We start from the raw sequence: 50991 nt of genomic DNA, 5'->3' as shown, positions 1-50991 counted from the left end.
CGTATATATAGCCTTCATGTAATCGTATATATAGCCTTCATGTAATCGGCCTTCATGTAATCGTATACATAGCCTTCATGTAATCGGCCTTCATGTAATCGTATATATTGCCTTCATGTAATCGGCCTTCATGTAATCGTATATATAGCCTTCATGTAATGGGCCTTCATGTAATCGTATACATAGCCTTCATGTAATCGGCCTTCATGTAATCGTATACATAGCCTTCATGTAATCGGCCTTCATGTAATCGTATATATAGCCTTCATGTAATGGGCCTTCATGTAATCGTATACATAGCCTTCATGTAATCGGCCTTCATGTAATCGTATATATAGCCATCATGTAATCGTATATATAGCGTTCATGTAATCGTATATATAGCGTTCATGTAATCGGCGTTCATGTAATCGTATATATAGCGTTCATGTAATCGTATATATAGCGTTCATGTAATCGGCGTTCATGTAATCGTATATATAGCGTTCATGTAATCGTATATATAGCGTTCATGCAATCGGCCTTCATGTAATCGTATATATAGCGTTCATGTAATCGTATATATAGCGTTCATGTAATCGTATATATAGCGTTCATGTAATCGTATATATAGCCTTAATGTAACGTATATATAGCCTTCATCTAATCGGCCTTCATGTACTCGTTATATAGCCTTCATGTACTCGTTATATAGCCTTCATGTAATCGTATATATAGCCTTAATGTAATCGACCTTCATGTAATCGTATATATAGCCTTCATCTAATCGGCCTTCATGTAATCGTATATATAGCCTTCATCTAATCGACCTTCATGTAATCGTATACATAGCCTTCATCTAATCGGCCTTCATGTAATCGTATATATAGCGTTCATTTAATCGTATATATAGCCTTCATGTAATCGGCCTTCATGTTATCGTATAAATAGCCTTCATGTAATCGTATATATAGCGTTCATGTAATCGTATATATAGCCTTTATGTACTCGTATATATAGCCTTCATGTAATCGTATATATAGCCTTCATGTTATCGTATGTATAGCGTTCATGAATTTGTATATAGAGCGTTCATGTATTCGTACAAATAGCGTTCATGTATTCGAACATAGCGTTCATGTACAAAGATGTATTCGTACAAAAAGCGTTCAAGTATTTGTACAAATAATTTTCACATATTCGTACAAATGACCTACAAATACACGTACAAATAACCTTCATGTATTTGCACAAATTACATACATGTAAACGTACACATGACCTAAAAATAAAGGTACAAATGACCTACATGTAAACGTACAGACGACCGTTAAGCAAACGTACAGATAACCTTCATGTGAACGTACACATTACATACATGTAAAGGTATACATGACATACATGTTAATGTACAAAGGACCTACATGTAAACGTACACTTGACCTTCATGTATACTAACAAGTAGCGTAGATTTATATGTAAACATGGCGTTCATTTATGTTACTCTAAGAATCTCAACAAGTTTAAATTTATATAAACCGTCAAGAAAAGGGTTTATTATTGAAAACGATTATGGGCTATCATCGTGTACTTCTTTGATGTATATGTGATATTATATCGTGGAAAAAAAAATAACTTCAGTGTATAAACTTGTTGATGATGACATACCTAGCGCATGGTTAATCATTCCGTTCCACTTAAATACACGTATGTATATGATTTGTAAATAGAGCAATTTATATACAAAATGGTTTCTTATCTTTAACACGCTATTTGAAATCAGCAAATATGCAGATAAAGGGGAGCAATTGTATTGATAAATGTGACCTTAAAACAGAATAGATTTTTGAAGTTAAGCTTAAAAACCTTTAACGAAATGATTTCTTACTTGTTACGTTATTGTTCTATGATTGATTTCAATTAATTCAAAACACCTCACTGACGAGTATACAGTCAAACCTTGTTGCACGGTCACCTGCTTAAAAGGCCACCTTCCTTATAGGGCCACTCCAAATTCCCCCCGTATGTGTAAGTGCATTAATTACCGACTGACAGAGGCCGTCGTCACTAACTTGTGGCGTCTTTATGGCGTCTTGTGTCATTTATATATATATGATGTATTGTATTTTCCTATCGTATAATATCTAATCAAAGCAACGAAAAACCTAGAAACGATTGAAATGGGGCATGCATTGTAACACTAAATACATGGGGATGGGGGATTACGACGATTGAAGTGACATTTACAAAACCAAAATGACACAAGACGCCATAAAAATATAGATATGTTTGTTTCTTCGCCCAGTGTGGGCACAAGCGCTGTCGGCACATTTTTCACTTTTATTTATGTGCTCTTCACCCATTCCCATAGTTCAAATACAATTTGCAACTCTCACATATTTGCCCGCAGATAGTCTTTCAGCGCCTCGCGCTTCGATTAATTATCAATGTCAGTATATTTATTTTAATTGTTGTAGTGTAAATTGAAATCATATAAACGGTCATGGATGCTGTAATTTCTTTAAACAGTAACCAATGAAACTCGGGTCGTTCTGACTTATAAATGTCAATTTATCTTTTTTTTTCAAATTTTTAAGTGCTAATTGACCTGTAAACCGCGATGATTTCTGTAGTTCCTACTTATGATTAACAAGAAAAAAACACGTATTACATTGACATATCAATGCCAGTTTATTATATTTAAATGCTTTAGTGATACTGAAAGTCCTGTTAGCCACAATAATATCTGCAATTCCTGTATATAATTAAGACGGACACGCGGGATTCTTTAAACAGTTAACGACCATTTGTTAACTATTAATGATTTAGTTTCATTTGAAGTCATATGAACTGCCATAGTTTCGGCAGATCCTATAAATAATACACAAGAAAAACACAGTTTTCTCTAACTTCCGGATGTCTGTATATTCTTTTGTATGTGTTAGTTCTTATCGAAGTGGTATGCGCATCACTGTTTTATAGTGAGCTTAGAAATGCATTTTTTTTCATTTAACTGTGTTTTAATAAACATATATTACGGATGTTTATCGCATATATTCAGACCGTAACTCAACGGTTGAACCCGAATACTATTAAAGGGGCTATACACCGTATGATGAAATAGCGAAAAAAAGAAAATTGTCGAAAATGACATAACCTTGGTATTGATGTGTAGAATGCATTGAAACTAACTAACTGAAGTACCACATAGTTTACAATTAATTTATTTTTCGCAGTTTGTTCGTATTTTCCCATTAAAAATGATAACTAGGTATGCATACCTAGTAAAATTCAATCTAATGCGTGATTGGCTAGTCGATGTTATCACGTGATATCACCAAGTTAGGTATACAGCTTAAATATTCCTAACGAATAATGTAAACCTTCGAAGCACAGTGGATACAACACTGGACTGGAATTTTGGCGGCACGGGTTAGAACCCGGTCTCCGACCAGATTCTTTTACATTTTGGTATTATTTTACAATTACTATATCAAAGAGTAAAACATTTTATTCAATAACTGTCCTGAGAATCGTTACAGAAAAAAACTTATTTTGCTGCCAATCTGGTGTATAGTCCCTTTAAACCAGAGCACTATTATTAGAAGCGTAAGGCTAACGACTCAGAAAGTTTATTGAAACGGGAGATGCATCGGTATTTAAAAATCATCTTAAGTCATAAATCATTTCCCCTTAATTTGTTATATACTAGCAATACGATGTCACGTAATGCTACTGTTCACTTAACTTGTTGGAAGTCTTTAAGCTATTAAACAACAACCGTTCGAATGTTAGTTCTTTATTGTTCCACGTTCTTTCTAAGTATAATAATAAGTTCTAAATACAGTATGACATTTAAGGTAATCCCGCATCCTAACCTAACTGCCGTCCATTAAGGACCCAAGGCCGCTCCCCTTGCCTAGCCTAACCCCTCTGTTTTCACATCCAAAATCATCTCTCTTATACTACTTTGTTGTATAGATATGACAGCTTTACAACCCAAGGAATACACGTTTTTGTAATTAACATGACCATTTTGTACATTTGTACCAGGTCGGCTGTCAACCACCTCCATATTCAAATGAAAATCAAATATGCCCTACATTACTAAAAATACAGTATGTAGATACATCTACATTTAATTAAATCCTAAGTATATCTTAAATATAACGTTAATTAACGTATTGCGATATTACGTCACAACGATATAATAACTTAATAATATCAAAACTATTTTTTTTTGTATTAGTTTTATGTAAAATGCATATTTGTATGAAAACAAAATGTGTACTTTCTTAACTTTTGACTATAAACATTTTCGGAAATCAATTTAAGTTAAGAAATGATTTAAGATGTGCCATGAATAGCGACCTTATGATTTTAATGTTCGGTTCGTTGTATAAATTTGCCTGTGGGAAACAATAGCTTGCATAAAAATAGGCAGTCGTAATAATCCGTAAACTTCATTTTAAGCGAAGTGTCAATGACAAGGGTGGTTATAGTGTTCCATGGGGTCAAAAGTTAGTAACGGCGGCCTCATTTGTCAGTCGATATGCACTTACACATACGGGGGGAATTTGGAGTGGCCCTATAAGGCAGGTGGCCTTTTAAGCAGGTGACCGTGCAACAAGGTTTGACTGTATACTCGTCAGTGAGGTGTTTTGAATTAATCGAAATCAATCATAGAACAATAACGTAACAAGTAAGGAATCATTTCGTTAAAGGTTTTTAAGCTTAACTTCAAAAATCTATTCTGTTTTAAGGTCACATATATCAATACAATTGCTCCCCTTTATCTGCATATTTGCTGATTTCAAACAGCGTGTTAAAGATAAGAAACCATTTACTATATAAATTACTCTACTTACAAATCATATACATACGTGTATTAAAGTGGAACGGAATGATTAACCATGCGCTAGGTATGTCATCATCAACAAGTTTATACACTGAAGTTATTTTTTTCCACGATATAATATCACATATACATCAAAGACGTACATGATGATAGCCCATAATCGTTTTCAATAATAAACCATTTTCTTAACGGTTTATATAAATTTAAACTTGTTGAGATTCTTAGAGTAACATAAATGAACGCCATGTGTACATATAAATCTACGCTACTTGTTAGTATACATGAAGGTCAAGTGTACGTTTACATGTAGGTCCTTTGTACATTAACATGTATGTCATGTATACCTTTACATGTATGTAATGTGTACGTTCACATGAAGGTTATCTGTACGTTTGCTTGACGGTCGTCTGTACGTTTACATGTAGGTCATTTGTACCTTTATTTTTAGGTCATGTGTACGTTTACATGTATGTAATTTGTGCAAATACATGAAGGTTATTTGTACGTGTATTTGTAGGTCATTTGTACGAATATGTGAAAATTATTTGTACAAATACTTGAACGCTTTTTGTACGAATACATCTTTGTACATGAACGCTATGTTCGAATACATGAACGCTATTTGTACGAATACATGAACGCCATTTGTACGAATACGTGAACGCTATTTGTACTATTACATGAAGGCTATATATACGATTACATGAAGGCTATATATACGATTACATGAAGGCTATACATACGATTACCTGAAGGCTATATATACGATTACATAAAGGCTATATATACGATTACATGAAGGCTATATATACGATTACATGAAGGCTATATATGCATTTGCATGAAGGCTATGTATACAAATTCATAAACGCTATACATACGATTACATGAAGGCTATACATACGATTACCTGAAGGCTATATATACGATTACATAAAGGCTATATATACGATTACATGAAGGCTATATATACGATAACATGAAGGCTATACATACGATTACCTGAAGGCTATATATACGATTACCTGAAGGCTATATATATGATTACATAAAGGCTATATATACGATTACCTGAAGGCTATATGTACGATTACATGAAGGCTATATATACGATTACATGAAGGCTATATATACGATTACATGAAGGCTATATATACGATTACATGAAGGCTATATATGCGATTACATGAAGGCTATGTATACAAATTCATAAACGCTATACATACGATTACATGAAGGCTATATATACGATTACATGAAGGCTATATATACAAATTCATGAACGCTATACATACGATTACATGAAGGCTATATATACGATTACATGAAGGCTATATATACGATAACATGAAGGCCGATTACATGAAGGCTATATATACGTTACATGAACGCTATATATACGATTACATGAACGCTATATATACGATTACATAAAGGCTATATATACGATTACATGAATGCTATATATACGATTACATGAAGGCCGATTACATGAAGGCTATATATACGATTACATGAAGGCTATATCTACGATTACATGAAGGCTATATATACGATTACATGAAGGCTATATATACGATTACATGAAGGCTATATCTACGATTACATGAAGGCTATATATACGATTACATGAAGGCTATATCTACGATTACATGAAGGCCGATTAGATGAAGGCTATATATACGATTACATGAACGCTATATATACGATTACATGATGGCTATATATACGATTACATGAAGGCCGATTACATGAAGGCTATATATACGATTACATGAAGGCCGATTACATGAAGGCTATATATACGATTACATGAAGGCCGATTACATGAAGGCTATATATACGATAACATGAAGGCCATTTACATGAAGGCTATATATACGTTTACATGAACGCTATATATACGATTACATGAAGGCTATATATACGATTACATGAAGGCTATATATACGATTACATGAACGCTATATATACGATTACATGAAGGCTATATCTACGATTACATGAAGGCCGATTAGATGAAGGCTATATATAGGATTACATGATGGCTATATATACGATTACATGAACGCTATATATACGATTACATGAACGCTATATATTCGATTACATGAAGGCTATATATACGATTACATGAACGCTATTTATTCGATTACATGAAGGCTATATATACGATTACATGAAGGCTATATATACGATTACATGAAGGCTATATATACGATTACATGAACGCTATATATACGATTACATGAAGGCCGATTACATGAAGGCTATATATACGATTACATGAAGGCTATATATACGATTACATGAAGGCTATATATACGATTACATGAACGCTATATATACGATTACATGAAGGCCGATTACATGAAGGCTATATATACGATTACATGAAGGCTATATATACGATTACATGAAGGCCGATTAGATGAACGCTATATACACGATTACATGATGGCTATATATACGATTACATGAAGGCTATATAAACGATTACATGAACGCTATATATACGATTACATGAACGCTATATATACGATTACATGAAGGCTATATATACGATTACATGAATGCTATATATACGATTACATGAAGGCTATACATACGATTACATGAAGGTCGATTAGATGAAGGCTATATATACGATTACATGAACGCTATATATACGATTACATGATGGCTATATATACGATTACATGAAGGCCGATTACATGAATGCTATATATACGATTACATGAAGGCCGATTTCATGAATGCTATATATACGATTACATGAAGGCCGATTACATGAAGGCCGATTACATGAAGGCTATACATACGATTACATGAAGGCCGATTAGATGAAGGCTATATATACGATTACATGAATGCTATATATACGATTACATGAACGCTATATATACGATTACATGAAGGCTATATATACGATAACATGAACGCTATATATACGATTACATGAAGGCTATATATACGATTACATGAGGGCAGATTACATGAAAGCTATATATACCATTACTTGAACGTTAAATGCACGTTACTTGTTAGTATACTTTGATGTAGCAATATCTTTGTCTTAATTTAAAGGCTTATAGAAATGACTTCGCAAGTGCAATATGTTAACAAATATTCAACAAAAGAGTGTAATGTATATTCTATTTTTTTTTTTTTTTTTTTTTATCTTTTTAACAGTATGGAGCTGCATTATAGTTGTTATCACCGGAAGTGAGCCATGCGCGGACTTGGACCCAATGGGATGCGCAAATAACCTCAATTTGTGCGAGGACCCTGTTTTAGCTCAGGATGTTTGCGCCAGGACCTGTAATTTATGTCGTAAGTAATTTTAATAAAGTTTAAAAAAATACCAACGACTCTTAAACAAGTTATTTCAATATTATGTTTATCACTCCCGTTGACAATATGTTACGCAAGAGTGTGGTATTTTGTTGAGTAGGAAACTGGCAAGCCTTGAGATTCCGTAAATTAAACTCACATATCCTTTCCGCTACCATAGCCGCCTAATGCTGATCCTAAATTCGGATGTCTTCATTACCTCTATCGTACACCGGCAAACTACCGCAGCAGTGTAAACCGTACTTAAATTTTCAGCTTCTGATTACCGCTATCGTACAGCGTCGGAATACCTCTTATTTTTATAATCCTGTACATGTTTTCCCAAAAGCAGAGGCTTAAAGCTCACGATTAAAATGCTTTTGTAATATTAAAGGTAAATTGTTTATCAATTTTGAAACAGTAAAGATTTCTAATATAATTAAAGAAATTAATTTCAAACATTATATAGTACACATAAATAATTTAATATAACACCGTTAATAAATCAAGTTTGCACTTCACGAATTAGTGACAAATACATTATCCCTAATTAGGTAATGTTCCAGTGAACATTTTTTCCTTTTACTGTTACCCTTTTAAAGACATATTAATAAAATAAAATGCATTTTATCGTTCTTATTATTCACTTTTAAATACATATGATATATCGGCATAACTACGCTCTGGTTGACTTCGGAAAAATACATAACTCTCATTAATACACTACGGATATGATGAATATTGAACAAATGTAGCAATAACCGTAGACGAGTGTTGTAGTAATTTACTTGAAGACTATCATCAGTAGGTAAACACACATGATAAAAAGCGCAATGGTGATCTTGTGATATGTAGATTGCGGTATTTTTAATCTTCGGTATAGGCTTTTTTTATTTTTTATAAAACTACTATAGGCGAGTTTTGTAGGTAAGAATTGCTTCTTTTTACAATTTGTTAAGTACTTAAAGGATAATATTACTCATTAATACACTTTATCTATATGTATAACGAAATTGCCGGAGACGTTTAATTTTATTATCAATCTTGAAATTATACCACATGTGCGTGCATAGATACACTATGGCAGTTTTAACTTTTGTAGTAACTCGATATTAAGGTTTGTTGTTTTCCTTATTAAAACGCTACGGCTAGTATTTGATATTTCTAAAACAGCAATTTTGTACGACAGTAGTAGAAAAAGGTTTTCCAAAATATTTCAGAAGTACAATGCTTCAGAAGATGCTTGAAACGCAACGTTTTTTATTTCAATTAATTTATGCATGTTTATGCTTGAATCGAAGCAAATTGAAGAAATCCGAATTCTGAACACTCTCTGAAATGTCATGATAATTCTGTGACTGAGCCATGTGTGTATAAATACGCCTTTTCCGCCATGTTTGATTTTAATGCAGACATCACATAATCACAGTGTTCCAGGCACGTGTCATTTCATGTAAAATTCAGTAATAAAACCAAAAGTGAAACTGATGATTTAAGACGTGGTGTTAATATGTTTGTGTCTCTAGTTCATTGTTGTTTGGGTCCATGACATGCACCCCTAAACAGGGCTTATTTTTGAATGTTCAACTAATTGGCTTATATTATACATATTGTTGTTTCTGTTATTATTTGCACATGCATAGAGCGATTACAAAACGATATGTTTTATATGCCGAGGCCAGAAATAAATGGCGTCTGAGACGCCTTGGTAAACACTACAGCTAACCACTGAGCTAGCTGGACATTCTTTTAGACCTATACCTATACCAAGGCACATGATGCCATAACCTAAAACTACATCACTGGATGATTTTCAAACCAATTAAAGACATTCAACGAAGGCAAATATACATTAAAAGCGCATTTATTTTGAAAAAAACAACAACTAGAAATTTGATTTTATATTGAGGGGCATCTTTTATAAAGTAATATTCGTCGAATGGGATCTGCGCATGCGCGAGCATACAGTTTACTCACATTCTTTGTAGTACCACGAACATTACACATTGAGAAAGGTCAAATTTGTTTGTGTGATAAGGGTTACATCTTTTCCAAAAACAGATGTGGTAGGTTGGATGTTTTAATGCTAGGCTGTATGTTAGATTGCTATTGTTGTCATTCAAGAATGGCGTAAAAATGATATTCATTATACAGCTATTTAAAATTCATATTTAAACACACACAAAAAATCACATTTTTTCTTTAACCGACAGGCAATAAAAAAAGGTTGGGTCGGCTCCTATTAAGGTAGGGTCGGGTAACCATTACCAGATTTTTATAGGCCTGTTACCTGTTAACAACAAATGCATAATAGAGATTATGTTTCCTTTAAAGACCCCATGTCTATGAAAAGACGATCACACTTAAAATTAAAAAATATTTTTTTTATTGATTTGAATACATAGGAGTACTCGGATGTTGACAAAACAAACATGTGAATATACAATACTGTTCATCATATATAGCATTCAACCATCATATCTGATAAATATTTGAGTTGATAACCATAACTTTCTCCCAGGTATTTAATTCTGTAATAATGCTTTCACTAGTTCAAACACACATACCTAAACACGATAATCTTAGATATCACGAAATGCTGATCCAAATGTTCTACAATCTCCAAATTACTTCATTTTTTTAATTTATACAATTATTTTACAAAACTCGATCCGTTCAGTCTAAAGTTTCGAAGCTGAATGACTATTTATCGCCTTAAACTACCCGTGTATAACTAAAATCACGCCATCTACTGGATATTACATCGAATCAATGAAAGAGATCGTCCTTATTCATAATTTCAAACGTAGAAACTTAAATATTCCAGTTACAATGGATATAGTATAAAATAATTAAAATGACTATCTCTAACCAATAAGTGTCATGTTTGACTCCAAAACAGTAATTTCTCCTCATTAATAGAGAAAAAATATATGTTTGTTTAAATTATTGAAATGATCCATTTAATTTTGGTGCTGCACTGTTGTATTTAAGAGCATATCAGTGACATGATCTACTTATTACCTAGTATTTAATGAGACGAAGAATATTTAGGATTTCGGACCTGCCTCGTTAGCGCAACAACAAAAAAAACATAGCTGGTAACAATATATATAGAAGCGTCCTTAAACACTAAGTATGTCTAAAAGAAACTGCAACATCCCTTGAAATGGCGGTTAATGTACCTTATCAGGGTTGTCAATTTTAACAATACCAGTCATTTTTATTACAGGCATTCAAACAACACAAACAACGGTATCTACTGAAACTAACACGATAACTCCAGGAACTACTACACAATTTGGACAAGGTTAGTTTCAGTATGTTGAATCAACTTTGCATATGAAATCGCTAACAAAAATAGCTACAGAAATTTCCTCAACCATAGCAACAACCACTACAAGATCTGGACATGGTTAGTTTCTTCAATGTGTTTCGAATGTATCTTGTATGATAAACGTATTGTTTCTTAAATGAATACAGCGTTTTGAATACAGAGTTTTAATGTACATCAAAGATTCAACATCGTTTCTACACCGAAATCTCAATTAACAATTAACCTTCATCGTTCACTTTTAATTGAGAAAAACTTTGGTCTCAAATAAAGCACAATATTTTTAAACGGGCTTTAGTGATTTGAATCAATTAAGATATGACGTCACTAGCGGAGTGAGCAAGTATTGTCCTATATCAGCTTCTGATGTCGAGATACTAAATTTGCAAAGTGAAATGAACAATCCGCAAACCCCCAGGTCAAAATATTTCTTCGAATACAATGGGTTGAAAATGGTTGCCATTTGGTTGAGCAAGTAAGATATAAGATTAAGCAAAATGTTCAGTGAAAAGATAATTATTATAAGTAAGAAATTAACATCTGAAAAATCGCGTTCCTCTTTCGTCATACTTGATTTTAATGGTAACAAGTAACACGTATTTGTTTGCTGCTGGATATTGAACCTTTCATATCCCTTGCACTATTTGTTAAATTAGATACTTCTAAGGCTTTCGTTTATGCAGAAAGTTTTAAAAAAACGCTCCCAGACATTTATAATTGAATAAAACATGGAAATACTTTTTTATATATTTATATATTTTTTTCTCGTAAATTACCACGAACGTTTAGGTTTCTATTGTAACATGTGTTATGTGACTTTGTTTTGATCTCGATGCTAGTAAGTATTTTCCTGCAGTGATTGACGGGCGATGGTCCGAATGGTCCGCTCCTGGGTCGTGCTCGAGTACTTGCGGACTTGGTGCTGTAACCAAAAGGTAAAGCGAGGACGTAGGTGCAAGTATAAAACCTTCATTTCATGGCCCTCCATTAAAAATGTGTACCCATCGAATTCGTTCATTTGGTTTGTATTTAAACACAGCGTTTTATTTACAGTACTTGATCGGTCCAATATCTAGGTCAAATGCCTAAGAATACATTTGAAATGCATGCTTTGTTATGTTTAATTCTTGCCAAAGGTCCTTTAAGACATATTATAAAAATATTTTCACTTCTTAATGTCAATTGTTACCAATGGGAGATAGGTCATACTCGTGAGTTTGAAATATTCGAAATCCTTTTCATGACATATTAGTTATTAAAATATTTCAATCCGAATCTGATTTGTAGTATACATGTATTTATAGGTAAGTCTGCATTTTTGTTGTTTCTTTTAGAGTTATAACAAAAGAAAATTCAACTTAGTGCATGCTGTTGACAATTGATTTGCCTTGTGTGAAACAGTATGTTAGATTTTAATTCATATTTACAAATCCGTCAGAAATTTCTCATTATATCTGAGCTGGAAAAACGTTGAATTAGATAGGAGTGTACCCTTCAAAAAACTTTGTCTTGAAAAACTTGAGTTTGTCTTAATAAAGAAGACCAAACAAATATATAATGAAAAGTATTATCATTTAAACTATCCCTTATCCTTGAATTCGCTACACCATCTCCAATACTGAAATGATCTTATACACAATATTCCTTAACAGGCATCGGACATGTACTAACCCTTCCCCTGCAAATGGTGGTAACATCTGCAAAGGGCCAATCTTGAAGTTTGACAACTGTCCATTCGTGAAGTGTCCAGGTATATTTGATACTGTAGTTAAGGACCAGTATTTATGTCCTTTTTAAATGGTTATAAGAAGGAACCGATGTTGGTGATCGAGCCCAAAAGTTCTTTGGTTTTTATTACTGTTACTACTGTTTACAGCCAACTGTTGAGGTTTTATATTTTCATCTTATACAGACATTTCGTTGGCGTCTGTTAGGGACGACCTTAAAGCTAATGCACATTTTCATCTTAAAATATTTTTTATTTTGTTTAACCTGGATGATTAAAGCAAAAAAAACCCATATGATTTGTGTACAGAAAGCAAAAGTGTTCATGATCAATAACCTCCCTGTATGAGGTTCCGAGATGTGTTACATTGACAAACATACAGTGCTTAGTGTTCAATGCCCTACCCCCCCTCCCCCCCAAACCCCCTCCTGTCTACAGGTCTAGAAAATGTGTACTATTGACCGAAGAACTGTGTTTCTGAACTATGTTCTCTCGGTCTTTAGGTCCAAGGAAGGTGTGCAATTCGATCAAAGACAGTGTCCTTTTAGGTTATGTATTGAACATGCGAGCCAGGTAGCTGACCAAATTCATTGCAACATTGCACCCATTTACTTAGAATAAAATCGTATTATGAATTTTGAGAGGAGATTGAGATTTGATAGTTGACTTAAGTAGTTTAATGATATTGGGGCCTTGGTCGATTTAAAGTGCTGCTAGGGGCCTTTGGCAGAAGTTTACTTTACATCGCTGTCAATGAAGATTCTCATGCATACCGATAGACCGTTGTTTTCCTACCATGGATGTAGAATGTGCGTCCGTTTATGTATTAATTAAAAATGATTTTACTCTATTTTTAAAGATGCTTACACGGATGGAATTTGGACCGATTGGAGTGGATGGTGGGGTTGTTTAGGACAGTGTGGCCAAGCACTTCGGTACCGGTTCAGGCATTGCGTCACTTCCGTCAACAATGGCACGTGCGTTGGGGAGAGAATAGGCTCTACGCCATGTTCTGACCCATGTATTGGTAAATAATTGTGATACCTAATTGTCAGCACATATCACTTTAAGGTACAGTATGCTTAATACAATACAAATCACTATGAAAAAGCTACTGAAGCCAGCACTTGAGTTATTGAAATTAAACACGATCTTTTCAGCGCGATAGTATGAATTTTATTACGCTGCTAGTGGTTAAAAAACTGTTTCTTACCATGTTTTTAATGACAACGTTCTTTAAATAGAGGGTGTATAGTTGTATACGTGTTATTACTGATCCGTACGAGATAAATTTAGCACGGTTAAGCCCCGCCTACTGGTTAACGTTCCGCATTTAGTGTCTCAAAGCAAAGAAAGATTTCTCACAACTCGTACAAGTTGCAGACATCACGCCGAGTAGATTTATTTATCTCTTAAAGGCCTAATTTAAGGAATGTTTGGCATGTAATTCCCTGCAGTGCATCTCCTCTTTATTGCGCTGGTGTCACAGCAGGGGCCATTTTCTGTGTATTTGTTATTGCCTCCCGGCCATTTAAGGTTGACACTTTTCGAGTAGATAATCTCACTGTCTCACTATAACATATAAACAATCTGCATATCTAATGTATTTATTAATTAAATTGATTGGGAAATAAAATAAATAAGAGTGATAAGTTTTAAATAGATATACTGTTTAATATATATATTTAAATCCATTTTAAATGCATGGTCACCATTGTTATATCTAAATTGTGAAGCATCCTGGATAAATCATATTAATGAGCTATTATATATAACATAACTCTTAATATTATTCAAAGGCATGGTCATAATAATAATATTAGTATCATTGGGAAACAACAACAACAACTAACAGACAATATATATTGTCCATTTCTATAATAAAACTTCTAACAATGACTGCATCGTATCTTTGAAAAGTTTTGCATAAGGTGCTCTGAAATGTATCCCTCCGTCTGCAGATAGAGTTGGGATCTCTAATCATAGAAGTACTTGGGGTTTACCTATACGTTTATTATTATTTGTTTTATTGGTAAGCTTCCTCAAGTTAATGCATACTTTGATAAGATTTACCTTTTGCATTTTATCTTTATTAAGGATTGATGGGATAAGAGCGAGGTTTGTGCTCATAAATTGGTTTAAGCCCCCAGTAAATTTACATTTTCTGACCGTTTCAAGGCGGTGCCTAACTATTCTTCATAAACATACCTAATTTTTTAGATAGATATTATGTATGCACTGTGCTGTTTGTGGAGTTTTGTGCTGTTCTTCTATGTTTCTTGTTTGTTATTTTGTGTTCTATGTCTTTGGCGTTTGCACAGTGCCACTAAACCGGGTTTATGTTTAAACTTTTTGCTACTGAGCTTGTTTCTGTAGCTTTTTACATAATTTTTTCTATAATACTCATCATTGAAGATATGGATACTGAACAAGTGTTTTGTTTTTGTTTTTTCATCGCAATCGTTTCCAAACCCTTCATACATTCGTTATACAATGACCGTTTACGAAAGAAATCAGTTTTATCAAATAAATACCAGACACTAAAATATCTACCTTATATCCGAAAGCTGTCATTTATTAGCGCAACCAAATATCATTTTCCAGTCATACATACAACACTACCATCACCAACAACAACACCAGTTCTCTTAACGACGACGACATCAAGAGCAACAACCACTTCAACGACACATGCGGAAAGTAGGAACTGTTTTTTTTACAATTGTTTATTTATTCCATAGAAAATATATTTGCCTGTATACATCTATCACACGTATATACCTGACGCTAGTATATACCTGATGTATGTCCACACTTTCATTGGTCCAAAATCTTTCTTGTGGAAACTCCTATATGTTTTGTAGACAAACCCGCGTGCGTCATAGAAGGTGACATCAATCTGGCAGTCCGCTCAAATAAAAAAGAGATCGGAAGTGACGTCATTTTTCTATATGATATCCCATGTTTTACTGAGGTAATCCTTGTTAGTTTTTATTTAAATGTCACTAATGTTCACTAAAGTTCATTATAAAAAGCCCCCTTTATATATTCACATTTTGTTCATAGGTACACTATGTCCGGCATTTTGGTCCAGGAGAGATAACTCTTGTTATTACTTCAGCCCCGTAACGCAGAGCTGGGACGCAGCTAAGGTAAACTTAAACCAAAGCAACATCCCCACGAGTCGAACTAAACTTGATGGCTACTTGAATGCTTACTTAAAGCTGCACTCTCACAGATATACCATGTTTACAACTTTTTTTTATTTTTTGTTTTGGAAAGAGCAAAATTTTGCATTAATATCTGCAAACCAATTATAAAAGATTGCTGACAAAAAATCAGATCGCAGATTGTTATATTTCCGTTCGAAAAATAATATTTTATGGCTTAAACCGTTACTAACGGTTTAAGAAAACTGCATAAAACATCAATTTTTGAACTTTAATATTAAAATTTGCGATCTATTTTTTTGTCAGCAGTCTTGTATAACTGGTTGCCATGGTATTTCGCAAAATTGGCTCGTTTCAAGACAAAAAATAAAAATAAAACTTGTCAAAACGTTCAATCTGTGATAGTGCAGCTTTAAAAGCTGTACTCTCACAGAAAAACTGTTTTGAACATTTTTTTTTCATTTTTTGTCTTGAAACCATTTTTTGCGCTAATGTCTAGAAACCAGTGCATTAAGACTGGTGAAAAAGAAATGATCGCATTTTTTCATATTTACGTTCAAAAAAAGATGTTGTATGGCTAAAAGCGTAACGTGTTTTTTCAAGAAAATAAATGGTACGGCAGTTTTTCAAACAATTGAAGTATTGTTAAACGATGCGGTCTTGCATATTCGCGTGATTACATATTAAGGAATTGCATGTGATGCGAAGCTAGCTAGGTGAGATAACGTGGATATGACGTAAGCTGAAATACTGTTCTTCGGGCCGCCTGCCAGTAGTTTCTAGAGAGTCTGGGGTTGATTTCCAAGCTGCAGGGTCAGCATCGTTCATCCTCTGTATATTGGTAAAATAAATGTGCTACAGGTATGTCCTTTAATGAGCAATCTTATATAACTGAATCGAATGCATTGATGCCAAAATTGAGCTGATTCTGAGACAAAAACATAAAATAACAGTCAATACTGTCAATCTGTGAGAGTGCAGCTTTAAGTAATAAGTAATCTCAAAGAGGATACCTAAGATTCAACTGGTATTTGTGTCGATTTTGATAAGCCATAAAAAACGGAGATCCTAGCATACAAAGTTTTAACGAATACCGCTTCACCTCTCAGATATGTTTGTTTTGGTATTTGGTATGTTTGTGTAGATATAAAACATAATCACCCGCAAATTGCAATACCCATGACCTGCGTTCCATATCATATAATGGCCGACGCAACTGGTCAGTTTAAGGAATGTTTGGCATGACAATCCCCGGCTGTGCATCTCCTGCTAATTGCACTTACAGAAGGATTATACTAGGCCTTAAACAGTGTGGGAAATTTTGAAAGCCACTTGTATCATACATTGTATTATCAACATGGTGGTATTAATTAAGCATATCATGTGACTTCTATAAGTATCTTATAAGTTTATTCCTGAAATTCTTAATTTTATTGGCTTTATTTAACCTACATAATTATACGTCAAAACAAACTCAAACATTTATTTTAATTTGAGTAACATATAAATGGCAATTAAGTAAGGATATTATTAAGACATTTATGTGTTTATATTTACCATATGATAGGTAATTGTTGTTCAACTACCAATTCATACGACATTGCGTACAAATGCATGTGGATTTCTTTGAGTTTATTGTACGAAAATGAATGAGACAATTTGATGTGTATACCACGTGATAAATTACGTCATAAATGCTACATCGGAAGGCAACAATGACCTTAAAATGAAGACATACAACAAAGATAAGTTTTATTTCACTACACAAATTTTAATGAAACAAAGGGCAGTCATTGCCACTTAAAGAGCCCCTCCTTTGTTTTATTACTTTGTTAAGAAAAAAATTGTTTCATCAAACACTTTAACAAACCTGTTTCCAAAATGATGTTTTTACAGTGCTCCGTCAGACTGCCGTTTTATGAAAAGGTTTGTCGAAGTGTTTTAAGAAACTAATCTCTCAATCAAACTCTGGTAAAATATCGAAGTTGATGCTTTGTTAGCGGCGTAGATTGCGCTATGTTTCATTTAAAATGGTGAAGAAATAGTGAAGTTATCTTTGTTTAAAGTCTTCATAAGAGGCAAAGTATTGCTGTCCGACGTAACCTTTATGACGCAAATTTATCAGGTGGTATACACACACTGTTGATACTCTTCGTAACAATTGTACTGTAACGTGCGACGGTATACAACCACCAACAGATCCCTTCAGTGAAAAACATACTCGACCCTGAAGAGGTCCACTGGTCTTTATGTATACTAATTTCTCTGTACACACAGAACCCGGGCTTTGCTAATTTGCATATTACCATACAAGTAAACATACGTACTATGAACGTACTTCCGTCTATAACGGAAAGTTATACCATGAACACACATCCGCCGATTTCAGCGGACCGTTACATTACCAAACAAGTAAACATACGTACTATGAACATACTTCCGTCTATAACGGAATGTTATACTATGAACGCAAATCCGCCGCTTGCGGCAAACCGTTACATTACCAAACAAGTAAACATGCGTACTATGAACGTTCTTCCGTCTAAAACGGAATGTTATACTATGAACGCAAATCCGCCGATTTCAGCGGACCGTTACATTACCAAACAAGTAAACATACATACTATGAACGTACTTCCGTCTATAACGGAATGTTATACTATGAACGTACTTCCGTCTATAACGGAATGTTATACTATGAACGTACTTCCGTCTATAACGGAATGTTATACTATGAACGCAAATCCGCCGCTTGCGGCAGACCGTTACATTACCATACAAGTAAACATACGTACTATGAACGTACTTCCGTCTATAACGGAATGTTATACTATGAACGCAAATCCGCCGCTTGCGGCAGACCGTTACATTACCATACAAGTAAACATACGTACTATGAACGTACTTCCGTCTATAACGGAATGTTATACTATGAACGTACTTCCGCCTATAACGGAATGTTATACTATGAACGCAAATCCGCCGCTTGCGGCAGACCGTTACATTACCATACAAGTAAACATACGTACTATGAACGTACTTCCGTCTATAACGGAATGTTATACTATGAACGTACTTCCGTCTATAACGGAATGTTATACTATGAACGCAAATCCGCCGATTTCAGCGGACCGTTACATTACCATACAAGTAAACATACGTACTATGAACGTACTTCCGTCTATAACGGAATGTTATACTATGAACGTACTTCCGTCTATAACGGAATGTTATACTATGAACGTACTTCCGTCTATAACGGAATGTTATACTATGAACGCAAATCCGCCGATTTCAGCGGACCGTTACATTACCATACAAGTAAACATACGTACTATGAACGTACTTCCGTCTATAACGGAATGTTATACTATGAACGTACTTCCGTCTATAACGGAATGTTATACTATGAACGCAAATCCGCCGTTTGCGGCAGACCGTTACAGTACTTTTGTTTAGAAAATCAACAAAATCCTAATTATTCCTTTTCATAAAAAGACACACTGCAACTCCCGTGGGGCTGATCTCGTTAAAATTGATGACAAGGCGGAACAGCACTTTTTGGTGGCTAAAATGTTTGGTATGGGAATTGGTAAGTTTATTTATACTGATCTATTGTAAGTCTGTGTTCTTGGTAGAAAGTATATTTTATAGGAAATAAGCACGTGCGGAATCAGAGGGGTGGGGCGCACCCGGTGCACACCGCCCTAACCCCATAAAATTGTCCAGGTTTACTTTTCAATAAAGGTAAAGAAGAAAAATAAAATACGCCCTTAATGGACTTTTCGGAATATATATATATTTTTTTAAATATTTCTTGGGGGATGACCCCAAACGCCCCTGTCAACACTTTCAACCAAATAAACGTCGTTTCTGCGGGAAGGGCGCAAGTGAAAAGGGTATGTCCTTGAGTTACGCCCCCTCTAACTCCGAATTCTTGATATGCCCCTGATAAGACTTGGACCATAAAAATAAACAGTCCTATGTTTGAGTTGAGACTCTAACAGCGAATTACTTTTTTTTATTTTATTGTAACTTTACATGTAGATGAGTTTGTATGATGAAAATTCTTGAATAATATTAATTAGTTATTTAAATGTTTTAATATTGTATATTTGTGATACAAATGGAATAAATATGATGCTTCGTAATTTAAAAAAAATATATCGAGAAACGGGGTTCCACATAAGCCTTTGACTTTTTCCTCATTTCTTTGATTGAATAAGATATGTTGTGTATTTGTATATGAAGTATGTGTTACTAAATTAATCAAGACTATTTTAACTCATTTAACGAAGTAAAATGAATTAAACATCAAGTTTTTAACTTTAATATAAAAATCTGAGATCTCATTTTTAGTCAGCAGTCTTTTAAAATTTGTGTTCATGCATTTTGCACCAAAAATGGCTCGTTCATAAACAAAACTGGTCATACCCTTTTCACTGGTCATATATGATGTACCAGTGGCCGTTTATATGACCTACAGTGTAATCTTTGAAGGCCCCAACAAATATTAAGCTTTAGTTTTTAGTCTCATTTTCTTTCGATGCAATCAGAATTCTTTTCATAGGATACAAACTCAATATGGGTTTACTAAGCATCCAAAGTTTTCATATGTGTGGTTCGGTTACGGTATAAACATTTCAGATTTATGGTGGACTGGTGGACGTGACAAGGGACACACGCACTACGCATGGGAATGGGAGGGAAAAGACATTCCGTATGTTAGGGGTGTTACCATACCCCCGACTCCTTAAAGCTGCACTCTCACAGATTGAACGTTTTGACAACATTTTTATTTTTTGTCTTGGAACGAGCATTTTATTTTTCGAAAATCCGTGGAAACCAATTATATAAGACTGCTGATAAAAAATAGATCTCAGATTTTTATATTTCAGTTCAAAATTGAAGTTTTATGCATTTTTCTTAAATCGTTTGACCATAAAACATTAATTTTCGAACGAATATATGAACATTTAGGATCTGAGTTTTTCTCAGCAATCTTATATCATTGGTTTGCAAATATTTACGCAAAACTTTGCCCTTTCCAAGAATAAAAATAAAAAGAAATTAATAAAAATGGTAAATCTGTAAGAGAGCAGCTTTAATCGTTCCTTGCCCTATTTCGTACCTCGTTATCTACCCTATCGTTCCTCGCCCTATTTCGTACCTAGTTATCTACCCCAACGTTCCTCGCCCTATTTCGTACCTATTATCTACCCTATCGTTCCTCGCCCTATTTCGTACCTAGTTATCTACCCTATCGTTCCTCGCCCTATTTCGTACCTAGATATCTACCCTATCGTCCATTGCCCTATTTCGTACCTAGATATCTACCCTATCTTTCCTCGCCCTATTTCGTACCTAGATATCTACCCTATCGTTCCTCGCCCTATTTCGTACCTAGTTATCTACCCTATCGTTTCTTGCCCTATTTCGTACCTAGATATCTACCCTATCGTTCCTTGCCCTATTCCGTACCTAGATATCTACCCTATCGTTCCTCGCCCTATTTCGTACCAAGATATACCCTATCGTTCCTCGCCCTATTTCGTACCTAGATATCTACCCTATCGTTCCTCGCCCTATTTCGTACCTAGATATCTACCCTATCGTTCCTCGCCCTATTTCGTATCTAGTTATCTACCCTATCGTTCCTCGCCCTATTTCGTACCTAGATATCTACCCTATCGTTCCTCGTCCTATTTCGTATCTAGTTATCTACCCTATCGTTCCTCGCCTTATTTCGTACCTGGTTATCTCCCCTTTTCTGCATGAATCCAGTGTTGTTAGCGTATTGATTTAAGCATTATTTTGAGTTCCTGCATTCTTTTAAATACCCTGTTTTTCCTGGGTACTACTTAACACACATTAAATTCCGGGTACTTTTTAAAACATTTTGAATCTCGAGTTTTCCTTAAAATCCTATTTTTCGGGTTCTCCTAAAACCCCTTTAATCCCGAGTACTCCTTCCAACCCTTCAACCTTCTTGAGTGGCGGATATCCCTTAAAACCCCTTAAATCCCAGGTACTACTTAAATCCCTTAAATACCGGGTTCCCTCTTGGAACCCATTGATTCCCGAGTACTCCATAAAACCCATTAAGTCAAGGGTACTCCTTAAAACCTTTTAAATACCGGGTTCTTCTTAAAACCCATTTTATGTTTTGACGCACATGATAGAGTCTGGCTAGTAGAACGATGCTTATTTGAGCTGGTCTTTTGTGATTAAAAATCTAGTTGTTGCCATTGTCTGGTGTCGCTGTTGATGTTGCTGTCGTCGTCGTCATCGCGTTGTTGTGAACTTAAAAAGACTAAAACAATGACCATAACTCAAAAAATGAAACGAAACTTGGTAAACATGTTCAAATTTTAATTGAAAATTTTATTTAAATGAAAACACGAATACATTTAAATGAATGAGTATGGTTAAAATGAAATGATGCATTTTGTTAGCAAAAAATAAAAACCTTTCAGTCGATGAATATGGCATTATGTTACCATTTATTTTAAATAGTTTTAACACCATGCAACGAACTTCATTCAAAAATCTTTTATGTTAATACATGGTCAGTTGTTCCATGTCTCCTTTCCATTGACAGATTTACGTACACGGAATGGGCTTTTGCGGAAATGTACATATTAGATAAAGAATGCGTGGCAATTTCTTCACAATACGCCTTCAAATGGGTATGTGAAAAATGCAGTGCAGCCATGAATTGGATTTGCGAAAAAGAGTGAGTAGCATTCGCATTATGCAAATATCCTTGAGATTTTATCTTTATATAATCAACGTTTTTTATTTGCTTTCCGGTAGTTTATTAAGATTTACCAGTGAAATAAAAATGATATTTCACTTCAGACAATGAAATACTGTTTCGATATTTTTCACTGTTTTGTAATAAGCCCGCTTTCTATTCAAAATCAAATGTCAGCGCGCAAATGCTTTTGGCTTCAAATTTTGTTTAAATTGCACTTTGGGATGTGTCAGGGTCATGCCATAATGCAGCCATTATAGGGGGCGGGCACTACTTAATAAACTAGTAAACTATTGGGTAATGTTTTTTCCCCTTTTTTGAAGTAGATAATACTTTTTAAGTATATTTGTTTGGTGATACCATTTGATTTTTTCATCTCGACACAGTGAATGTTACATTACTTTTGTCAAAAATACAGAAATCTATAAGAGCAGTGAAATATCAAAATTGATATTTTCATCGTAATGAAAATAATTGTAGTGAACAAATATTAGAATTAAATAATAATAGATTAATAATTACATATTGTTCAAGTAAGTATTTCATTTCCGTGAAGGGCAATGCCGTAACATGATATTTCACCGAAACCCATAAAAGACAATATGGTATGTTCATCTTTCAGACTCGATCATAGTGCGTCCTTAGTCGGATAAAGATAACGGACAAGGCAGGTGCGGGCGACTTCCTTCATCTCTGACTTGTCATAATATATGTATGGATATTAAAATAGAGATCAAGATTTCAATATATTTCTGCTTGGTGTTAGTTCCATTCCTTAAAGGCCTAGTTTAAGCCTTCTAAAAACGACCCCCCTCAGTACAGTACACAGGAAAATGGCTCCTACTGTGACACCCGTGCAATTAGCACAGCAGGGGATTATCATGCCAAACATTCCTTAAACTAGGCCTTTAACACAGTGTGAGTATACCACGTGATAAATTACGTCTTACATGCTACGTCGGAAGGCAACATTTTGCTTAAAAGGAAGACTTAAAACAGAGATAACATTTCTTTTACTAGACCATTTTAAATGAAGGTAGCCTATGTCGCTTAAAGAGCCCCGCCTTCTTTTTATTTCCAGAGTTTGATAACGTTTCATCAAACACTTCGACAAACTGCTTTCCAAAATAATGTTTTGACAGTGCCCCGTTAGTCGGCCGTTTTGTGAAAAGGTTTGTCGAAGTGTTTGAAAAAAATAAACTTTCAATCAAACCCTTGTAATTGACCGAATGCCGGGCTCAGTCGACAGTGGACTGCGCTATGTTCCATTTAATATAGTAAAGAAATAGTGAAGTTTTGTTTAAAGTCTTCTTTCGAAGCAAAACGTCTGTACCATCATAGAAACCTTGTTTTGTGGCAATATTTAGATTGCTAATTAATAATTTTTCGCTTCAAATGTCCCCATAAAACAGTTTTCACGCACCTTTCAAGAAATAATACTTCACTCTCCTCAGAACTATTTAAATACCGATTTGACTTTTAACATAATCTTAATCACTGCGCGCATATCCATGATAACCACGAATTATCACATATCCATACGCATTTATAAACACTACTCACGAAAGAGTTCCAGTTAAAATGGACATTTTTTCTTAATTTTGTTTTACTGAGATGGGAGAAAAGCATCTTTCATAGCCGCTCGTGTAGGATAGGTTCATCACAACCCTCGCGCAGGGTAAACCTCGTTTTCGCAAAAACACCCTGCGCTCTGGTTGGGATGAACCTATCTTACACTCTCGGCTATGAAAGATACTTATAATCTATACCAACTGTTTGTATTGTAAACTGAACAGCGAGAAGAACATTTTTAAATGATACCAAAATAGTATGTTGCGATTAGGTTTCAACATCTACATACTAACATAGTTGCTAGTGGCTCAATGATTCACTTAAAGAATGAACTGCGTGATTGATCTCAATGCCGTGGTATGAAGACTCCATGCATACTTTGACCACCCCATGCGTTCATATCCGCAATAATGACATCAATCATACAATCTATAACTAATATTTTACACCAATAGTTCATTATATCTTTTAAGAATTGTTCAAAAATGCTTTATTAAATTTAGGAAAACGTAACAGTAATTATATTTCACCCATTCTGTAAACAGAACGACCGACTGTAACCGGAAACATTTTATCATATGACGTCACAATAACACTGGAAATATTTATTTCATTGTAGACATGTAAAATCACTTTTAAAATTAAATTGAAAATCTAATAACTGCAATACATTTCGCATACTATATATTAACACTTTTCAACATGCTGATTTAATAAGTCGTTCTTTGTGACAACTGACAGCGTATGTTAGTTTATTAATCAACTGTGACCTATAAACATTTATAAATCAATGTTGAATTTCCATTGCAAAGTTTAAATATTCCACTTGGCCTTTCCACATTCCACACTTATCAGCAAGTTAAGTTACATTTAGGTCAAGGAATGGAGCTGTATTGTTCTAATTCTTAACACGTGTGTTCCTTGTGTCAATAAACTATGGCTATTTTCCTTTGTCTTGCACTCCTGTTCTTGCACTTTTCAGGTATTATTACGATTTACCCATTAATATGTCATATATGTACTTACAATTACATACTTCATTCATTCACAATGTTTAAATTGCATGCCTATCAATTTCCTTTTCCATATCCAACAGTGAATTATTTATTTTCTGCGTAAGAGTAAAACGAATTAGAAGAAAATTATTTTCCCTTGTTTGTAATGGAATAACCGCCAGGTGGCGTTTTAAAAGCACGAGTGATTTATATGCACGAGTTTATGTAAACACATATGAATGTAAAGGCATTTAGCGCTGGGAGGCCGATACGTTCACATAGATGTTATAATTGTTTGTTAATTCCGTTGAAAAGTATTGATTTGTAGTTTTCTATACGCGGTTATAGAATGATATTAAGAGAAAATACAGCACATCGTTTTCCAAACCTGTATCAGCATAGTAGCATGTGTCGAAAGTCACCTTTAACAGGCCGTTTATTTGTAAAAAAATACAATATAAACTTATAACTTAGTATCAAGTTTTAGGAATGTGCTATATTTTCTGAATAAATCATTTAGAATGTATCAAATTGCTGATTTGTGTTTATATTTAAACAAATGTACTTTATCATTAATGCGATGGTTTTATGACGTCATTTATGACAATTTACTTGAACTAAAAGCAGTGCGTTTAAACATGGAAATAATCAAAAGTGGAACATAATGAAGAGAATGATATCATACGAACTTTTCTAACCGATCTGTACCAAGTTTTGTTTGGTAGACATGCATCCATGTCGACCGTTACTCGGTCTCGACGTACAGGCGTTTATACTCCAAATTCGACGTGATACAGGACGTCTTTATATGTGATGAAGACGATGATTTTTCTACAAATCTGAATAAACGATATATTGTGTTCTGTTATGTTATATACACGTAGTTCATGTATTCAATACAGTATTTAATGATCTTACATATAGGAGTGTGTATTTGCATGTTCTCGGTACTAAATGCATTAAATAAGAAAGATGATAGAAATCTAACAACCAGTTCAAGCCTCATTTGATTTCATTCGTTATACTTAAAATATATGTTTATAAATGAAGGGATTGCTAACTGTGACTTTGTTGCTAATGCAGTACTAGTCAGGCGACCATGTGGTCATGGTGTCTAACGGCGTTAAAAAACTATTTTCAAACCTCATGTACCCAGGCGTTTACCATTCGGAACACCTTGGTCAAAAACACAACGTCAAATTCAGTTCAAGCAAATAACTTACGTATTGGATTTCTTTACAAACACATGTTGGCGTAATCGCTCCTGAACAGTCGGCGAAACTTAGAGAAACATGTCACCAAACATTGAATTTACATATTTCAGTGTTGACTGCTGCGGCGGCCCCGTGTCCGCCAGGATGGCTCCACTTTGCGGAGTCTTGTTACAAGATCGAGAAAGACGCTCTCAAAATGTGGACAGATGCAAAGGTACATCCAGACTTTCAAGCGCTTCTAGTTTTACCTGTCCCCCCATTTCCTTTTGTTTTGAAATGTTTACTTTGCTACGTATTCTTCCTTCCTGGCGAACTATCATATTGTCCTAATGTTTAGAGAATAAAAATGCATTTTTTTTAGATTTTTGTTTTCGTTAACTTGCACTTTCTCCGTCTCAAAATTAAAACGATGCTGTTTTTAAATAAATTTATTTGAAACAAGGTACCAAATTTGGTGCCCAGCACAGCCATATTTACCGGAAATGCATGTCCGATGTATGATGACAAATCCTAGATTTTGTCGTTAAACAAACAGTGCTCCTTCCTTTTATTTGGCATAAATCTTGTGTTGCTGTTAAGCCGACATTGTTTATTTATTCCCCATGCTAGTTCAAGTGCACAGCTTGATCAAGTTTGATGTAGAGGTTCGCCCAGTGGAACCTGTGGGTCATGCTTCTTTGGGTTTCATAACAAATATCTAATGCAAGCAGAAGTGATAAATTATACATACTTATATATAAAATATGACATTCAGTCCATTATGTTTTGTAATTTTATGCTAATATAAAACTATTATTAAATGAAATGATAATTCGACCACCAATCAATTTTACAAATGGCCGTGTTCGCAACTTATCGAATCCTCGGATGAATCGATCTGGGATTAAAACTGTTACGTACTCAAATTTTAACCTAAATAAGTGAAGATCAGTCTGCACACGGCAATACATCATTTGTCCGGTTAGCGCAGTGGTTAGCGCACTCGCTTCTCGCCGAGGCGACCGGGTTCGATTCCCGGCCTGGGCGCATGTGAGTTTAGTTAGTGGTCACCAAGCCGGACAAGTGGGTTTTCTCCGATTAATCCGGTTTCCCCCACAACACAAGACCACACTCTCGCGCAACATCGTACCAACGAGAGTGACTTGGTATAAGCTATCATAGCTTCCTTCACAATCGTTGTAAAATATATAATGGTTAATGGAATACATCATTTCTTGTTTTCAGAAAAGCTGCGAGGACCAGCAATCTCATCTTGTCATTGTGATGAATCTAGAGGAAAATACATTCCTCCGTAGTGAAGTATTGAAAATAGAGCCTCCGCGTAAGTATACGGTACACTCAGGCTGAGAAACCATAATTTGAAATTGAAAATATATTAAATTTGCTTGTATTTAAATGGTGCAATGATTGGCCGACAATTCAACTTGACGGAACTTCGTTGAACAATGCAACTCTGAAAGTTTTACCAAAATTTACATCATTAAAATACAAACAAATCTTAAATATTTCACAGATGTAGAAGTAGAAAATAGCATAGTCTTTTATAGGTTAAGTAATATTTTCATATCTTTTCTGTCAAAAAAGTTCTCTAGAAATTTACATCACTAACGTGTTTGTTTACATCGGTTCTGACCCGTGATGACCAATGTCAGCACCACTTTAAGTCACGTGGTTCCCCACTCTGATAGTCCCAAAGCCTAATACAGTCGAACCCCGTGGGCTCAAACTCCCATAGACCTGCGAAAATACCTCGTGCCTCAAAATATTCGGGCTAAGCGGGATACTTTACCTTTAGTTTAAGGAAATCGGTCCTTTACATCTTGCTCGAGCCAACGAGTAATTCGAGCTAGGCGAGTTCGACCCAACGGGACTGGATTGAATGTTGTTTCATATACACGGGTGTGAGCTAGTGAAAAAGAGTACATCAAGAAAAAGAGTATAAACATGTTTATTTCGGTAAAAAGGTGGTCTTATTCCTTCTCGACAAAATAAAAGCACTCGTGAATACTGGTTTTATCGTAAATATAAGCTTTTGAAATAAAATTCGGTGAAAAATTGCAAAATAAAAAGCACCCGAAAATATTGGTTTCATCTTAAAATCTTTCATCAATGTAAGCTTCTTAAGGGAATTCAGTTAGAGAATTGATTACATGATTCTACCTTTGTTCGTAAACATGCATATTTGCTTATTACTTCATAAACCAAATGTTTACTAAATCACCGAACTATTTGTAAAGATTTGACATATTTATATGTCTCTGCATTCCCCGATTAAGCCCTCATAATCGTGATATAAGATAAAATAACGAGTCATACTTACTTTATGATAATGATGTCCGCTCTTTCACTCTAGCTCGAAAGTGTCATTGGCTTATTTTATACACAGCTCCGAAAGCATTCGGAGCTCCTCGGCCATTTTTTTCAAAAACAACCTCGGATGTATGCCGGTACATCTGTTGAAGTAGTCCGTATTTTTTTGAATAAAAGCATTAATTAAATGTAGTGTTTAAGAGTTGTATTCATTGCTCTCAGTTTAAATTGATTGCCAGTGAAGTGTATTATTGCAAACATAATTACGATTCCCAAGAGTTAAGTCATAAATTTTAACTACTAAATAAGATTACTACGCGATCTATTTGCAGCGGACTTAAACGTACCACTTTTTAAGTATGTAAACCGTCCATATACATCCGAGGTTGTTTTTGAAAAAATGGCCGAGGAGTTCCGAATGCTCCGAAAGGAGCTGAAGCCATTGTTACGCATCCATGATAAACATGTTTTAGCTTTGAATTAACAGTCGAACCTCGTTGACCAACAAAATATCTCGAGCTTCAAGAAATTCGAGTTAAGCTGTAATGTTCACCATCAGAAACCGTCCTTTACATCCAATTGGCTTATTCAAAGACAAACAATAAAAAAGTTGCCTAAACGTTAATATGTGAGACTTCAGCCTTAAAATAAAAGCTATTATTGTTTACGTCAATCGGACGTCACAATCAGGACTTGTTTACTTTGGGAAAATAATATTCAGGCCTGGTTTAATGACCCAATAGCAAAACGTAGTTTGGACATTTCGTTCGCGATTGTTATTCATAATATTAAATGGTTGTGTAATATAATTCGTAGCAAATGTCTTAAATGTTTATTTTGTCAGTCATAATCATGTTCTGTTTTCGATAGAACGCAACCTTCAGTACTGGATGGACGGAACGGATTTGGCGTCTGAGGGCAATTGGACTTGGGAACAAACGGGAGACACGTGAGGATTTTACTGTAGTTATTGTATCAGATTTGTTACCGTTAAGGCATTTGAGTCTGATAATAATTAAACGTAGCTATGACTAGTAACTTCTTAAAAGATTTACCTCGACTAATGTATGTGTCAATGAACCGTGACTGATATATATGTCAATGAACCGTGACTGATATATGTGACGATGAACCGTGACTGATATATATGTCAATGAACCGTGACTGATATATGTGACAATGAACCGTGACTGATATATGTGCCAATGAACCGTGACTGATATATGTCTCAATGAACCGTGACTGATATATATGTCAATGAATCGTGACTGATATATGTGACAATGAACCGTGACTAATATATGTGTCAATGAACCGTAACTAATATATGTGTCAATGAACCGTGACTGATATATGTCTCAATGAACTGTGACTATAATATGTGTCAATGAACCCTGGCTGATATATGTGTCAATGAACCGTGACTGATATATGTGTCAATGAACCCTGACTGATATATGTGTCAATGAACCGTGACTGATATATGTGTCAATGAACCCTGACTGATATATGTGTCAATGAACCGTGACTGATATATGTGCCAATGAACCCTGACTGATATATGTGTGAATGAACCGTGACTGACATATGTGTCAATGAACCGTGACTGACATATGTGTCAATGAACCGTGACTGACATATGTGTCAATGAACCGTGACTGACATATGTCTCAATGAACCGTGACTGATATATGTCTCAATGAACCCTGACTGATATATGTCTCAATGAACCGTGACTGATATATGTGTCAATGAACCCTGACTGATATATGTGCCAATGAACCGTGACTGATATATGTGCCAATGAACCGTGACTGACATATGTGTCAATGAACTGTGACTGACATAAGTGTCAATGAACCGTGACTGACATATATGTCAATGAACCGTGACTAATATATGTGTTAATGAACCGTGATTAATATATGTGTCGATGAACCGTGACCGACATATGTGTCAATGAACCGTGACTTACATATTTGTCAATGAACCGTAACTGGTATTTGTATCAATGAATTGTGACTGTTGTGCGTGTAAATGAACCGTTCCTGATATATGTGTCGTACCTTTTATTTATTTGATGCGTACGGCTGTTTTCCAGAACGGATATTTCATCATAACTAACTTTTTGATGTATTTTTTATGTCTTTAAGCTTTGAGATATCAGACTGGTCGCCCCATGAGCCGAACCAAAATGCCGGCGAGGAAGATTGTCTTTCGTATTTATCCACCAATGGTCGCTGGAATGACGAACACTGTGATAAGAGGGAGGGCTACATCTGTGAGAAAGGAGAATCTGCGTAAGTTATAATTTTATTTGGGATGAAGTTTCAGTAATAGTCTAAAATCAGGTATCGGTATGATGATTTAGTAATACATATTCTATATATTGATTATGAGCTTGTGAAGACATTCACTTGCTTTCTTGTCATGACCATCAATAAACTATTATACTATACTATATTGGCATTTAGCAAAATTAACCGTGTGTTTCGACCCATTTTTGTACTAGTATACTAGTACGTTGACATGTAGACTACATTTGCGTGTTATGTCAAAAACGTTCTTGAACGTGCAGGCTACCGTTGTGTGCGACGTCAAAAAACGTACGTTTACATGCAGGCTACCTTTGCATCTGACGTAAAAACGTACTTGTACGTGCACGCTGCCTTTGCATTGTACGTTACAATGTTGGTGTACGCGCACGCCACTTTACGTGTAACGTCAAAAATGTACGTGTTCAACAGAATGATATTGTTGGATTAATAGCGTTTGCAAACTGTTCGTATTCAAATCTCTTCCCGCATGTACCTATATGCTGGCCTAGTATTTCACCTAACATTATACGTATCTTCCATGGCCGCTCGTGTACGATAGGTTCATCCAAACCCGAGTTTAGGGTGTTTTGCGGAAATGAGGTTTACCGAGTTTCCGACGCACACCCTGTGCGGTCGATGAGATGAACCTATCTTACACGAGCGGACATGGTAGATGTTTTTCCTCCCACCTAAATTAAAGTGTATTTTCACTGGAACTTTTTTGCGCGAAGTGAAAAAAATCGCGTATAGATATGTGATTATTTGTGGTTGTCATAAATATGCGCGCAGTGCTAGATCAGTTAGTGTATAGAACGCGATAAAATGCTACCTCGAAAGGCAATAGTTTGCTTCAAATAAAAACTTACAAAACTAACTTATTTTCTTTTTCACCATTTGAATTGAAATAAAGGGCAGCCTAACTTTCCCACTTTTCTATGGGACAGTGCTTGAAAGCATGTAAACACTTTTTTTCATGAAAATACAGTGTGTGGAAAAATGCTACGACGGAAGACACTTTTTTGCTTCGGATGAAGTCTTAAAACAAAGATAGCCTTTATTTTTCTTCACCATTTTTAATGAAACAAATGGCAGTCTATGCCACTCAAAGAGCACCGCCTTCGTTTTATTACTGGAGTTTGATTAGGTAATTAGTTTTCTCAAACACATCGACACACCTGTTTTATAAATACTGTTAAGACAGTGCTCCATCAGGCGGCGGTTTTGTGTCAAGGTTTATCAAATTGTTTCAAGAAACTAAACATACAAATACTCTCTAGTAAAAGACCGAAGACTAGGCTATGTAAGTGGTGTAGACTGCGCTATTTTTCATTTAAAAAGGGAACAAAGAGTAAAAGTTATCTTTGTTTAAAGATTTCATTTGAAGCAAAATATTGCCTTCCGAGGTAGTATTTAACATGTTATTTATCACGTGGTATACGCAAACTGCAGATGAAGTAGCACTTAAATGTAATCTTCACTATAACCAAACGATGGATGTTTACATTTGATATGCTTTAATATCATATTTAAAACCACTAATTGCAGAAGCGGTACCGACGTTGTGGGATGACGTTTATCGCCAACTATTTCATTTGAGTCACTTGTATGTAATGAGTTCAAGTGTAATAAAACAAATAAATTTGCGGTTTTTCATGTTGTTATATTTGAATAATAAGATGGAATTATCTAAATACACAGGTACATTAAAGTGGCACTCTTATTCAAAAATCAATACATACACATGAATAACAAACATCAATTTTTACTGATAAACCTTTATCTACTTACTAAATAATGCATTTATAGAAAATATTGAGAACTGATAACAAGATTGTAACTGTGTATTTAATAGCAGAAAGTACAAACATATTAAATGATTGGTGAATGATAAAAGATTAAGTGTGGTCTACATAAGGGGGAAATGGCCTGTTTTATGCATATTTCTTTCAAATAAAGCACGGTATCCTTCATAAGAACCATTGTTTCCGACATTTATGCATCGTTTTTGGAACATTAAAACAATATCATTAATAGTGGTAAATCCTATTTGGGAGTAAGAGTGCATCTTTAAAGGGGCTGTCTCACGTATGATAAAATAGCGAAAAAAACATTGTCGAAAACTGGCATAAACTTGGCATCGATGTGTACAATGCATTGAAACTTACTGAAGTACCACATAGTTTACAAGTTATTTAAGTTTAGCAGTTATTTGTATTTTTCCATTAAAAACATTACTGGTGGCCGTTGACTGTTGGTGACCGTTTACTGCTGGTGACCGCTGACTGTTGTTGACCGTTTACTGCTGGTGACCATTGACCGCTGATGACCGTTTACTGCTGGTGGCCGTTGACTGCTGGTGACCAATTGACAGCTGATGACCGTTGAAGACTGGAGAACGATGACTGCAAGTAACCGTTGACGGCTGGTGACCGGTGACTGCTTGTGACCGTTGACTGCTGGTGACGTTGACGGCTGGTGACCGGTGACTGCTTTTGACCATTGATTGCCGGAGATCGTTCGCTGTTGGTATATGTTCACTGTTGTTGACTGTTGACCGTTGACTGCTGGTAGCGGATGACCTCTGTTGACAGTTGACTGCATGTGAGTTATAAATTCTGGTTACCACTCAAAATCATTGACAAAGAGAAACACATCAGGATCAGGGGCATCATTTTATGGAATGTAAGAGGGTCAAAGCATTTAGAAAGAATAGCTTGTCAGGATCAGGGCAATCATTTAATAGCCGGAAAAGAGCCCGTAATGAAAACGAGAAACATATGAGGATCATAGCCACCATTCAAAGACTAAAAGGGGGCCAAATCATATTCATTTTATCGGGACCTAAACAAACAAGAAGCATTATGTTTGAAAGAACTGGATTTACTTATTAAGCACGACAGAGTGGTCTAATTGATCGTTAGTTACCAGTAAGATTCAAGTAGAAAAATGTAAAAAACTCCACCAGTATTTGTTACTTTGAATAATTTAAAGCTGCACTCTCACAGATTGAATGTTTTGACAACTTTTTTTTTTTTTTTTGTCTTGGAACGAGCCAATTTTTGCGAAAATCCATTGAAACCAGTGATATAAGACTGCTGACAAAATACCAGATCCCAGATTTAAATAACTAAGTTCAAAAATTAATGTTTTTATGCATTTTTCTTAAACCGTTCTACGATCTGATATTTGTCAGCAGTCTTATATCACTATTTTGCAGATATTTACCCAAAAATTTGCTCTTTCCAAGTCTAAAAATAATAAAAAGTTGTAAAAATGGTATATCTGTGAGAGTGCAGCTTTAACTCGTAGCATTAATAGTAAGACTAATTCAGTACTTAAACAAATGCAATATGTTATTGGGGATTATTTTGTTTCATGAACGCTAACGTATTCTATGGGTGTTGTTCATTTTTAAATGTAAAAAATGGTCATGTATTCAACCAGTTGGTGGCAAATTGAGAAAGATTTTGACGCTTTACCATTAGAAAGCCACGTTTTTCTTATCTTTGTAAATGTATCTGAGGAAGAAGACGACGTTTTTTTTGTTTGTTTTTTTAATTTAAATAAAATGTATTGCTAACATTTAATAAACACAAATCTGACAACAAAGTGACCCAGAAGTATGTATGATTATTTTGTTTTTTGAGCGAATCATAGTTTTACATATGTATGAAGAACTTATAACAAATATGCCTTTACAATACTAAAGTTCAAAAGCGAAGCCTGACCTTTTAACATTCAATAATTATCAGTTTATCAGCAATAGATAGGTCAGGCCGCCGGACTATATCGCTATTTCTTATATTTGTTCTCGTGTGTTCCTTACATTAGTACACATATAACTGTTGTACGATGTCGGTCGCACATTTTATCAGGTTGGGACTCCTTTTAGTGTCTTGTGCGGGTAAGTTTGTGTTTATGTGAAAGTAGTTCTTGTTCATAACAAAATACATTATAAACAGTTTTCAATTATACTGCACTTAAGTAACCAAATTAACACGTTTTTTTTTGGTATTTTATATGTTGTGCTACATGTATGAAGTTGGATCATTTTCCGAATATACAGTGGTTCCCTTCAACCATTTTTATTTTCTTATAAGAAACTTTTTTTCCAACGCTGTTACATGTTTAGTACTAAAATGGAACTTTCTCCCCATATATGGGGTCGTGAGGCACTAAATACTTGTGTCATTTTGCATGTAATTGACTATAGAATATATAGGAAATGTGTTTAGTAGTGTATGAACTGAATCCTTCGTGTATATTAGCATTAACTCGGGTTGTGGGTACCGTTATGCACCAGTCAATTGTAACCACGGTCCCCCCAGGTACGGGGGTATACCGGGAATAGCCAGGGAAATGGGCCTTTCAGGTGGCCCCGCAGTGCCGGGTGAATGCGGTGGTTTTGTCTTCGCTTTAAATATAGCGAGGAATGGGCCTTACCTAGGGTCCCTGGGGTGCGGGGGAATTTGTCGGGGATTTTACCACCTGTTCGTCACCGCAGGGCGGGGATTTTAGCCGGGGTTGGCTGGACCAAAAGTCAAAGTCCCTGCTATTCCCCAGACCTGGGTGGCCGTGGTTACAATTGACTGGTGCATTACAATGACATATGATGTTGAAGCTTTTTAATTTTTATCATATACCGGCGGGAATAATGGATATACCGTCAAACCCCGTTGGCTTGAGGTCCAAGGGAAAATACATCGAACCTCGAAAAATTCGAGGCAAGCGGGAATGCTTACCTTCAGTATAAAGAAGTCGGTCATTTACACCAAGTTCGAATCAACGAGGAATTCGAGTCAAGCGAGTTCGAGCCAACGGGTTTCTACTGTAGTAGTAGTAGTAGTAGTAGTAGTAGTAGTAGTAGTAGTAGTAGAAGTAGCAGTAGCAGTAGCAGTAGTAGTAGTAGTAGTAGTAGTAGTAGTAGTAGTAGTAGTAGTAGTAGTAGTAGTAGTAGTAGTAGTAGTAGTAGTAGTAGTAGTAGTAGTAGTAGTAGTAGTAGTAGACTAGTAGTAGTAGTAGTAGTAGTAGTAGTAGTAGTAGTAGTAGTAGTAGTAGTAGTAGTAGTAGTAGTAGTAGTAGTAGTAGTAGTAGTAGTAGTAGTGTCATGTAATTCCACTTCGGGGGATTGTATTTATTGTTTCATTTTGTTGAGCTCTTATTTATTTAGCGCCAGTAAGTCATTTGAAGACAACATAGTTTTATGTTTAACAGCTTAATATAGTCGAACTTTTTTTGGCTCATACTCCAAAGTGAAAATATCTTCATCCTCGGGATATTTGAGCCAAGCGGAAAAGCTAACCTCCAGTCGAAAGAAATTGGTGCTTTACATCCAGTTCGAGCTATCGAGGAAATCGAGCTAAGCAAATGCGAGCTAACGTGGTTCGACTGTAACTAAGCTTTATATGACTTTCTCTTATTTACATCCTCATTTATAATAAATGAAAATCAAAAATCAAAAAAAAAATCTGAATCTGAAATCTGAATTTTACTCCCGAGTAGCTATAACTTCGGCATTTTTAAGGCAAACATTACATAATATGTAATTTTGCATTGAGTGCGTTGCTTACTAGGCGCTATAACACAAAATGTATACAATACAATTGGATCTCTCTCGTGACTAAAATGTTGCTGTCTCACGAGGGCCCTTATAATTTCGATTCAGCGTCTTTGTCAAGCACAATACATATAACATGAACTGTTAAACCAATTTGGTTTTCTGTAGGCTATGTTTAAAGATGTACCCTTACCCCCGAATAAGAATTGCCACAATTACTACAATTATTTTGATATTTTAATAATGATGAATACATGTCAAAAACATTGCTCTTATGAAGGATACTGAGTTTAATTTGAAAGAAAGGTGCAGAAAACATGGTATTTCTAACTTATGAGACAATAGTAGATCTTTTAGCATTCACCAATCATTTAATATTTTTTGCGTTTTCAGCTATTAAATTCACGGTTACAATCTTGTTATCAGTTATTAATATTTTCCATAAATGCATTATCTAGTAAGTAGTTTAAGGTGTTTCACTCAAATATATGTTTGTTAAACATGTGTATATATTAATTTTGAATAAGAGTGTCACTTTCACCTTTAACGTTCTTCTCCTTATTGTTTACCTAGTTTATTTCGAACAAAGTGGCTTTTAAAGCTTATGTAAAGAGGGCCCACATTTTCTTCTCCCGCATAGCGTCCCGCTTACACAACAAGTCAATGCTAGTTGAAGTGCAGCTGTTGAGTTACTCTCTGAATGACCCTATTTAAAGCCTTGTTTCTATGCCTGCAAACAAATATTCCAAAATGAAATAAATGCTAACTATTTTAGATTTAGCTCTGTCGGCCCAGTGTCCCACCGGATGGCTCCACTTTCAGGAGTCATGTTACAAGATAGAAAGAAACCCTCTCAAAACTTGGCCCGATGCAAAGGTAAGGACAAGCTAACATTTTTTCCTAATTTTTACTACAGCCGACACTCGCTTTATCGAACTCTGTTATCTCAATGTTGTTGCTATGTCGAACTTTTTTTCGAGTTTGGTTTTAAATTAATCATTCACTTTTTGTGCTTCGGTTAAATCGAATAATCGTTATTTCGAAGTATTTCTCGAGGTTCAAAAGGCTTCGACATAACGAATTTTTTAGTAAGGCCATCTCGTTTTTGTATTAAATTGTATTAAATTTTCCTAATTTCTTTCCACATATTATGATACACTTTTAATCACAGAAAGCTTATTTAAACAACTATTTATTTTTATTTTTTATTATTTTTTTGACTGATTACTTCGCAAAAATCATAACTATGGATTATTCAAGTAATCAATTCAAACAATGATGTAAAACCTTTGTTGATTAATCACCATTGAACAACTTAAGACAATCGTTCTGCTTTGTATTTAATCTTTGTATAAATTAAAAAAAATGCTTAAAAATATTATAATCATTAAACTGTTATAATAATTTCTTAAATATATACAAAAAGCTTAACATTGCTACAACTGGTTTCAAAATCCTTTGTTCTCCTAATCTGCATACAAAAATGATTCATATTCATCGTTCCCATTCTTTTATTGGACAGTGCTTGAAAGCATGTACAGATGTCTTCATGCAAATGCAACAATATTCAAATTTGAATCTAGATAAATTAAGTTTTTAGTCGGCACACTGTCATACATATTTTCTGTTATTTTCAGCAAAGCTGCGTGAATCAGCAAGCTCATCTGGCCATTGTAATGACCCTCGAAGAAAATTCCTTTCTTCGGAATGAAACGATGAAAATCGGTGGTAAGTGCATTGTAAACCACAGAGACTTGAATGTATGATGCAGATCCCAAAAGCTGCCCCTGGCTTACTTTTAATAGTTGCCTTTGGCCTCAGCTGGGTAAAATCAGTCTTGATCCTGAAAATGAAAAACATACAACATTTTTTTGGGCTGCTTATCACGTCATCGGACACAAATCAACTATTTATCATGATTTGTCAACGATATTTCAGCATGATATAAAATCTAAAAATCAACTAGGGTTATATAATTGACAAGAGAAGAAACTCTCCCAAACACACTTCGTCATGAAAACAGTAAACGTTCAGTTCAAACATGAATTTTATAGCTAATATACCATTCCTAAACATATCACTGCATTCTGCGCAAAGAATAATCATTTTTATATCGAAATGACACGACAATCTTACCGGTTATTCCAAATTGTAGCAGGAATCCGATTAAAAATATACACACTATCGCCAAAATTTCGCCATACACAGGTCTTTTCCACTTATTCTATTGCTGTTATAAGCGCCTGAAATATCCCGACGATACGCATTCGGAGCTCCTCGGCCATTTTTTCAAAAACAACCTCGGATGTATATGGACGGTTTACATAATTAAAAAGTGGTACGTTTAAGTCCGCTGCAAATAGATCGCGCAGTAATCTTATTTAGTAGTTAAATTTGATGACTTAACTCTTGGGAATCGTAATTATGTTTGCAATAATACACTTCACTGGCAATCAATTTAAACTGAGAGCAATGAATACAACTCTTAAGCACTACATTTAATTAATGCTTTTATTAAAAAAATACGGACTACTTCAACAGATGTACCGGCATACATCCGAGGTTGTTTTTGAAAAAATGGCCGAGGAGCTCCGAATGGACGATACGATGATACCACCAATTTCATAATTAAGAAATAATATTCTGCAAATATACTGCAAGAACAAGTTTTTTTAGTGTAGTTCATTGTTTTGTTGAACAGTATAGAAAATACAGGACATTTAGAGGTGCGAAGAGATAATTGGTGATAAATTGAAAGTGTGGAAATTAGCGGTTAGGAATGTGGGAACAAACCCAGCACACAGCTTTGCATAATTGTAACGTCAGATATTATTAGTTAAAAGGCATCTGGCTTATCCAATCAGAGCGCAATATTTAAATAAAAAATGACGTCATAATGTTAACTACTCGGCAGAAGCCGGTCGCCAGTACTGGATGGACGGGACGGATATGGCGACAGAGGGCACGTGGATTTGGGACAAAACTGGGGAACTGTAAGGAATTTTTCGTGTATTCATTGTTTATGCGATTTTTAAATTTGTGTACTGTTGCATCCGAGACAACGATTTCATAACTCATTTCAATCCGGAGTCTATTTGTTACCTCGGTTCGAGCCGAAATTACTGTTTTATACCTTGGTTCAAACCGAGACTTCTATTGAATACCTCGGATTAAACAGAGACTACCGTTTCATACATCGGTTCAATCCGGACTTCTATTGGATACCTTGGATCGAACCGAGACTACTGTTTCATATACGGTTCAAACCGAGACAGCATTTTATATATCGGTTCAAACCGAGACAACTGTTTTATAAACGGTTCAAACCGAGACAACTGTTTATATATCGGTACAAACCGAGACAACTGTTTATATATCGGTACAAACCGAGACAACTGTTTATATATCGGTTCAAACCGAGACAACTGTTTATATATCGGTTCAAACCGAGACAACTGTTTATATATCGGTTCAAACCGAGACAACTGTTTATATATCGATTCAAACCGAGACAACTGTTTATATATCGGTACAAACCGAGACTACTGTTTCATACTTCGGTTCAAACCGAAACTACTATTGCATAATTCAGTTCAAACCGAGACTTATATTGGGTAACTCGGTTCAAACCGAGACTACTATTGGATAACTCGGTTCAAACCGAAACTACTGTTCATACCTCGGTTCAAACCGAAACAACTATTGCATAACTCGGTTCAAACCGAGACTTATATTGGGTAACTCGGTTCAAACCGAGACTGATATTGGATAGCTCGGTTCAAACCGAAACTTCTGTTTCATACCTCGGTTCAAACCGATACTACTATTGCATAACTCGGTTCAAACCGAGACTTATATTGGGTAACTCGGTTCAAAAGGAGACTACTTTTTTATACCATGGTTCAAACCGAGACCTCTGTTGGATGCAACAGTTTCATCCGAGACTTCTATTCCATACCTCGGATCGAATTGAGACGTATGATGCATACCTTTGATCGAACTGGAGCAACTGTAACATATTTCGGAACGAACTGAGACGTCTTATGCATACCTCGTACTTAACCGAAACTATTCGGCATATCCCGAATGCTTCCGAAAACCGAATAAAAACCATAATTACTGTTATAATATACAGTCAAAACCCGCTTTGTCGAACCCTGCTTTGTCGATTTTCAAATTATGTAAAAACTATTTTCGAATTTGTTGGGTTTTGGTTAAACATTTCTTTTGTATGTTCGTTATCTCGAAGTATTTTCCGAGGTCTAAAAGACTTCGACATAGAAAGGTTCGACTGCATTTATTTTTGTCTTTAAGATCTGAGGTAACCGATTGGGCGCCCGAATTTGTTGGGTTTTGGTTAAACAATTTGTTGGGTTTTGGTTAAACATTTCTTTTGCATGTTCGTTATCTCGAAGTACTTTCCGAAAGACCAAAAGACTTCGACATAGCGAGGTTCAGCTGTATTTCTTTTTGTCTTTAAGATTTGAGGTAAACGATTGGGCGCCAAATGAACCAAACCAAAATGGTGGCCAGGAAGATTGCCTGTCGATATTCTCGACCTTGGGTTATCATTGGAACGATGAGCACTGTAACAGCCCCCAGGCCTACATTTGTGAGAAAGGAGACTCCTCGTGAGTTATATATAGCTATTGTTTTCTTCTTGAGGATTTCCCTCATGTGGGGAACATTGCATCTTGTCAATTCGAGGCAACACTGTCGAGCAAGTTTTAAGCTGAGGTCGACAGTGTTTTTCGAGAGTTGACAGATGCACTGTTTCCTCCAAGATGGGCAGTATTAATTGTATATTATGATACCGAACAAAATACATATATCTAGAAAATTTAAATAATTTTCAGAAATCTTTGCCAACCTCGACATTGTTGCCTGATACAAAACTTTATAAGGTATAAAGGCCTAGTTTAAGCCTTCTATAAGTGACCACCTAAAAAACTGTGTGCAGTACACAACCTCTGTTTACTTAATCTACTTGCATTCCCTCTTATCCGATCTCCGATCTGAGTATCCTGCTGTGCAGTTTTGAAAGTTTAATTATGGAAACAGACCCTAAATGGCCCTGAGCCAAAAAATGAATACACAGGAAATTGGCCCCTACTGTGACACCAGTGCTATTAGCAGAAGCTGCACAACAGGGGATTATCATGCCAAACATTCCTTAAAAGCCTAATTTAAGGAATGTCTGGTATGATAATCCCCTGCTGCGTATCTCCTGTTAATAGCACTGGTGCCACAGTAGGGGGTAATTTCCTGTGTATTCGTTTATTGGCTCAGGGCCGTTTAGGGCCTAGACAATTAGGAAATAAGATTATAATCAATTAACAGAGGTTGTGTACAAATACACTGTTTATTTGTTTTTTTTTTTGTTTTTTTTTTTGGGGGGGGGGTGGGGGGGGTCACTTATAGAAGGCTTATACTAGGCCTTTAAACTTGGCCTTTAAGGTTTACAAGATGTTATGATATCATATACAAGACCATTTCTTACAGGAGCGGAACAGGAGTTGTGGGATAGCTATTATGGCAGCCTGTTTTGTATTGGAATACTAATGGCATGCATGGAGTTTTAATGAAATAATAAAAAAAAATGAGCATCGGGTTGTCATAATTGCGAGTGGTAGCTGGCCGGATAAAAATTCAACATTACAGAAATAAAGTTCCCTGAATACCATTCTATAACCTCCTATAGAAAACAACAAAATCAATACTTTTCAATGGTATTATTTTGGAAGTCACAGTGAGTGAAGCACTTGGGAAACCGATGAACACATACAGCATGAACTTGCAACATGAGCAAAGTATGTCTTATTAACAACATGCTTGACAAATATGGAGCTTACAGACGTGGTCGACTGGCCGAGGAAAAACTGAGATAAAACCCTCCTTCTGGGGAAAACTCAGAAACCTCTGCCCGTTTGTCATCCAGATTTACAGGATTTGTCTCGTACCACTAGATGTCGGGCCTCATCACCCATAAGCTCCTTAACAAAGATGTATAGAAAAACATAATTTTATGATTCATGTATACGTATTTTATCAATTCATACAAATGTACATTACATGATTATGTTCTTTGAAGAAAAATGAAAAACATATTTATCATTCATATGATGAAATTGCATAGTAACTGAAAACCTTTCACAATAAACATTTTCTTGTAAAATTTAACAATCAATTGAATCGATGTGAACGGATCGGTTCCCCAAAGCTGAATGCCTTTACATTCATATTCGCACGAATTCCTCGTGCTAATCAATCGCCACCTGGCGGTTATTACATTATAAACAAGGGAAATTAATTTCCTTCTAATTCGTTTTACTCAAACGTAGGAAATTATATTTCCCTGAATACCATTCTATAACCTCCTATAGAAAACAACAAAATCAATACTTTTCAATGGTATTATTTTGGAAGTCACAGTGAGTGAAGCACTTGGGAAACCGATGAAGTTCAAAGAACGGGTATGAGGATATAAATAATCAAATATTCTTAATATCATGATCTTTTCCAAATATACTCATAATTGACTTGGAAATTTAATCTTCCGTTTACAAACTAAATACCGATTTCAAACAATAAAGAAACCTTTACACGTGTCTTTGTTTAATAGATTCACTTAATTAAATGTTTTTGACATTCTGTCCTTAACTCTCATTGTTGAACACACTTGTTTCTCCAGCCGGTCTTAATCAATGTTCACTGCTTTTAATATCGTCAATGTCAGGAGCAATTTGTCCGAATAATTTCACCTCACATATCCGTATAATATATCAATAAACAGCATATCATGTATAGTCAGTATACATTTCGGATAAAATCATCCTTCATTTCAAATCAATTGAATCCTTTTTCAACAGTTGAAATTGACACAAGCTGGAATGAGTTCTAGCTATGTTAATTATCGAACTGTCTCTTATGGGCTTACTATATAGATTTATACCAAATACATATCATTCATGAATACTGTACTTAAACCAATACAGTTGCAAGAGCAAAAGTCGCAAAACACTTGAGGCACTTCAACCAAATGAAAATGAATATATTGTAATAGTAAAAACTTTAGCAGGCAAAATATCCCTTCTCCCTAAACCGTAAATTGATTCCTACTTTTCCAACTGAATGAATAACTTTCGTTCGAGAATAATACTTTTTGCCATCCACTTCTTTAGCAGTTCCGGGATAAGATCCACCTTGCCCGCCAAGCCTTCTGGTAAACCATTTGGTAAAATGCCATCCTTATGCATCTGCAAAAATAGACGTTTACACGAAAATGTTTCTGCAAAACCATCATTTATAACTTATTCACATAAATTAGTTCAGTTAACAATCATGGCTTATGTCTGATGCTATAACAATGTGTTTCAACATATAATAACTGTACTGGTGAAGCCAACGTGTACTACAATTCATTCATTTCTGGCGAAGCCGCCTATGAATGTCTCTCTAGGCGAAGCCGCCTTAGCTCAGCGAAGCCGCTTTTGTACATTTATGCAAAGGGAGGTTATAAAATCCATATTAGTTTTCATCTACAGAATATTCTCCCTTAAAATCAATCAACAATATTTGATATGAATATCCCATTTGGACACAATAATGGCCAAAACATAGCTGACTTCCAATAAAGAACTACCAAAACTCCCTTTACTCGATCAATTTTTTAGTTTGCGTATGACTCTAAAAAAGGCATCCGTCCCTGTTGAAGACGGATTCCAAGACCTAGAGAAAAATACTGTCAATTTAGCATTGTGTTCTGATGCAAACCAGTCTACATCTTATATGCCAAACCTCTGAATAACTATGTCCAAAATTTCAAACGAGATACCCCAATCATAATAATCACTATTCTAGATAAGAAGTCTGCCCTTTCATTTTGGGATCTCGGTATCCATTCTAACTCAAGCGAGATTGAATTTTTCATACAAACTTTGAAGATACTAATAGCTATATCCTGGAGAATTATTACATTCATATAAATCAACAAAACATCAATATTTACATATAAACTAGTACTGGTGAAACCACCGTGTACTATAATCATTCATTTCTGACGATCCCGCCATGAATCAGTAGATGCCGTTTTAAATAACTTCATAACAGTATCTTTATATTAACTAGTACTGGTGATTCCACCGTGTACTAAAATGATTCATCTCTGGCGATTCCGCCATGAATCAGGGTTTCCGTTTTAAATAACTTTATAACAGTATCTTTATATTAACTAGTACTGGTGATTCCACCGTGTACTAAAATGATTCATCTCTGGCGATTCCGCCATGAATCAGTGGATGCCGTTTTAAATAACTTTATAACAGTATCTTTATATTAACTAGTACTGGTGATTCCACCGTGTACTAAAATGATTCATCTCTGGCGATTCCGCCATGAATCAGTGGATGCCGTTTTAAATAACTTCATAACAGTATCTTTATATTAACTAGTACTGGTGATTCCACCGTGTACTAAAATGATTCATCTCTGGCGATTCCGCCATGAATCAGGGTTTCCGTTTTAAATAACTTTATAACAGTATCTTAATATTAACTAGTACTGGTGATTCCACCGTGTACTAAAATGATTCATCTCTGGCGATTCCGCCATGAATCAGTGGATGCCGTTTTAAATAACTTTATAACAGTATCTTTATATTAACTAGTACTGGTGATTCCACCGTGTACTAAAATGATTCATCTCTGGCGATTCCGCCATGAATCAGGGTTGCCGTTTTAAATAACTTTATAACAGTATCTTTATATTAACTAGTACTGGTGATTCCACCGTGTACTAAAATGATTCATCTCTGGCGATTCCGCCATGAATCAGGGTTGCCGTTTTAAATAACTTTATAACAGTATCTTTATATTAACTAGTACTGGTGATTCCACCGTGTACTAAAATGATTCATCTCTGGCGATTCCGCCATGAATCAGGGTTGCCGTTTTAAATAACTTCATAACAGTATCTATATATTAACTAGTACTGGTGATTCCACCGTGTACTTAAATGATTCATCTCTGGCGATTCCGCCATGAATCAGGGTTGCCGTTTTAAATAACTTCATAACAGTATCTTTATATTAACTAGTACTGGTGATTCCACCGTGTACTAAAATGATTCATCACTGGCGATTTCGCCATGAATCAGCGATGCCGCTTATTATAACTTCATATGTTTCACATCCGGCCATTCTGTCGTTAAATCATCAATGTTGAATCATCAATGTTGCTTTTATAACTTTATAACAATATTGACATACAAACTATTACTGGTAAAACCACCGTGTACTATAACAATTAAGCTCTTTCGATTCCTCCATGAATCATAAGTGTTGATTTAACACATTTAAAACAATATTTACATTTATATACTATATCTGGTATTACCACCGTGTTCTAAAACGAATCAGCTTTTTGACGATTCCGTAATGACTCTTCAATATCGTTTGTTAAAAACTTTATAACAATAATTACATATAAACTATTACTGGTGATGCCACCGTGTACTATAACAAAACATCTCTGATGATGCTTCCGTGAATCAGCAATGCCGGTTTTTTATAAGTTTATAACAATATTTGCATATTAACAAGTACCTGTATCATGATAATCAGCCACTCCAGACAAAGTACCCCATTCATCATACATGTGTTCTCCATACTATTAAATATCTTTCAAAACCAAAAACTCTTTTTGTAAACAATGTAATTGTTTTACGAAAAAATATCAAATCTGAACATATTCTTTTTCTTTTTAATCATAAAATTGCATTAAATAATATCTACAATACAAAACAGTATCGAATACAACCAAAATTTTATGCATGATTATTTTACATCCAAAATCGACATATATCATGTTATTTTACATGCAAATATAAACCAATTCTGGCAACGTTTTATCTCCAAAGAAACATCAATGACATTCGAATCGTATCTACATCCAAAAATTGCAATACTGCCTCTGCTTTGTTTGCATGACTGAATTTTAAAAATACAGCGCCTTGCAATACTGCCTGCGCTCTTTAAATAGCTCAACTAGAAAAATTGGCGCCTTGCAATACTGCGCGCCCGCGCTCTGTGCAAATTATGTTTATCTATCATGCATTTTTATGCCTTGCAATACTGCCTGTGCACACTGTTTTCATATGTCTAAATGAATCAAATACAGCGCCTTGCAATACTGCCCGCGCTCTCTTTAAATATCAAATTGAATCAAAACCAACGCCTTGCAATACTGCCCGCGCTATGTACATAATTAAAATAAAGTGCTGCGCCTTGCAATACTGCCCGCGCTATTTACATGATTATAATAGATTTCCGCGCCTTGCAATACTGCCCGCGGTCAAACAAGGACAATACTGTCATATTTCTTAGACCAAGCAACATTAGATCAAATCGTGCAATACTGCTTTTACTATATACAAAGACCATATATTAATACGTAACGTAAATCATTGCCTGTTCATTTACACAGAAAAATCGAATTTTAAAGCCAACATGCGGAATTTCAAGTCCGTGTTACCAAACATGCCTTTACCGTTTATGCAAGGGACATAATACTGTCTCCTAGTAGGCAAATCAAACCAATCGGTTACCTCCCTTACAAATGATCCATTCGGACAAATAAACGGCCAAAACAATGCCGATTTCCAGCATGGAACAATCAGAACTCCTGATGCTCTATCAAATGACATTTTCTTGAATACATGTGTAATCATTGTGATCGGGGGCACAAATAGACCAATCCAAATTAGCCCATGCAATCTTTCATGACATTTTGCGAGCAGTTTTATTTAAAAACTTACTACTTTTGATAATCCTTGCGTATAACATAGAAATGCCTTTCCTACCGAATTTGAAATATTGTGAAAATTAATGTATATACACTTTTATATACAGTAAGTACTTGAATATGTCGGTAGTATCACACCATTTACAAACTGAATATTGAATAATAACTTAATAAGTATATGAATTCCTTTTATATCGAACACATTTTACTGACATACACACGGACAGACTCCATAACGCTCCATACGCCTCATCATTGAACTTAAAGCCAATGACTCTGCCATAATTATCATAATTTGTAATGCTTTGCAGATTTAACAGCATTGCTTAAAATCTTTCTCTTTCAATTCAGAGCTGATTGAATTTTATTTATAATACTTATCTTTTATGTTGCCTGTATGGCCACAACTATGGGTGACGCTGTCTGGTGATATTATAACAGAAAACCCCAACAGTCGAGGGAAATACACCGGAAGCGTGGCACGTAAACGGGCGATGACATCAACCCAAAAAAGTTGTCACGAGATGACCAGCTTGACAAGCTCATGCGTTCACACCCACGTGGTTGAACCGCGAAATCCTGTAGCCCCGACTTCTTTGTTTTGCATCTTTCTCCAACGTGTAGCTCGCAAAACAGAAATAAAATGTCACCTAAATATTCTTTAATAATATGTCAACGAAAAACACTCTTTATAAGTAAAACTCGAAGCACTAAATATGAAAATAGCGGAAATATTTTCTCTAGAACAAATTTATCGATGCTTTTAAAAACAATGACATTTTCTCACTAGTAACACAGTACATATGAACTGAACAAACTCATCATTTCTGAACTTTTTCACTTTTCTACTACGTATATTGAATAATTATGATCATACATGTAATTCGTAATATCATATAAATCCAACAAACATATTTTCAATACGACTTACCCTCTGCACGAAGATTTAAACCATGCTTTATACGGCCTATTCAGTAAACACGGACTGCTGCATACTGCCCGGTACGACCTCAAATTTAACAATCAATTGAATCGATGTGAACGGATCGGTTCCCCAAAGCTGAATGCCTTTACATTCATATTCGCACGAATTCCTCGTGCTTATCAATCGCCACCTGGCGGTTATTACATTATAAACAAGGGAAATTAATTTCCTTCTAATTCGTTTTACTCAAACGTAGGAAATTATATTTTTATAACTATTATATTACACAGTCGAAACTCGTTGGCTCGATATCTCATGGCTCGATATCCTCGTTGGCTCGAACCAGATTAAAAGGACCGATTTTTTTACTCTTTGTTCATATAAAACGAGTTTCGACTGTATTACTATTTATATCTAGAAATTCTAGATAACAACGACATTTACAGGATCACCGAAACCCGATTAGTCTTAAATTGAGATAAGGCACTCTTAAAGCTGCACTTTCACAGATGACCGTTTTCACATGTTTTTTTTTTATTTATTTATTTGTTTTAGAATCATCTGGTTTTGGCGTTCATGCCTTTAATGGAGTCGTTTAAGAGAACTTAAAATAAAAATGATCTCATTTGTTCAGAAAACTGACGAACATTTATTTTTCTTAAAGCGTTAATAATGATTTTAGCAATAAAACATCAATTTATGATCGAGTTTGAAAATATGAAAACTGAAATCTGTCCTTTTAACATCAGTCTCATACTAATGGTTGGCTGGCATTTAATCACAAATTCTCCCATTTCAAGACAAAAAAAAAACACAGTTCATTATATTGTAGATTCTCTCAAAAATATCACAGGCCATAAAATGGTTGGTTAGGGTTACACCCTTTCTAATCTGACTAAGTTCTTAATAATTATCTATTAATGAAAGGAATAAATATCAGTTGTGAGATAAGTGAATGAGTGAGTGGGCACTCACAATGTTTTAGCAACGCATAACTGGTACAGCTTAATAAAGATAAGCGTACCACATAAGTCTAATGGACTAATAATATCTGGCATGAGTTTCCGTTCCGGATAGAAAAATCCGACCCGAGAGCACCTGCGTTGCCAGGTAATGAGGCTTGCCGTTACCGGCTACGCAGCGTGCCCGAGGATCGGATTATTTTATCCGGAACGGACACACATGATAGATATTTTTTCTAGCATACCTAAAATTAATTTGTTTGGTAAAATGCATAGAAAGCGCATTTAAGTACTTTTCAGCAAAAAGCGCGTGCGATGATATTTACTGACATCATGACGCGCAGTGGTTTTTATTTACTGCATACGTCAAGAAGTTCCTTCAATATCACGTCTTTCTAGTGTTAGTTTGTATTGTTTTGAAGATATATTTTTGTAAAGTTAATGTTTATGGAACCTATCTATTGAAATCTCATAATTATGGTTACATAAAGTGTATAATAAAAGAAATAAATAGTATTACGTCACAGCGCTTGATCTGGCATGGGGGTGCTAGATGGAAGTTTCCGGTACGGCTGAATTCACTGGAAATGCCTATCCGGTGTGCTAGAAACCATGAGTTATAGCGGATGCGTATGGTCTCTTGAATGGTGTCCTCGTCCGTAGCATAGGGATAGGCTGAAACTTGTCAACTTTGCCTTAGTGACCCTCTGTATGCGAATGTCGCATTCGGAACTCCTCGGCCATATTTGGCGAAAACAACCTCGGATGTATATGGACGGTTTACATACTCAAAATTCAGTATGTTTAAGACCGCTGCAAGTAGATCGCGTAGTAATTAAATTTAGCAGTTAAACATTTAATTAATGATATAATTAAAAAAATGAACTACCTCTACTGATGTACCGGCATACATCCGAGGATGTTTTCGATAAAAATGGCCGAGGAGTTCAGAAAGCGAATGTCGTTGTATCTGAACAAAATGTCGCCGCCAGGTGTCCATACAATGCTGATACAATGCTGATACAGCCAATCCGATCCAAGGATATCTTGCTTTGTAGAACACATCGTTTCTAGCCTTTCTCAGGTCTTACGGTTCACAGAAAAACATTCTTGTGTTCGGTGTTTTGCTTAGTTTGTGTGCGAATTTAATCTTTGCGTTCAAGATAAACACTAAATGTAATA

At 35.2% G+C, this 50991-nt stretch overlaps 3 protein-coding genes across 3 annotated transcripts; all 3 read left to right on the top strand.

The window, feature by feature from the left end:
- The first annotated feature begins 4868 nt into the window (after positions 1 to 4868).
- Positions 4869 to 23902, top strand: LOC128222903 (C-type lectin domain family 10 member A-like). Its single transcript, XM_052932077.1, has 12 exons — positions 4869 to 4901; positions 8030 to 8170; positions 11403 to 11480; positions 12361 to 12439; positions 13157 to 13254; positions 14090 to 14257; positions 15835 to 15930; positions 16297 to 16382; positions 19899 to 19992; positions 21048 to 21120; positions 23002 to 23136; positions 23780 to 23902. The coding sequence occupies exons 1-12, from the start codon at positions 4883 to 4885 to the stop codon at positions 23808 to 23810; spliced, it is 1098 nt and encodes a 365-aa protein (XP_052788037.1). The 5' UTR covers positions 4869 to 4882; the 3' UTR covers positions 23811 to 23902.
- A 1709-nt stretch (positions 23903 to 25611) lies between these two features.
- LOC128224897 (C-type lectin domain family 17, member A-like) lies at positions 25612 to 33209 on the top strand. Its single transcript, XM_052934987.1, has 6 exons — positions 25612 to 25711; positions 27049 to 27152; positions 28163 to 28259; positions 30119 to 30197; positions 31402 to 31548; positions 33112 to 33209. Exons 1-6 carry the CDS (start codon positions 25666 to 25668, stop codon positions 33134 to 33136), a joined length of 498 nt encoding a protein of 165 aa, XP_052790947.1. The 5' UTR covers positions 25612 to 25665; the 3' UTR covers positions 33137 to 33209.
- A 2177-nt stretch (positions 33210 to 35386) lies between these two features.
- Positions 35387 to 42732, top strand: LOC128224896 (perlucin-like). The gene is made up of 6 exons (XM_052934986.1): positions 35387 to 35470; positions 37899 to 37999; positions 38761 to 38851; positions 40038 to 40116; positions 41605 to 41754; positions 42626 to 42732. The coding sequence occupies exons 1-6, from the start codon at positions 35419 to 35421 to the stop codon at positions 42648 to 42650; spliced, it is 498 nt and encodes a 165-aa protein (XP_052790946.1). The 5' UTR covers positions 35387 to 35418; the 3' UTR covers positions 42651 to 42732.
- Positions 42733 to 50991: the final 8259 nt, after the last annotated feature.

The sequence above is a fragment of the Mya arenaria genome, chromosome 17 (assembly GCF_026914265.1).
Source record: "Mya arenaria isolate MELC-2E11 chromosome 17, ASM2691426v1".
In the NCBI taxonomy this organism is placed as follows: domain Eukaryota; kingdom Metazoa; phylum Mollusca; class Bivalvia; order Myida; family Myidae; genus Mya; species Mya arenaria.
Note: the sequence above shows the minus strand (reverse complement) of the source record. Positions and strands in the feature narration are given on the sequence as shown.

Bases quoted from the DNA above. Each gene is read 5' to 3' on its own strand.
- LOC128222903 (XM_052932077.1), top strand. The intron at 12,440-13,156 runs GTAAAGCGAGGA...ATTCCTTAACAG, and splicing joins CTTGGTGCTGTAACCAAAAG to GCATCGGACATGTACTAACC. The intron at 23,137-23,779 runs GTGAGTAGCATT...TTCATCTTTCAG, and splicing joins AATTGGATTTGCGAAAAAGA to ACTCGATCATAGTGCGTCCT.
- LOC128224897 (XM_052934987.1), top strand. From the start codon at position 25,666: ATGGCTATTTTCCTTTGTCTTGCACTCCTGTTCTTGCACTTTTCAG. The intron at 25,712-27,048 runs GTATTATTACGA...TACATATTTCAG, and splicing joins CCTGTTCTTGCACTTTTCAG to TGTTGACTGCTGCGGCGGCC. The intron at 27,153-28,162 runs GTACATCCAGAC...TCTTGTTTTCAG, and splicing joins AAATGTGGACAGATGCAAAG to AAAAGCTGCGAGGACCAGCA.
- LOC128224896 (XM_052934986.1), top strand. From the start codon at position 35,419: ATGTCGGTCGCACATTTTATCAGGTTGGGACTCCTTTTAGTGTCTTGT. The intron at 35,471-37,898 runs GTAAGTTTGTGT...TAACTATTTTAG, and splicing joins CCTTTTAGTGTCTTGTGCGG to ATTTAGCTCTGTCGGCCCAG. The intron at 41,755-42,625 runs GTGAGTTATATA...CATTTCTTACAG, and splicing joins TGTGAGAAAGGAGACTCCTC to GAGCGGAACAGGAGTTGTGG.